Source organism: Diadema antillarum, unplaced genomic scaffold (genome assembly GCF_040938485.1).
Source record: "Diadema antillarum isolate AM-2024a unplaced genomic scaffold, OU_Dant_1.0 seq00000398_RagTag, whole genome shotgun sequence".
Classification (NCBI taxonomy): Eukaryota; Metazoa; Echinodermata; class Echinoidea; order Diadematoida; family Diadematidae; genus Diadema; species Diadema antillarum.
The window spans coordinates 557059-629147 of NW_027271389.1; the positions used below are offsets into that span (position 1 = coordinate 557059).

The 72089-nt window shown below is 38.2% G+C and overlaps 3 protein-coding genes across 3 annotated transcripts in view; 2 read left to right on the forward strand and 1 right to left on the reverse strand.

Moving 5' to 3' along the window:
- The window catches only part of LOC139732021 (nuclear cap-binding protein subunit 2-like), a 5597-nt gene extending 1797 nt beyond the window's left edge, over positions 1 to 3800 (reverse strand). Inside the window, exons 1-3 of the mRNA XM_071642896.1 lie at positions 3722 to 3800; positions 752 to 933; positions 95 to 233 (exon numbers count right to left, since the gene is read on the reverse strand). Coding sequence (XP_071498997.1) covers positions 95 to 233; positions 752 to 933; positions 3722 to 3781 — 381 coding nt within the window. The 5' untranslated portion in view covers positions 3782 to 3800. The remainder of the gene's footprint in view (positions 1 to 94; positions 234 to 751; positions 934 to 3721) is intronic.
- Positions 3801 to 5043: 1243 nt separating this feature from the next.
- LOC139732061 (uncharacterized) lies at positions 5044 to 11823 on the forward strand. The gene is made up of 7 exons (XM_071642936.1): positions 5044 to 5051; positions 5722 to 5871; positions 8853 to 8965; positions 9707 to 9823; positions 10286 to 10399; positions 11143 to 11265; positions 11759 to 11823. Exons 1-7 carry the CDS (start codon positions 5044 to 5046, stop codon positions 11821 to 11823), a joined length of 690 nt encoding a protein of 229 aa, XP_071499037.1.
- A 10676-nt stretch (positions 11824 to 22499) lies between these two features.
- LOC139732044 (uncharacterized) lies at positions 22500 to 52031 on the forward strand. The gene is made up of 5 exons (XM_071642923.1): positions 22500 to 22565; positions 22884 to 23350; positions 45164 to 45327; positions 46627 to 46747; positions 47910 to 52031. The coding sequence occupies exons 2-5, from the start codon at positions 23104 to 23106 to the stop codon at positions 48332 to 48334; spliced, it is 957 nt and encodes a 318-aa protein (XP_071499024.1). The 5' UTR covers positions 22500 to 22565; positions 22884 to 23103; the 3' UTR covers positions 48335 to 52031.
- The last annotated feature ends 20058 nt before the right edge of the window (positions 52032 to 72089 follow it).

A 72089-nucleotide genomic window follows, 5' to 3' on the forward strand; every position in this document is an offset into this window, starting at 1 on the left:
AACCGTGTTTGTTATAAAATAACAGGACTGCACTGTATGACCTCAAGAAACTTGGTTGATGTGTGATCTTCACTCGACTTGTTTCTCATCTCACCTGCCCTCCACTTTTGCCTCTGCCATACTGGCGACCTTCTGAGAAGCCCACATCCCAGTCTGTACGGATGATCCGGTCGTCCAGGCGGGTGCCGCTGACATACCTCATGGCATTGCTGGCATCTTCACGATGGTAATACCTTGCAAGTCAGGGGGTCAAGGATTATGAATGAAGTTGTCTATGTACACACTATCGGACTGTTATCCCATGATACCTCCAGAAATTCACCCCATTATATTCTGACGAATCTTTCTCATTTCTTTACCATACATAATTGAGAAATATTTTGGGAAGAACTTCAGGAAAGACTGTTTCCAGGTTTGTCATTTCTGTTTTTCAGTTTAAACAAACATTTCACCGATGACATTGCACGAGATATGTTTGCTTGCCTGTAATTCTTGGTCATAATCAAGGAGCGCATGGGTTTAGAGCTAACACATAAAATAAGAGATGCATAAAATTCTATTCTCTTTTAATCTATTTCTTTTGTTGTTGATGGATTCATCAAGCTGCTAAAATACAATAAAAATGAATGATAACTCTATGTCAAATAAAAAAGAGATGAGGTTAAAACATTAGATTCTTTGAAAAAGTGCCGACTGCTACATAGTGAAAAATAGAGAACACATCTGGATGACACTGGACAATCAAGGATACTCCACGAAACAAAAGCCACAGGGCGTCCGCTTGATCTTGTCGAGCCCCATGACGACTCGTTTGAGGTCACCGCACTTTGCAAAGACCTCGTAAATCTGCTCCTCTGTGGTGAAGAATGACAGATTTCCGATGTACAGGGTGGCGCTCTTCTTGAGGCGTTTTTCTTGCTCCTGCATAGAACCCTGCATTTGAAGCATTTATAAAGGATATGTTGAATAGTTGACTTTCTAAAATTATGAAAAAAAGAAATGTATAGTACACAGGAGTACAGGACAAATGTGCATCATGAAAATATCAAATATTGCTTCCATGCACGAGACGTAATTCTGCTTCGTTATGAAGGTAGGAACGTGCTTTTCATCTCCTTCTTTTTTGTGTAGAATACAAATATTTTCATTTTCAGTGATGTACATGAGTGTAGGTGGGTGGGGTGGGGGGGGGGGGCCACAGATGGTATTAGTCTCACCATAGGGGACGAACCAACTTTCATGATCATGATTGTTTATTTCCTTGACATTTTGCCAATTTTCTGAGATCTGTTACTTCAGTTTCACTGCTACAAGTGTAAGTGCTAAGCCTTACTTGTAGATCTAGTACAGGAGAAACTCGGTGTAACGAACACTGCTATAACGAGATATCGGTTATTTCGAGGAAATTTTCCCGGTCCAGAATTCCCTTCCACACAAGTCTATGTAAAATGCTACTCTTATAGCGAGATCGGCGATAACGAAATAACTGCTATAACGAGATAAATTTTGTGACTTCCAAACAAAGAAAAACATAGCCAATCAAACCTGTTATAACGAGGTAAAGCAAAATGTCTTCGGTAAAGCCTTACTTCGCCTGTGCTATCATCTTCAGAGATTGTAAAGCTCGATGCGCCAAAAACTGTCTTGTACACACGAAATTATTTTCTTCAGTGCACTCCAGCTAGCACTGCATGTTGTACGTGTATTTGTGTGTGTGCGCGCACACTGATACATGCAGAAAATGTGGTGGGACGGCCATATTATGTATACATGACATCATCATGACGTTTAGCAGGTGTGAGGCAATCTGATGCTGTGATTGGCTTTCTAACGTAGGGAAATCCCCATCTTCACACACACGCAGTCATTATGTACAATACATACAGAATGTGTCACATACACACACAGCATTGTGCAGACCATATTCAATCTTTCCACACAACACACACCCATACTATAACCACATACATGTGTACCAATCCACAGACAATCTTGACACAATCGCAAGCTATATATATTTACAAATTCAAACACCTACAATTAATAAGAAACACATTCTTGATATTGGATTTCATTGGTGAAAAACATCTTCTTACCCATAAAGGTGAGTAATTCCCTCACACGCAATATCAAGTTATCAGTATTGATTGAAATATGATGGGTAGTCCCACATGTGGAAATTAATGTCTTTATGTTATGCTCTCTTTTATGCCTACTGATATAACGAGATATCGGCTACATGTATAACGAGGAAAACGACTCAGTCCCGACCATCTCGTTATATCGAGTTTCCACTCTAGTACTAGGCTATGGCACCAGCACCAAGGTTCGACCTCCTGTGCCAAAAGTTCGACCATACACAAAAATAGGTTTCTACAGTACATGTACATGATGTAATTTTAGCTGGCAGTCGAATTTTGGACAGTGTTAACTGTTATGGTGGAATCATGGGTGGCTTGAGTTTAAGTAGTACTTAGGGTGTCTAGTAGTACACTCATTCATTGCATTGCTAAGTCGTGTAACTGAAAATACACTGGTAGACTACCGTAGTTATGGGTAAACTTGGCCTAGCGGGTAAAGTCAGCCCCCAGCACGCACATTACAAGTAGTTGTACTGTGCGCGCTGGGGGCCGACTTTACCCGCTAGGCCAAGTTTACCCATAACTACGGTACTAGTAGTAAAAAAACAACAACAACAAAAGGATGAGTATTAAATTTACTGGTAAATATTCTTTTTTTAAAGTTCAACCTCCTCAATTGACAATTCAAATTCTCCTGTGGCTATAAAACTAGAGTCTAGCGACTCTAGATACACGGCCCTGTTGCTGTTTTGGTCGGACTACTGTGGTGGCTGTAGTATAGATACATGAAACGTTGATCCTCCAGGGATTTTTCTGATAAGTAACATATTAAGTTAAAAGTATAGCTAATGTCAATGATACCAGCTGTCAATTATCCAACACGTAAAGTGGTTATAGGACTAGATCTACAAACATTGATATTTATTTTTATTTTACAGCTAGTGATCTACCAATACTGACTGTGTAACTGTTAGATCTAACGTTAGTATGGTTGTGTAAGAATACACAGCCCAGCCAGTCGCTGTATAAAGTAGCGACAGCGTACTAACCAGTGGCCCGTTGCATAAAACTTACCGTTGAATTTCAATGGTAACTACTGTCAAAATTAGGCGTCACAGCCAATCAGCATCAAGGATTATAAAATTTACCACTAATTTGAAGACTTACCCCTAGAAAGGAGCGGTAAGTCCAGCGGTAAGGGTTTTATGCAACAGGGCACAGGTTAAAACGTCTGGACTCTGGTCTCTGGTCAGGCTAATGGTTGTGTAGATTCAAGATCATAATTAGCTTCTAGTCTAGTCTAGACTATTTTCTATATGTAGCATGAAACGTTAATCCTAGATTTTTACAGTAAGTTAAAAATTGTTGATAGCTACCCATCATTCAACACGCAAAATGATAAATGATAAAAATTGCAATGTAACAAACATTGGTACAGTTCCAATATTCGAGAAGAAGAAATTTGGGGGACATGATTACTAGCGGGTGGGACCACAGTAAAGTTATTTTATAGAAAATACAATGACGGAGACACGGGGCTGGCTCTCACTCCATAAAGGTCCAACAGGAAGGGATACAAAACTCCTTAAATTATACAAAATATAAGAGACAAAATCTTCTTAATGTAACAACACACTTACCCTAAAATGTTGGTCTCTGTATGAGCTGAGCTCAGCCATGCGATCCGTTTTGGTCGCCATTTTTCTTGGTCTTGTTGGGTGCGCTGTAGGAACGCACGGTGCGGTGAGCACACGGATCCGGAGAGATGAATACGAAAGAGAGCTATTTTGTACATTACTTCGTAGGATGCACGCACGGCGTCCCGTCGTACCAAAAAGCGTTCCTAACAAGCGTTCCACTTTTCGCGATTACTCAGTACTAGTATTAATTATATGTTGTACTTCTCCTTCTTTCTTTCTTTCTTCTTCTTCTTCTTCTTCTTCTTCTTCTTCTTCTTCTTCTTCCTTCTTCTTCTTCTTTTTCTTCTTCTTCTTTTGTTATAGGAACGCGTCAAGGAAGAAATACTGGCGCGGGTGAATGAATGAATGAATGAATGAATATGTTACTAAATGTTGGGGGCGGGGGGGGGGGGGGGGAATGCACCCTACAAGCTTTGAATTGCTTCTTCAGCATTCCTCCCCATCTCCTGCATTTTCCTAACTTCAGATGTTTTTTTGTGCTTTTTCTTTTTCACCCTGTCATTTGTATATCCAATTCCATTTATCATTATTTGTAATACTGACATATATGTAGGACCTACTTATATTTTATGTGGAAAGCAAAATGTATTTACAAGTTCTGTTGGAGATGGAAAAAATAAATGAAATGAAATGAATGAATGAATGAATGAATGGATGAATGAATGAATGAATGTATTTTAATGAATGAATATTATTTCTTAAATGGCTCCTCAAGGGGCATGGAAGAGAATTACAAACATAGGGCCTACACTGTAAATATTATAAATGACAATACAATTGTAGTTGACATATCATGAAAATAGTTACAGAGAATGATTTAATGAATGGCGGTTTCAGGCACGGGCCTACGCGAACATAATGGAGTACAGTGCACCTTCTGCAAGGAGTGAATACATAATATGAGAGATGTATAGGGCCTATGAGATGTGATTGGCGAAATCGCTTGAGAAGAAACATACTCTTGTTGTTGTTTTTTTTTCTCTGTGCGTTGCATTGTTCATTTAGATATCCTTTTTTAAATCAACTTGAAAATCAGGGTCTTTAAGATAACAGAAAGTGAAACCACCAAAGTGACACTCTTTTATTTTTTATCAAAAAAATTCCTCTAATGATTTGCTGCAAGAACAAGCTGTAGAATGGAAAGGAGAGCATGTGGAATGTATTGGCCAGCTATAACCACCAAAGGTAATCGAAATGATAAAATCTTAAACGAATACAGTGAATTTGCTGTCAAGGAGAAGGTTCTGAGCGAATGGTTCAAGATGAAGACGTGAGTCATGCAAGGTGACGTCATGTCCAGTTTCATCTTTCATATTGTGCAATGGACTGGTATACTATACAGAGGAAAATAATGCCATGATCCGGGGTAAATTTATGTAAAAGTTAGAAGATTCAGAGATTTGCTGATTACATTGCTCTTTTCTCATCAAACATTCAACATTACGCAGTCCAAAGTTTAATCAAAACTAAATAAGTTTGCGGCCCAAACTGGGCTCATTATTGATTTTTAAAAAGAAGAAAACAGACAGGGGTACTGAGAATACAGTAAATATAGCAGCAGTATATTCATAGATGGGCTGTAATTAAACGAACTAGATCAGTTCACCTATCTAGGCGCCAAAGTAAGCAAACACAAGATGGAGTGGAAGATGATAAAAGCTATACAATTCAAAAAGCAAGGATGTTTTTCATCAAGCTCAAGAAAATTTGGCATTCTACAAAGTTTGCTCTAAAAACCAAGCTATCTAATCAAATCGTCGACGACCATCCGAACCGTCGTATATGTCAAAATTCGGTAAATTTTTCGAATTTCAGATTTTGCCGTTTTAAGAAAGCCCAGCACACACTCTTTCTACTCACAAAATTTTGAAACCGGATTTTGTGTTTTTAACAGAGAAATTTGATATACGTCATTTTGCCTGAACGCGAATTGGCTGAAGGCGTTCATCCGAACCGACGTATCGCTATACGTCGGTTCGGGTGGCCGCGAAACTTCGAGTCGCGTTCAGAGAAGGTGTCGTATCGCCCGGGGTCAGCCAGAACTGGCAGAAGCAGACGATGGAGCGTCAACCGGACCCTCCCCAGGACCGGTGAGTTTTATAATGAGTAGCTATGAAATCATGCAATTTCAAATAAAATGAACGGACCCAAGCAAGTTCTATCCGTAAAATTGTCACTTGTCAAGATAGATACGCAGATTGTCGTGGGTTTTCCGAAATATTTCGTCGTGTTGTTACGTGTAGTCCTGTGTATAGATAAATATGTGGGTACAAAGGGATAATCTAGTAGCAGTAGGCCTAGGGTTTTAAAAATCATAGACCCTTTTGATAGTCTAGAAAACAACGTTCACAATGATCTCGTTGAGTCGGCTTTATGTGCTTATGGTCCATATATGGACCTCATACGTAGTGAGTGTGGGCAATGCCAAACTGTTAACACTTCAGGGTGAGTTGTTTGGGAATTACCACAAAAAGTACGAGATTACTAAGACGAGTCTAACATAACAAGTTACGTAGTCACAGCCAACAATTTAGAGCCGCTAATCCCTGGTTCATCATTGAGTGTAGGGCCCTAGAGTTCTGATGATAGGTTCTACTTACTTACATATCTATGGCCGATTGAGCCCCAAGCTTGCAAACACACAGTCACACAAAGAAAAACACCCAAATCTGAGTGTAATGTATCTCATGTGAATTTGCCAATGTAAGCCAAGGATCTAGTGGTAGGGCCTATACTGGCTATAGTAAAATTAAAATGAATGATTTTACCAACGTCTGTAAATTTATCTGATACTAGGATTCCTAGGACTCTAGGAGTAGGATTAAATTATGCTGGCCCATAAATACATGTGTGTTATTCAGAGATCTAGCCAACTGCAAATGCTTTGTACGGTACCGGTACTGAGTATGAATTTTTATTGCATGCATTTTTATGTCGCTGTGAGTGCCAAGTCTCCATAATATTGAAATCACTGCAATGAAGGCTTTAGTGTGTTAACAGGCCAGAGGGCAGTACTTGAGTTAGCCCCTCCTGTGATATCTAATAGTAATATGCTGATGTTCCACTACAATTAAAATATATAAATTGAGGTCTAATTGCAATGTTCCAATTGTTAGATCTAGCCTAGCTAGGCTATAAGGTGCCCACACATTCTAGAGAGTAGTTTTGCAGTACCATAAGCACAGGGAATCTTCGCCCTCTATCCGTTTATAATATGAGTTGAATTGTGCTTTTGCATTTTTATGATCAATGTAAAAATAGACCACTAGATAGGCTTGAGGTAAAACATTTCTGCTAAAATTAAAAATATTTTTTTGATACACTTGTAGTGAATGTTTTTGTTTTTGTTTGTTACAGGTCTTTGTCCTCAGGGAAACCAACAGATGTTGAAGTCCATGGGACAAAGATGGTACAAGGAATACCGTAGCTGTTGATCAGCTGAAATTCAGGAAGGGCATGCTTCCCACGACTTGGAGTTCGTGTGTCAATGCGATGGCACAGGAAACTGTGGAAAGGCACAGTTACTGCTGTGTATGGGGGAGAGAATTCTGAAAGCAGTAGCCATGATGGAAACACAAGCACCGCAGACAGTAGTGACGAAGATGATACTTCTGATTATGACGATGATGACAACATTTACCTGGCGAAATTAGGTAAGATTGTGCGCACACAAATGAATACATACTTGTAGTAAAAAGTATGGACAGTATACAGTGTGTGTGTTTATTCAATGCCTCTAATAACTTCATAACTGTGCTGCAATGTTAGAAGTAGCTTACTCCATACTGTATGAATGCATTTGTAGTGCCTGCTATATTAGATTTTCATGGTGTCAACTCACATACAGCACAACCTGGTATACCATGTTTTCAAAATAAAGACATGAGCGTGTACTTGTGTAGCCTTAATTCATGTTTATTTGTGTTATGCCTACAAAAAAAAAAAAAAAATTGATGAACAGATCAGACCTTCTATCAGTATCTTTTCTTTTTCTGTGTCACATCTGCTAGTATTTCGTGTTAGTTACTTTTTCCAATTTCATAATGCCCTTGTTTTGCTCAAAACTGAAGATTTATGTGTGTAGCCAGCAAGGCTGAGTTTAAAAAAATGTTGACTTGCTGACCCCATTCGGATGCCCTATACGTAACAAAAGAGTTTGTAAGCCTATCAGCAAATGCTATTTTTGTGCCTCACTTCCAATGATGTTTTTGTATTCTTCATAAGCACATGCAATTGACTGTGGAAAGAGGATGCATGTACCGCTTGACTGCTTTTGCATTTAATGCAGATCACCAGTCTGTTTGATCTCTGCTGATGGGCAAAAATAAAAACTCTTGTTTGTGGACATTTACATAGGGCTGTCTGAAAAATGTGGTATTAACAGGTTAATCTTAATAAAAAAAGATAAATTCAACTTTTAAAAAAGTATGATAGTAACAGTGAAAAATATATGCACTATGTATATTTTGTTTTCCTCATTTACAGTTGGCATAAAAAAGGACATCAGCTGCATTCCAGAGATACCAGTGCTAGTATTGAACAGTGAAGGAGCACCGTTAGATCCATCCCAGCAGAATGTCAGCTCTGACCAACTTCTCACTGGTGAGTGTTTGTAAAGCCTTAATCTTGTTCAGAAACCCAAGCAGATATGGTTCAATCAATCTTGTTGGAATATCAATTAGTAATCCGGATTAAATTATGCTATTGCTGTCATATAATAGCAAATAAAAAGAATGACATCAACTATACACAAGCAAAGAATGTAGCATCCTGGCTACCATGTACCAGTATTTTTTGCAGTTGTCAGGGGTGGGTCAAGGAATTCTGTAAATTGGGGTGGGGGGGGGGGGGGGACCACACGCACATCCTCCAGTTTTTCTCTGTTTATTTTTTGTTTTGAAAAAGGGCATCTTAAACCCCATGTGTCCCTGCGCGGATCCACCATGGGTTGTAATCTGGATGACAAAGAAATGATAAAGTCCATCTTTCAATAAATGTGATTTTTTTTTAAAAATACAATATTTATGCACCATGTGTATTTTCTTTTTCTTTTTGTTTTCTTCATTTCCAGTTGGCATCACCAAGGACATGGACTGCATTCACAAGAAACCAATACCAGAATTGAACAACGAAGCACCAACAGATCATCCCAGCAAAATGTCAGCTCTGACCAACTTCTCACTGGTGAGTGTTTGTAAAGCCTAAATCTTGTTGGGAAACCCAACCAGATAACGCTGCATTAATCTTGTTGGAATATCCATTAGTAATTAAGATTAAATGATGCTATTGCTGTCTTATACACTTTAATAGCAATTAAAAAGGATGACATAAACTACACACAAGCAAAGCGTGTAGTATCCTGGCTACGATGTACCAGTGTTTTTTGCAGTTGTCAGGGGTGGGTCCAGGAATTCTGTGAAGTTGGGGGGGGGGGGGGGACCACACGCATGTCCTCCAGTGTTTCTGTTCATTTCTTTTGTTTAAAAAAAAAGACAAAAATAAAGGGTATCTTACACCTGATGTGCCCCACATGAATCATCCACTGGTTGCAATCTGGATGACATGTTATCCTTCTTGTCATAGCAAATGGCTAACACACAACTGGAGAATGTAGCTTGTCTGCCAATTGTACCTGGACCTTCCAAGCAGAGTGATAATTAATCTATGAGCAATTCTCAAATGAGGATGCATGTGCCGTTTGACTACTTTCACATTAATGCAGATCACCAGTCTGTCCGATCTCTGCTGATGGGCAAAAAAAACCCTCTTGTTTGTGGACATTTAAATAGGGCTTTCTGGAAATTGTGGTATTAAAAGGTTAATCTTAATATTTAAAAAAAAAATAAATTCAATCTTTAAAACAAAATCTGATAGAAACAATAATATAAACATAGGCTATGTATATTTTGTTTTCCTCATTTACAGTTGGCATCAAAAAAGACATCAGCTGCCTTCCTGAGATACCAATGCTGGTATTGAACAATGAAGGAGCACCGTCAGATTCACCCCAGCAAAATGTCACCTCTGACCAACTTCTCACTGGTGAGTGTTAGTACCGCCTTAACCTTGTTGGAAAACCCAACCAGATATTGCTAAATCAATCTTGTTGGAATATCAATTAGTAATCCGGATTAAATGATGCTATTGTTGCCATATAATAGCAAATAAAAAGAATAACATCAACTATACACAAGCATAGAATGTAGCGTCCTGGCTACCATGTACCAGTATTTTTTGCAGTTGTCAGGGGTGGGTCCAGGAATTCTGCAAATTGGGGGGGGGGGGGGACCACACGCACATCCTCCAGTATTTCTCTGTTAATTTTTTTGTTTAAAAAAAAAGGGCATCTTAAACCCCATGTGTCCCTGCATGGATCCACCATAGATTGTAATCTGGATGACAAAGAAATGATCAAGTCAATCTTTCAATAAATATGATTTTTAAAAATGTAATATTTATGCACCATGTGTATTTTCTTTTTCTTTTTGTTTCCTTCATTTCCAGTTGGCATCACCAAGGACATGGACTGCATTCACCAGATACCAATACCAGAACTGAACAACGAAGCACCATCAGATCCATCCCAGCAAAATGTCAGCCCCTACCAACTTCTCACTGGTGAGTGTTTGTAAAGCCTTAATCTTGTTGGGAAATCCAACCAGATATTGCTGCATAAATCTTGTTGGAATATCCATTAGTGATTAAGATTAAATGATGCTATTGCTGTCTTATACACTTTAATAGCAATCAAAAAGGATGACATAAACTACACACAAGCAAAGAATGTAGCATCCCGGCTACCATGTACCAGTGTTTTTTGCAGTTGTCAGGGGTGGGTCCAGGAATTCTCTGAAAGTTGGGGGGGGGGGGACCACACGCATGTCCTCCAGTTTTTCTGTTTATTTCTTTTGTTAAAAAAAGACAAAAATAAAGGGTATCTTACACCCGATGTGCCCCACATGAATTAACCACTGGTTGCAATCTGGATGACATGTTATCCTTCTTGTCATATTGTAGCAAATGGCTAACACACAACTGGAGAATGTAGCTTGTCTGCCAATTGTACCTGGACCTTCCAAGCAGAGTGATAATCTATGAGCAATTTTCAAATGAGGATGCATGTACCGTTTGACTGCTTTTGCATTGATGCAGATCAACAATCTGTCCAATCTCTGCTGGGCAAAAAAAAAAAACCTCTTGTTTGTGGACATTTACAAAGGGCTACCTGAAAATTGTGCTATTAAAAGGTTAATCTTAGTAAAAGAAATTATAAAGTCAATCTTTCAATAAATATGATGGAAACAAATGAAATGTTTGTGCACCACGTGTATTTGTTTTTCTTTTTGTTTCTTCATTTCCAGTTGGCATCACCAAGGACATGGACTGCATTCAAGAGATACCAATGCTAGCATTGAACAATGAAGCACCGTCAGATCCATCCCGCAGAATGTCATCTCTGACCAACTTCTCACTGGTGAGTGTTTGTAAAGCACTTAATCTAATCGGGAAACCCAACCAGATATTGCTGACTCAATCTTGTTGGAATAACCATTAGTAATCCGGAATAAATGATGCTATTGCTGTCATATGATGACAAATAAAAAGGATGATATTCAACTATACACGAGCATAGAATGTAGCATCCTGGCTAAAATGTACCATTATTTTATTTTATTTTTTGCAGTTGTCAGGGGTGGGTCCAGGAATTCTGTAAAGTGTGTGTGTGTGTATGGGGGGGGGGGGGGGACGACATGCACGTCCTCCAGTTTTTTCTGTTGATTTTTTGTTTAAAAAAACAATAAGGGCATCTTACACCCCATATGTCCACGCATGGATCCACCATGAGTTGTAAGCTGGATGACATCTTGTCCTTTCAAAGAAATGATAAATTCAGTCTTTGAATAAATATGATAAAACAAATGTAATATTTATGCACCATGTGTATCTTGTTTTCCTTTTTGTTTTCTTCATTTCCAGTTGGCATCACCAAGAACATGGACCGCATTCAAGAGATACCAATACACACTTTGTACCAGAATTGAACTATGAAGCACCATCAGATCCATCCCAGCAAAATGTCAGCTCTGACCCACTTCTCACCAATTATTGCTTGCCTATGGTGCCTACAGTTGTTTGTGCATGCAAAAGCAATTTAGTCTATGTATTCAAATTTTTGATAATTTATCACTCTGCACTATCTCCCCACCACAATTCACCATGTTATGATTTGTCTATTCTATAGCTATTAAATATTCTATGATATCATAAAAGCTTTGATATTTCTTTAACAATAATTGTCATATTTTTTCATGTGAAAGATGTACATGTAACAGCTTTATTCCTCCTTCCAAATGTGATTTGATTTCTGTAGGACCGTTGCGTAGATATTACTGTTATATCGAAATGAAAGTACAATCACAAACATTCACGTAATAACAACTCAAATCATACAATGTCCTTTTTTTTTTAGCCCTAAGACCTGAGTTATTAGAGATTCACTAATATTAGGAGGAAGTTGGCCTTCTGCTTTAAGCCATTTCCATCTGATGAATGTTTCAGAATGTTTTTCAATATAAACTGTATTGTGTACAATTTTTTCATGTTAAAATCGGTTTAACAATTGATTTAGATCAATATCTCTTTAACCAAAGACATTTTGATTTGTACATTTAAAAATCTCGAGGAAATGTAACCATTGTATTAAAGGATATGTTCATTATCAATGAATTTAAATCAATATTTATTTTACCACAGACATCTTGATCATTCTGTAAATTCAAAAATTTTTAATGAAATTCTACCATTGTAGTTAAGGACATGTTCATTCCTTTTCTTTTCTTTTTGGATGTGAGATATGGATTGATTTTGAAATAAATATTGCTGCATTTTAATGCAGCCTTGTCTCAAGACTCACTTTCTTTGTTTTGTTCTGTTTTTCTCTTCTATGTACTGTGATCTCATATCGTGAGGAAATCATAATATCATGCACACTAAAATGTCAGCATATATAATTGGAACTGAAATGATATTCATAGTACCACATGTACTTGAATATCATTTAAGTCTGTAGGGGTCTGCAGGACAATACACCTTTTATTATTTGTGTGAACAAGTACAATCCATGTTTGTGTGTGTGGATGTTTCTGCGTAGAAAATTAATGTGCATCTGTTTCAGAGTCCTGAACGTATATAAAACAATAATATGAGACAGTCGTGTGGCTAAGTAAATTTTGTGCTTGTTATTTCTGATGAGCAAGCTGATAATTGAGTTTTACCCAACTGAATGATCATGAATTATGTCTGCCATGCATGTGAGCTGTAAAAGAAAATCTTTATTCATGGGTTAAAATGTACAGTATTCATCATGGCAGCTTAGAAAGAATGAAAGTTAGGTCATTGCAGTCATGATTGCGGCATGAATTATCACAAAGAATAGCAAGGCTTGGATGTGTGATTTTGGCTTTTGTTTACAGTATTGGAGAGTGGGAGAGAGGGTTAAAGCGTTGCAAGGGAAAGAGAAGAGGTGGAGGAGAGCAATGAGAAGATGAAATGAGAGGAAAAAGAAGAGGCATGATGCAATGAAAAAGCAATAATTTCATAGGCCCCACCTCTTTCACAATACATGTATAACCACTTTTTGCGTGATACAAATTAGATACAAACTGATCAAAGATAATGTGTCCTAAACATGGAGTGGGTTTTTTTATTGTTTGTTTGTTTGTCTATCTGTTTGTTTGTTTTTACATCAAAGGAACTCTCGTCTGACGCCTGAAGCGTAATTCATGTCAAAAAACAAAACAAAACAAAACAAACAAACAAAAAATCTGCAGAGGAACCTCCCCCTCCCCGACCAGTGTTTCATCATGCATGCCAAAACTAGACCTTGGACGTATTTGTACTACATCTTATGAAATTATGACACAGAATAGTTGCATTCACACAAAAATATGCACGAAATCACTCGTTTTACAGATAAATACCACGTAACCATGCATATCGCATAGACGCGCGTGTTATAAGAATAGGATACGTCGGTTCGGAGATCGCACTTTCGGTACGCGCGTTCAGCAAACTGACGTATCACCCCGATACGTCAGTTCGGATGACCGCGCGTACTGAGAGTGCGATCTCCGAACCGTCGTATACCTGTTTTTCGACTCTTCCTGTGCGGATGCCTTTCTTTTTGTGAACGTAGCATTAGTTTTATTTATACATGATTTTAAATACATATATTATACGAATCGTCTGGAATTTACCTTTCTTTTCATATAAAAAGATCGGGAATAAAAGCAAGAAATTTCTTCACACTAGACTTCAAAGGACCCCCAAACTTCAAACGCGTTTTTCTCGAAAACGTGTTCTCGCACACCGCTGACAGATACGACGGTTCGGATGGTCGCCGACGAAATCACATGTCGGTTCTTTTATATGGATGCGAGACAAGGAAAATTAATGAAAGTGATGACATGAGGATGGTCATATTTCGGTCCAAATTTATGAGGAGAATCTAAAGAAAAACAAAATCCACAGAGAACATTAATGTGGATTGAGTGAAAGCAGCAACATTAGTAGAACACATGAGTGAAAGTTTGAGGAAAATCGGACAATAGACTGATAGATGTAAAAGTTATGAAATTTTAAAGTTTTGGTGGTGGAACCGCTGGATGAGGAGACTACCTGAGTTTATGCCATCATGCCATAAGAGCATTTCCTCAAGCTTTCACTGATGTGTTCTACAAATGTTGCTGCTTTCACTCAATCCACATTTGTCATTGGGTTTTGGTTTCCTTTAAAGTCAGATGGCCATATATGTCATATATATCCAACAATTACATATTCAAGAAAACCGATACGACACGGATCACTGAAGTCACGCAGGAGATGGAAATAGATTGGCCACGTGCTAAAAATGAATGACAACAGTCGCTGCATTATGACAACCCTCATATGCATGGTACTAGAATTTATAAGTATAAGAAGAAAAGTAGGACGCCCTTAAAGAAAACATGAAGACAAACGAAAGGGAAGGAAACGGAGTCTGGAGTTTGGGGTGGAAAATATAATCATGGAGCGCAGACAAGCCAATTGCCGAAGACAAGATGCGCTGGCGATTTGATTATATTCATGTTTTCTTCTCGAGCTGCTTCCATATAGCTGTGTATTAAAATGAACGTATTTGTAAGAAAGTTGAGCTACAATATAGCCTACGAGCTGATAAAACGATGACAGTTTTCAGAGAAGGTATAGATAATTCAATGTGATGCAGCCCTCTGTCGTCAAAGCATATAGGCCTACTGATAATTCTATGTTATTGAATGTTGTCCTGTCTTGCAGTTGGTTTGTTTTCATCATTGTTTTTTCTTCAAAACCAGTGGGTTTTTTTTTCTTGATTTGTTTGTTAACAATGATGTCAAGAAGTGATTTTTGTACAAGTAAAATGACCCTTAATCAAGTTATTAATTATGATTATTTTGAATTAAATTGAATGAGGTCAAGATTATTATCGATAAAATCACTGATGATCGCTTACAAAGTCTTCTAAGCTAAATCAAACTTTGGGGGAAAGTCAGTGATTCCTATATCAAACTACCAATGAATCTCCTTAACAAAACCCATGGCATCCTATATGAACGCTTTAATTAATTCCAAAATCTTGAATGGTATTAGTCACACAAGTGTGATGGCACTGGCCCATTACTCTGCGTTCATTATGCACATGGGTTTACACCAAGTTTAAAAACTTTGTTTGAACATGTTGAAGGAGCTAGCTTTTTCTAATGTGGCACGTCCATTGTCACCTACGTCGTTTATGGTATACTATTTCTGAGTATTTTGTGGAGGAAAACATCCTAAAAAAGAAGGCCCTATTTTCTTCTGAACATGATCTAAAGTATTGTTTCTAATTGTACTATTAAATCCAATCGATTTGCAGGTGTATGGACCGACAGAACATGCACCATAATTACTGTTTGATAAAAGGTGTCTGTGCGAATTTTGCATAGTTCTTTTGTTATCTCTCTAATTCGTTCTCCCTCCCCCCTCCCCCCCCCCCCCACCCTCCTCAGTGGCGGATCCAGAGGGGTCACACCGGGCGCGCGAACCCTCTTTATTTGTTGTTGAAAAAAAGAATGAAATGAAATGAGAAAAAAATGAAATTAAACCTGGAAGTAGCACCAGAAATATTGTTTGCGCCCCCCCCCCCCTTTACGAAATTCCTGGATCCACCCCTGCTACTCCTTTAGAGTCCTCTCTCTGTTTCTCCGCTATACCATGCCTTACCATCTACTGTCTACCCACCTACCCATTGCATTTCCTTTTTCTGTCTTTCTGTCTGTTTTTCTGTCTATATATCACCACGTAATTGGTATTATACTTGACTAGCCTGTTTTGCAGAATGGGTGCGCTCGTATTATACAGTATGTGTGTTCCGGCGTATATTTGCCAGAGTGTAATGCATAAAACTCAAATAAAATAATGACAGTAATATTGTCTGCTGTCTGCAGTTGGAACTATTAGCTGGATCGGTGCTCCATTACCTATATGCTTTAGTGGTATCTTACAATGAAATGAGAGGGAGAGAGAGAAAAAAAAAGAGATAGATGAAATCTTGCCGCCCACTCTGGTATGTGGCCCCCTGGTTGCCCACCTGTATCTATATTGTGAATCCATTGATGGTAGCCATGACACGGAAGACTGGTTGATTAAATCGGGTCAGTACTGGTGATTTTATATAGGTGAGCCTCTTTTAAAAGAGATCGCGACAATACTTTTGCTGCTGTTGTTGCCGTTTTGTGATTTTAATGCATTTCTGACTACGGAGCTTTAAGTTAACTATAGTTGTCCATTTTATATGAACATTTATGTTGCTAAGTGGATCGATAGTGGCGCCTGCAAGTCATCTTGTCCTAATTATATAAATATATTATGTATATTTAACGTATATGATCGGGCGTAAACAGTGAATGTTCTGCAGGTTCAAATCGGTGTCCTATATATTGTTAATGATGAAATAATGTGCCCATTTATATGTTTAGATTACGTGAAGAGATGGTCATATCAATGATGCTATATTTCACCTATGCCGTTCAGCAGATATACATATTCTAATAAAACCATAGTCAAAGAAACCACACACTATTACATTAATGAATGTAACAATGAGAAAGGGTGTCCCATTGGTTACAGCTCGTTATTCCGAAGGTTCGTTATTCAGAAGGCTCTTCAGTCCGAAGATTCGTTGTTCCGAAGGTTCGTTATTCCGAATTTCATTTTCGGACTAACAAATCTTCGGATTAACGAACCTTCGGAATAACGAACCTTCGGAATAACGAAACTTCGGAATAACGAACAGCACCCGTTCCATTGGGCCTATCAGCTGCCTATATGTGGAACAGACAAGCTATAGAGGTGACTCAATGATCTGGTATACCTCATACACCTCACAATATTTGAATTCAACCAGTTCCAATAAAGAAATCCTAAAAGTCCGCAGTTTTGAACATGACCCACACCAGTCCCCCATGGGGCAGAGGGGTTATACAGTTTGTTATTCCGACAGGGAAATTTTGTTATTATAGAAGTTCGTTAATCCGAAAATTAAATAGGATTCGTTTTTAAGAAGGGTCATAATTCCGAAGGTTCCTTTAGTTAAAATACGCACGGTCTGTTTGTATGGATTAAGGAAACTTATTTCATTTTCGGATGAACAAACCTTCGGAATAACGCTACAAATGTTCGTATTTATTACGAACCCCTTCTTTTTCATTTTCTGATTAACGAACATCTTGGTGTAGGGAATTTGCGTGTTTCGGAATATGAACCTTCGGAATAACGAACTTTGTTTTTTTTTTTTTCATTTTCCGATTAACGAACCTTCGGAATAACGAACATCACCCAGGCAGGGAGTTAACTCACGAAGATGAATCCACGTGTACCATCAGGACATCAAGAACTCTTTCAAGACACACATCCACGCATGGTGCAACGATCGTAAAAGTGCGGACAACAAAATACATTGATTCATGAACTATCTCAGAGCACGAAAGAAAATATCATAATAAGAACTATTGATCATTATAGACCAAGAGATCACGGAGATCGCAATTTCATCAACAATGATAATGATAAGAATACCATTGACTATACCAGGCCCGTAACTGGAAAAGCAAATATAGAAATGATATTAAAAACACATGGAAAACATTAAAAAATGCTATGAACACACCTAACAATTCATCTGTTATTTCTGAAGTTCGATGGGGCAATGCCTCCAGCAACACTCCCGCTGGCATGGCTGAAATTTTCAATGACTTCTTCTCTTCAATTGGAAAAAAATCTTTCTCAAAATATTCCTCTTTCTAGTAAATCTTTTAGTGATTTTTTAGATACACCTAACTCCAAAACTATATTTTTCGACCCAACATATAAAGAAGAAATAACAAAGATCGTTGCCAATTTGAAAGAAGGAAAAATTCCTGGCCGCGACGGAATTGACAACCATTTGATAAAAAACATAATTCCCCAAATAGTGGATCCCTTAGTACACATTATCAACTCATCGCTTACAACCGGCCAAGTGCCAAATAGTATGAAAATTGCGAAAGTAATTCCTATCTATAAGAAAGGGGAGAAGGATGATGTCAATAATTATAGACCCATATCTTTATTATCTTCTATTTCTAAGATTCTCGAAAGAATAGTTTATATCAGGACAGCACGTTTTCTTAAAACCTGTGACATATTTTCAAATTTTAAACTTGGATTAAGAGAAAATCACAGCACAACACACGCACTACTCGCCCTCATCGACAAAGTCACACATGCACTCGAAACATTTTCACACACAATAGGTATCTTCTTGGACTTCTCCAAGGCCTTTGACACGATTAACCATGGAAAACTTCTCGCCAAATTATCTCATTATGGCATACGTGGAAAGGCCTTGGAATGGTTTACGAGTTACCTATCAAAAAGATCCCAATTTGTACATGTCAACGGCTTTGACTCTCAAAATAAAACAATTGTATGTGGTGTTCCACAAGGGAGTTTATTAGGCCCATTGTTATTCATTATCTATATCAATGACTTTCATAGAGCCTCGGAGAAACTATCTCTCATATTATTCGCGGATGTCTCGAACCTTTTCTTTTCCCACCCAGACCCAAATATCTTAACAAGAACAGTAAATGAAGAATTGAAAAAGGTTATATAATGGGTAAACGCAAATAAATTGTCACTAAATATTCAAAAAACAAAATTTATGCTTTTTAGCAACTCTTTAGACAGCCTCCCAGGCAATATAACATTTATACTCCTTTAGAAGAAGTTTCTTCCTTTAAATTTCTTGGTGTTTGTGTTGATAACAAGCTTTCATGGAGGAATCATATCAATAACATAATATGTAAAATTATGTCACGTAATATTGGCGTCATGAACAGATTAAAATATTATCTTCCTTCATCTGCATTATTAACTCTTTATTCTAGTTTGATATTACCTTATTTAAACTATGGGATTCTTGCTTGGGGTAATACATATCAGATATTACTAGATAAACTTTTTTTTATTGCAAAAGAAAGCGCTCAGAATTGTTTTTAATCTACATATCCGAGAACATACAGATGCTTTGTTTTTTGACCATAAAATACTAAAAATAAAAGATTTGTATGTGTTTCAACTTGGCCAGTTTATGTTTAATTATAACAGTCATTTTTAACCTAAAATATTTCATGACTTATTTCACCGAAACAGTCATGTACATAATTATCCCACGCGACGATCCGATGAATTTCATCTTCCATTAATGAGAACCGCACATGCCCAAAGTACATTTCTTTATACCGGACCCAAACTTTGGAATAATCTAGATAATAGTTTAAAAGATTCCCCCAAATTCGTCACATTTAAATACAAATTCAGAAAACATCTACTCTCTACTTATGATTTTAGATAATTCAAATTGTTCTAATTCATGCTTGAGCTTTCACCTGTCCTGATGTCGCAGCACCTTGCGTGTTCTGTATGCAGACCTCTCCTCTTTCTTCTCTCCTCTTCCTTTCCTGTCTTTTGTTCTTCGTAGACTTGTATTGTTGATACCGTCTTCTCTCCTCTCGGTACTGTCTCGCGTCTTATATGTATGTAGGTAATGTGCGTACGAGTGTGTTGTCCTTGTCATATTTTCCCGGTACACGTGGTTCAGTGAACAGTGTCCGGGCATTAGCATTGATATTTTATATATTTTTTCCCCACCTGCGTATCTCAATATAACTACATATATGGTTTTTTTTTACAAATGATTTAAATAATCTGTATCAAATGTAATAGCTATAAAAAACCCTCAAATAATATATTATTTACTCATTATCTATCTAGCGATCCACGTCTCACAAGCTTTGCTTTTTAGTGGATCACTATTTTCCATACTCGAATCTATTTTCCGCACGTCCACGAAGTATATATGTATTGTTCCTCCTAATTATTGTATATATATATAAAAACATATGTTGTTATATAATTTATCTCGGATATTACATGAATCTTTTGCAATATGTTTGAACAATATCATTTCATGACATGTATACTTTGTACTATATTTGTTTTTTGTTGATTGGAAATTTGTACTACGTTTTTTTGATTTTCGTTGATTGGAATTAAACTATGATTGATTGATTGATTGATTGATTGATTGATTGATTGATTGATTGATTGAATCTTACGGGGAGGGGGAGTCAAAATTGAAAATGTTACAGAGGACCTTCTATTAAAAACAACAAACAAACAAAAACAAATAAATTATATAGATGTACCCCAGTCGGGGTACGGTCATGGAGGGGTATAACTTTTAAAACGTCAAAATCAATCAAATGCTTACCTTTTTCTAGTTCGGGTTTGACGTATAAGTATCAGCCATACAGAAAAGTCTTCGATCTTCTTCGTGCCTAAACTAAATCGTTCTAACCTGTTATCTATAACACAAAGTTCAACATCATCCTTCTTGGATTAGTGTTGATAAAGATGCTAACCATGACCTCTTTCAGGCTGATCACTTCCGGGTAATGAATGTGAAGGATTTCAAAAGACATCAGTCGAGTTTGTGGGAGTATTACCATTGTAGTAAATACCCAGAAATATTTCCATGCATGGTCTTGATGGTGGTGCAAAAATTATGTTCAATATTTAAAGAGCTTGCTTCCAAAAGGCGCAAAATCCATCATTTTTTCAATGGATTTAGCGCCTTTTGGAAGCAAGTTCTTCATTTGTAAAAACAAGCAAACGAGAGGAGCGTGTGGAAGGGGGCTTTCTTCCACTCGAGGGAGCTGTGCATTTTTAGAATTGAAATTCATTGATCTGGTGCATTCTTTCGGAGGAATATAAAAAGTGTAAGATGATACATCATCTATATAATCAGGTTGCAAGAAAAAGCGTCAAGACAGACAATATCTTGATTATACATTCAAGTTGCCAAAAACAGAGCCTAATAAACTGAATTCTGTGATTTTGCGTGATCTTCTCATTTTACATATCCATGTGTATTCGCACAAAGATAACGACAAATATAATTAGCAAATCGAAGAAAATGCAATGTGACAAAATAAATCTTGCTATTGCTGCGGGATTCTCTTATTTTGCTGATCAAATTACCTGAAATCTAAAATCCGAGTCTAAAGAAGCGGGGATTGGAAAACCCTTCCTCCAAACTAGGTATTTACATCCATCGTCGATTCATCGATACTGCCTGACTGCATGGCCTCAAACAATCTCGTTCTGTATGCCGTTCACCTAAGTCAAGACTCTCAACTATATGAATATGAACGTCAATGAAGCAATCAGTTTGAGGATGAGTCCGGTGTATCAAGATTATTTGTATGGAGTTGGATTTTTTTAATTAAAAAAAACACACTCTTCTGTGCATTTGATGCTTTAGGAAGACGTTTTCACCTTTATTTTCTTTCTTTCTTTCTTTCTTTCTTTCTTTCTTTCTTTCTTTCTTTCTTTTTGTTGTTGTTGCTCGCCCAGAGGGGATTCGTTCGAACTCTTTGAACACCACACGGTTCAGTTACGGGCCTGAATACTAAAACTAGTACTAATACTTATATCAATATCAACATTAATATCAAGCCTTATACTTATATTAATATTAATGTTAATGCTAATGTTAATGCTAATGCTAATGCTATAATGCTAATACTAACAACCAATACTAATATTAATGTCAATACTATTTCTTATTCTATGAATACTTTATGATATCGGTAGTACTAATGATAAAGGTAATAAAAATGATACAAAATAACAATAATAATGATAATTAAGGGATAACAATATCAACCTTTAGAAGCCACATGGCGCTTGAAAAAGTTGTTCTCTGTTTTGGGCTTCATCGAAACAACAGAAAAGGAAGCTGGATAAGCTATATAAGTGCCCATAGTTTTTTTTTTTTTTTTCTTAAGGAGGCCTGTGAACAAATTTTCTGATGGTCCCATTTTCAGAAGGCACATTTCTGGCTACAAAGAGGATGCTACGCATTTAACACGACTTCACTGACCCATTAGTGAACAGTCCCAAACACACATTAGGGCCTACACTGTCGCTATTTTGCATGTGGAAAGATAGTTCACCCCGGCTCAGCGACCCCTTTGAGATGCAAATTGGTGCGCGGTTTCAATGAGCTTCCTCATCCGTACACGATTGCCGCTGCTTTCGTGGAGAGCCTCGCTGTGAAGTGAAAGACTGTCCAACAGAGCATAGCTGAAGAAAATTTGACGTGAAATGCCTATGCCACAAGGTGTGTATGTGTGTCTGTGTGCGTGTGTGTGTGTGTGTACTGGTGTGTGAGTACGTGCCTCATAGGTGCGTGCCTCATAGGTGTCCCCTTTTTTTCTCAAACAAAAAGAAGAGGTAATTCGGTTTCTGAACAGGAACAAATCATAATAGAAATCTTTGGGTAGAGCCACGCTGCGTTGGAATTGTGTGTGCTTGCATCTACACGAGTGAGTGAGGGAGTGTATGTTTTGTGTGTGTCCACATTTTGCTGAGTGTGTGTAATATTCATATGCTCGTCAAATAAAGCGACTAACCGTGTGTGTTTTGTGTGTGCATGAAGTTATTTCAAGTTCAGGAAAGGGCGCGGCGATCGTGAAGTTTCCAACGCCATATGCACTGGAAGCAAAATCTGGCTTCGTGGCTTCACCTTCTCGACGTAAGCGTTACTGATACGGATCTCCATCTACTGCCGACGGAAAGACGCCCTATATCACCCCGCCGAAACAGAGACGAGGAAAGACTTTCGGTGAGGCGGTTTTTTTCGGCTGTAATCAGGAATAATGTACCAGGGACACCCAGATTATGGCGTCCAAGGGTGGCTGGCGCACCCCAAGAATGGGCACAGCTTTTCGCGGGTCCACTACGTGAAGTTCCTCGCCTCACGTAGAATGGGCGAGGAAGAACCCAGTCCACAACAGGTGCTAAACGAGGTCAGAAAAGTCATCCACGAATACAAATGTTTCAAGTACAGACCAAGGAAATACTCCATCTGTATATCTTCACGAGACGTCCTCGTCAGGGAACTTGGTATGTATGACTACAACAGGCGACCATAATTACAACCATAGGCCTGCATACCGTGAAGATATACTAACATTACATATTTGATTAAATAGCAGATCCAGGCCTTCATATTGATTACATAAAGACATTTTAAGTGTACACTGCAAGAGTTTGTCTTCATTTTAAATATGTTTGTCTTTAATCCTCTGCGTGCCACATTGTTGTTACCTGCTCATAGGTTTGGATGTGAAATTTGCTCATATCTACATGTAGTTTGACGCATTGGCAGAGAAACGGTTAAAGAAGTAGAGTTTAATATTGTACCTCCATTATTCCACCATGATCAACTCATGATTTGAAGATCTTTATAGTTTGCAAAAGTTTCGTTGTTGGTGGCATTTTATGAAAATGAAAAGTCTTATCATGTAGACTGCATGGATCACAAGATTATGCAATCAACTTGAACGATATTGTACGACATCAGTGGACATTTATTTGTACACTGATGACGCCATCAGCTCTGCATGTGACAAATTGGCACTCAGCTGTCACAGAACAAGAGCCATTGTCAAAGTGGTAACTCCACGCCCTTGTTAGGTGTGGTCCTCGATCGGTTCTCTGGGAAGTTCACCCATAAATCAGAATATTACTATGAACTTTGACCTTGGTGAACGATTACTTAATACTGCTTGGAAGCGAGAAGTACAATATGACTGTATATGTAAGGCCTACAGTTTCGGGCGCCAAACAGGCGCTTATAGAAACACCACAAGACAATAGTCTAATGCATTATTCCCCTTAGATCTTACCCAAATTCAAATTTTGATGTCAAGATGAAATATTAAAGTCAAGAAGTGAATAATCCAGCCTTGATTTTTACATAAGCACTAAATATTGTGTTCATTACGATCAATACACCACAAATACAGTTCTCATGTACGAAAAGAATATAATAAGATTTCAACCTCTATTTCCCAAAGAAATTACAGGGCTGGAAGTCACTTTGAAAGAATGGTATAGGTATTGGTTGAGGCGAGCATTCAGCTTTTAACTTTATGCGAGTAACCTTGAAACTATGCTATGAAATGTTTAAGAGCATACAATTCTAGAAGATGTTCAAAGTTTATTTGACAAAAATCGGTTTTGAAATACCTACCTACCTATGGATACCTATGGAAGATTCTGAACGCAGGCTGAGCCTCTGTATTCAGATCCACGTTTAGTCCTTGAGATGAGCTGGGTCATGACCAGGTGGCGTGGCGTCGAACTTAAATCTAACGGGTTCATTGTCCCAAAATTTATCCAGACCAACTCCAAAACTGAAGACACTGGGTGCATCTATTGAATTTCTTGGTAAACTATTCCATGGTTTCCTGATACGCATGTAAAATGAGTTTCTTCTTATAGTGGTATGTAAACGAAAAATATATACCTTTTTACTATGTCCTCTTGTACATTTTTTTACTAAACCCAAATCAGGCACTACTTCCTGATCATGTTTATGAAATAATTTAAAAACTTCAATCATGTCACCTCTCGCCCTGCGGGTATGCTAGAGTTGAAAGTTCGACGTGCCTCAATCTCTGTTCATAAGATGAAGATCTTATTTCACGTACTAATTTTGTGGCCCTCCGTTGGACATTTTCTAAAGCTAATATATGTTTTTTTTTTTCAAATAAGGACTCCATCATACCGCATGGGCGTATTCTAAATGAGGTCTTACCAAAGCTTTGTATAACAATAAAAAATTGTCTTTATTTTGATGAACAAATGTGCGTCTTATTAAGTTCACAATTTTATTGGCTTTGTTTATTTGTTCCTGAAAATGTTGTTCACACTTAAGTTTTGAATCAACCGTGACTCCTAGGTCCTTGCATGAATCGACGTGTGAAAGGTGATGTATACTTTTCAATATTCATAGTGTAATCATACAAGTTGTCTTGGTTGCCAACCGTAAGATCACACCGTTTTGGGGGTGAAACCTAGGAAGCCACTTATTCGACCAAGAAATAAGACAATCAAGATCTTTTTGCTGAAATGGCCGAGATATCCAAAAACAAAGTAAAGCAAAGCAATCCTAATGAAAAGGTGGGTCCCTTTTTATTAGGATCGCTTTACTTTTTACATCTAAGCCACTTCAAAACCAATTTTCATCAAATAATCTTGAATTCCTCTTAGAACTATATGCTGTTTCACATTATTAACGAGATGTTTCTAAATATTTCAAGAAATCATCTTCGAAAAAGTTGGAAACCTGAAGCCCCACCTCGAACAAAACTGTGCCATCCCTTTAATTCCTGTTCTGTGAATCGCATGTTCTCATATTATAGAACCTACTGTATGTATGCATACACCACATACCGTCATGCTAATGATTGTGATTACCATGGCGTGTGGACACACAATAAAACACAACGCTTCACATACCCCTTGAACAGTCATGTAAAACAGCTGTATAATATTATGTTAAAACAAAGCTGCATCGCGCACCTAATTTGCATGTCAATGCAGAAAACAAAGAAGCTAATTAGGCAGCATGATAAAGCGATGATTCTACGAGTACAAATTTACTTACTTTTAGCCTTACTTTACGAAAGTTTTAGCGTAATTTACATATAAACAATGATAATTTATTTTATGAACAAAATATGAAATTGATATGCTCAAAATGCACAGCATACACACGATACAGATTGAGTTTTACAATCTGTTTTATTATTTGTTTTATTTTCATTTTTCGTCTGACAAGGTGGCTTTAAAGCCTATATTCAACTGCACTAGCTGGTCTTCCATGGGGTCCACTTGTATTTTACTAGGGCGGACCACTTCATCTTTACTTCATTTTCACTTCATTTTTATGATTAATTATACAGTATAATATAGAAACCCAACAAGTTTGACTTTTATTCATTGTTAGTTTTTTAGAGGTTTATCTTGTCCATGATCCTTGCTACATGATGAGCATGCAGTTATTGTAAATGATATCGACACTGCTTATTTCTGTTTTATTTGAAACAGATTCCTTAATCTCTGCCCAAAATATAGAATGTCTTGTATACTATGTAATGCAAAATCATGTTGACTTAATTGTGTTGATTCCTGATACCCTCAACATTACGTGAAGAAACAAATATTTGAATACGTTCCATATACCTTATTAAAAAACAAATCTACAATATTTCTTCAGGTTACTTGGATACGCCTACATCGAAAAAAAAAACAACAACTTCCAAACAAAGATTCTGCTCGAAAGAACATCATCTGTCAATCAATATTGTCTAACATTACTAACAGATTAAGGCTCGAATTATGATTTGTCTAACAAAAGACGTTGGAATGCACCTTCACTGGACTGAGCATAACCTTCATAATATTCCCACGTTTAACTTACTATAAATGACTAACAAAAGACGATGTAGGAAAACAACCAAGTTATGTTGGGACGGCGCATTTCAACGTCTTTTGTTAAAAGAGAACTTTAGCAATAATTGACAGATGAGTTCACGGGCAGAATCTTTGCATTGAGGCTTTTTTGTGGACGTATCCATGTAATCTGAAGAGAAAAGAATAAAATTACAGTAAAATTTATGGAACGCATTTAGATATTCGTTTCGCAGCATAAGTGATATTGAGAGTGCCATGATTCAACACAAGTAATCACGCAATTCACCGCATATACTGTACTGTAAGGTCCTTAAACGGCTGCCCCAAGTTAAATCTTTGAATTAATTCCCTGATATTGAAACAATGATGATCGAGTGCTGAGATTTTAAATTGGCTAGATCGTATTTTCTTCTCTTAAACGTACTACACCAACAATAACCTATACACCGTAACAGAAAGAAATTATTTTCAATCGGGTATGTGTCTTAAACATTAAAGGGACTATGCCTTGGAAATGCATGTTGACTTTTATTGATTCATAATATCATGATTATCACTTAGTGGCCGAAAAGAATATCTAAATATGTGCTTTGTATTTTATAATAACATTTCTATTCTTTTTTTTCTTCCGACTACATATACTTGGTCCCCCCCCCCCCCATAAAAAGAAAAAAAATCAAAACCTAGATTCTGCTTGCGTCATCATCAGACCATCATTGCTATTCTTGATAAAGTACTATTATGAAGAAAAGATACTGGAAGTAATGCACCTTTCCTTAATACAGACCAAGCATAATTTTTCATGTGCCCCTGCAATGTCTTTTTAAAATAATATTAATAAAACGGAACATGCGAATTATGCTCATTCTATCTTCAGGGGAAGATGCATTCCAATGTCTTTTATCAATCATATTAGTACTTTACCAATGATTGACAGATGACGTCAGTGGCAAAACCTTGGTTGGAATGGGATATTTTGTGGGCATATCCCAGGAATCTATACCCGCTATAGGTACAAAACTGCCAAATTACATGCACTCAACATTTTGGTGCGCGCCTTGGGTGTTTCACATGGTCGTACACACTAAGGTGTCGTTACCTGTGACAGTGTAATTTTGTATAGCTGCTATGATAGTGTTCATGTACATCACGTCTGTCAAAATTCCCACGCATCACACGTAAAAGTGCATTAGTCAGATTGACTAATCAAATTTGCATCGGTTTCAATGTAATGACAACGTTAATCGCTTTCCGGTTAATGTAATGGACTCATTATGTTAATGTCCGAGATGAATATCTTTATATAAGGTGCAGTATGTATACAAACATTTGCGATATATCTCCTGAGCCACCGTCAAAATAACTTCTCTATAACAATATTTCATTCTTTTTTTAGTATTCGCGTTAACATACAATTGTACATGGTACTTGTACATGGTAGCCTGCATGGTATCCGAACTTACTTCCAAAATGTAAAAATAGGAGAATGCTTACGTGTATGTCCTCATACATAATGAAAGAGGGCTGAATAATTCTAGATATTTGCAGATAAATCGATCCTAAAAAAAGATATGAATATTAACGCAATTTGACAGGAGATATGAAATTACCTTGATACAATCTCACGATACAGTACACCTGTCTTCATGGTCTTTCCTGTGTACTTAGGACGGTAAAAGTTTCTATGATGATATACAACTGTGTACACATTTTTATGCATGTAATTTTACAAGCTGATGAATGATGAATAATGGACGCTATCATACAGTGTACGAATTCATCAGATTGATACAGGCCCAAGCTTATAAGCAATGTATGTGTCCTTCATTAGTTATTCTCCAACTTTTCATTGACATGTTTCAATCTTTCGTGAAGTGCGTGGGATAAAAGTGCAGGGAGCAGGCTTCCGTGATTTATAATACATGTATGCAGAGCAAAGCGAAGTTGTCAAATTATTAATAACCATGGCAACAGAGTCATTTTCTTAGGTTAACAATGATATTTGGCGATAGAGTTATAAAAGTAGTCGACAAAATAGTACAAAATTGACTTACAATGTAGTGACGCGAAAACTGATTGAGACATCACATGCAGTTGAACGTTTATACAGCGTCATTTTATTGCGTAATTTTTGGTTTTACGAAATCCCATGGCATCAGGAGGCAATGTATAGTGCCGTACAAATACACACTTCATGACTGGTAGCCTACGCTACATGCTGTGAAGTCACATATTTCCTAATTTTTTTCCCGCTTCTGGATTTTATAAACATGCAGGCGTTTATGAAATTTTAAACAAGAATTCAGATTCAGGAGGAAACGACTCAGTCTTGTATGGGAATGCCAAATGAGTTAATTTTGTTTTTGTATTCTCATATCTCCATCAAGAGCTGACAATGTGCTCGAAGTTAAAAAAGTATTTTTCCTTCCTGTTGTTAAAAGAGCATTCTGAGGAATACATTGTTTTAGTTTGTTCCTTTGGCGGTATTACATCGCTATACAGCATGGCCTCTTCTTTTTCTTAAGAATATCAAAGAAACAGAGAAAGACAGAGTATAGCATGCTAGCAATGAGCAACAACCTCCATCATTAAAGGATAACTGTATAGTGACGATGATGACGTAATCAAGTCGCTGATGATGTCATTGTTTATACGCTATTCATCCATTCTATTGGTACAATTGTATCACGTGATGGGAGTAGGCCTACAGTGTTGCCACTTGAACAGTTCAGAATATGACTCGAAAGAAAGACTCTTCGTTGGGAGTTGAAAACGCGCCATCACCAGATAATAAGAGGGATGTTTGGATCCATCAAAATTGAATCTGCTTTCTACTATCACTAAAAGTTTCATCTTGTCTTGTCTTTCTTTCCATTCATGAAAAATGTATATATTCGTTAACAATAATCTCAGTGTTTAGTACAGATATGAACTGTCATTTCTAGTTTTGGTGTATATAGAGCCCACAGTTAAAGGGATTGTATGGTTTTGGTGGAGACTGATAAGGTTTTAACTTTTCGTGAGATAGTTAGAAATTACTTATAAAATATCAAAAAGCATACACTTCTAAGAGGAATTCAAGTTTTTTTGATAAAACGTGATCTAGAAATATCTGAGATATCAAAAAAAAAAACAAAAACAAAGAGGTCCTATAATAAAAAGTGGGACCCACCATTTATTAGAACCACTCTGATTTGTTTGGCTTTGGATATCTCAACGATTTTCATCATAATAAGCTTTGCATTCCTCTCAGAAAATATTTTGTATGCCCTTTATAATGTTCATGTAAGTATTTCCTAATTACCTCTCCTAATATATCTCATAGAATATTGAGCTAGAAATGAATGTACAATATACCATATTAAAAGTAATTGGCTATCGATCTGGTAGATCCATAAAAAGGGAAACTTTACGCATAAATGATCACATTCGTTTTAGACACAAAAGTAAAAATTGCAAAAATGATTAAATTTTTATTCATGCGTAAGTAATCTTCCATGAGACATTGACAAGAAAAGACAAATTTATCACAATTGAATATGGACATATTAAAACATGAATTAATTTTCAAAAATAAATCTATGATTTCTTTTATGTCTTCGGAGCCCAAAAGAAAAACAAAGGCTAAAAATGGTAAAAGGAAATGACGAATCTTTTGTCAAATTCAAAATCAAATGGCTGCATGAGGGAAAACCCAATGTTAACATTATTGGTAGACATCTTAATTGTTATTTAAAACAAGGACACTTGATTGTAATAATGAGTACTTGTATTTATCTCATGAATTCTTAATTCCTAAATTAAAAGAAAGCAATAAAGAAATGTCCATTTAATCACCTTCTTTAGCTTTACTCCCTATGCCATTGGAAGTTGGAATTGACAGAAAAAAATCTTGTTTTCCTCTTTTTGTTTCCCAGTTTGTTTTGGTTTGAGGCTATAAAGAGATGCAAGATAACGAAACCTTACTTTTGCTATTTCATCCATGTCTCTCATTGTGTTAAACTGGCCTTTTGTTTTCATTGTTATCTTGAAAGGCATTTGCATTTGAATGACAACATGTCAATTTTTGCAATTTTTACTTTTGTGCTCTGGAAGACAAAAACGAATGTGTTCACTCATGCGTAAAGTTTCTCTTTAAATTCACCTACCCCGTTGATAACCGATAAATGATAAATTGATCTTTATCTAAATTTCTATGAGAAATATTAACTTGAAAAAGTGTTTCCTTTGTTGTTGTTGTTGCTGAGCACACATTGAGCCATTCACACTCTGCTTCCAATGTTCAAGTCCAAAGCTATGCACTAAGTCTACCCGTTACAATGTCTTCATACCTACATACATACATACATACATACATAATATCAACGTAAATCAAGACTTTATTCCCAAACCGTTGCAATGCTAGAACTAATATATTGATGATAAGGATGCATTTCCATGCATTCACAGAAAGAACAAATTTTGTGAATATGTGCGTGCAAACGAACGGAATAAAGACTTGGGAGAGCATATAACGTCACCTACGTTTGTATCTCACATGCATATATTTATGCAGTTTTCACTGTTTCATGATCAAATTTTCAGTTAATTCCCTAACTTTCTCTGTTTTTGTACTATTCTAGTAAAAAATAAAAAAAGAATAAATCAATAATCCTGTTCATTCGATATCACTCTATTGAGTCAATTTGATCGTCGGGGTGAACGTTTACTTATAACACACACACACACACACACTTTGTGTGATCTGGCATAGTGTGCACACCTGACTTTCAGACGTTTGGGACAAAATGCAGTGTTAATTTGGACCACTATCTATGACTCATCCATTGCACACCACCATAGTGGACCACGCCCTATACGCCCACGTGCAGTGGTTATCCGTATGTTAACGTTGTATACATGCATACAGGACCTTTGTTCAATGGTTGTAAGTGCACGTTACGGTCAGCGTAATCCAGCGTTTGGTTTACGTATACGAGCGTATAGACTACGGAGAGGCAAATCAATGGTTAAAGAAGAAATACACTCCAAAATTTGTTCAATTTCATAAGAAAGAGAGAGAATTTCCTACAGAACAGATCAAAAATTGTCAAAATCGGATGAGAAACAAGAAAGTTATGACATTCTGAAATTTCAACATATTTCGGAAAACACTTCTTGACCAGTCGTTAGAAATTAGAATTAGCAAGTTGATGTCATGCTCTCACAAATTTTTATACATTTCATGTACAGAAATCCCCCAAAGTCTCATATTTCAGCTGTATCAATATGAAATGACCTTAAAACCACCTTAAATACATGTGTACTTTTCATGAAAACTGACATTTTGTGGAATTCTCAAACTTTCACTGATGTGTTCTACTAATATTGCTGCTTTCACTCAATCCACGTTTACAATGGGCTTTGGTTTTCTTTCAGAGATAAAGCGTTTATAACAAAGATTTATGGCAAATAATGATAACCACAGATGAGGTCACAGTATTTCTTGAAAAAGCCAAAGGAACTGAAAGAGATAGTGAGCACATTATAAAGTTACCTGGTTACGCAAATATCTCCCAAAACATTTGGTTGAAAATCGGGTCAAAGAACTTCAAGCCCCTTTCAGTCCATTCTTCATTGTTGATTAGAGACTTACCAGGGAGTGAGATTTTGATTATGCTAAGAATGAAGAATGGAGCATTGTTCCTTCGTTTATAGACAGTGTTAGAGATGCATTCAACAGAAGTTGAATAATGTCTCTTCTGGCTCTTTTTATTTACCAATGCTCTTTGTTGTTACTTAAGCTCACTCTTCTATTGAAACTATCCTCTCAAGAGGACCATTATATTGGTATAATGCTCTGCTTCTTAGAATGCGTGAATGTTTAGGGGATTTTCGGGCACGACAGACGTCGCGATTGACGATTATCGACAAAATCAGGTTCTGTAACCGAATTAAGATTGTTGCATCCAAATGAATTATTCATGATTATCCTGACCCTATCGATGTTTGTGGAACCTAATGTATAGATTTAAACATAGTGAGGTTGATCATGTTGTCCAGAGTATTAACGGCATATACATGTATATATCTATATATACATGTATATGTATATGTATATATATATATATATATATATATATATATATATATATACATACATATATACTCGTATATTTACATTATTTATATATATTAGCCTAATCATACACCAAGCACCTGTCGTAAAACAAAACATTCGATTTGTGCAAGAGCGACGGAATGGAATGCAGATCCCAATGGTTTTACGCACTCTAGTTTCTTTCCACATGTACGAAAATTCATCTGACATAAAATCGAAAGTGACAGTTGTGTACATAAATGTAGACCATTCGATTTATATCATATAAGAGCGGACATATATGATGGTGTGACATTATCTTTTCCTTGTGCTCCCTTTCTCTGAACGTTAAAATTAAACAACACCAAACAAGGAAACGCGATTCTACGAAGAAAAAGAAATCGCCATATTGTTCTGCCTTCTCGAACGACGAAATTACCTATATAAGCCACATTTCCCTTTAAATATCACCTAATCGCCAGGATATAGAGATCTAAAACTCTAAATCGTGACCTGGAACACTAAATATGATATTTGTAGACCAAACAGGAAAACTGCAAACACGCCCTAGATTCGTGTATATGCTTCTTGTACGTGCCTTTCACACGTCAGTAGTGCATAATATCACATTTCGATGAAAATGCTTAGTCGTTTGCAAATTAAAAACAAGGGCAATCACATTTTATCATGTTGAGTCCACGAATGATGAATATTTGTATGGTATTGGTATATATCGTGTCTTATTCTAAGTATATGTCTCATTTGATTAAAAACACACACGCGCGCGCGCGCGCACACACACACACACACGCACACACACACACACACACACACACACACACACACACACACACACATGGTTTATTGTCTTCAGTGTGTGCCAAGGGTCGTTGAGACAAAATGTATAAGAAATTCACGAACATAAATGTATAGGCTTATGGATTTTTATGCAAATAATAGTATTGGATATCATCAGTATTATAAACAGATAAGGTAATTATACATTTCAACTATATAAAATATAGCGCTTTGCATCCAGTGGAAAAGACGCTCTATAAAATGTCTATTATTATCATTATTATTATTAAAATATAAAAATCTGCTGAAGTTGACTTGAGCGGATGTATTTCCTCCGATCAGCACATCTATCTCGAAACATACGCACGACAGTAAAAGGCATAAAACCGGCTAATATAAGTTATCGGTGTTTATTTCTGTTACAGCGTGGTTGAATGTCATCTTCTAACGTCAATGTATCTAGATATAAAGATGGAGATTCCCGAGAAAATGAGTCCAAATTTAATTAGCATTCTCTCTGGATAACGTGATTGGGTTTTAACTTTGAATGATACGACAATGTGGATTATGCATATATCATCACGATAATCATTAGTCATAGTAAATGAAAGGGGATCAGTGCTATCACCCTCTTCGCCAATATCACAGCTACCGTAGATTTTGATGCAAAGAACACGTCGAATGTAAGTTTGTCGCTTCTGCCACGCCCGCTCGAAGGTCGTGAATCCATCGCATGATTCATTGAAGGGTGTTGCTCTGGAGAAGGCAAACAAAAAATCTTTCCCCCACCCTTCCCAGTGAAAAGAGTTATTTGATTTTTTTTAAAAATGAGGCAGAAAATATTATTTAGGCAATAAACAAAATCACTGAATTATACGAATTTCCCCTAAACTAAATTCACATGTTGCCATCTTCTATACTTATTTCAAATAGTTGTATAAAAATTTGAAACAGCGTATCGCTTTCTTTGATGTAATTACAATTATTATTCCAACATGAGATTGAGCCTGTTTTTCTTTAGTTCAAGGACATTAGATAAAAAAATGATTTCAAAAGAAACAATCGTGACACATGGCGATAGTCGGCAAATTAAAATGTTTAGTATTAATACTAAGAAAAAAAGATGTATCAGTAGACCTATGATAGGCGTGGCTCTAAACATTGTTTGTGTGCGTGTGTTTGCGTGTTTGTGAGGGTATGTGTGTGTGTGGGGAGGGGGGAGAGAGAGAGGGACATACATACATACTGACAGACAGACAGTGTACAGACACAGTCACTCTTACACCCATACTGTGTGTATGTTTAGTGTTGCATGCATGACAGTATAAGTTTATGTATAGGTATATATGCCTACGTCTATATGTCACTATTTTTCACAAGTCGAATGGTTTAATAGCGTTCCACATTCCCGCAGGATTCTGAACCATTCTAGCGGAGCAGCTACTTGATTTTAAGTGCTCTCGACTTTCTGAGGTTTTTATAGGCACAGTTATAGAAGGGGGGTCAACTTTGTGCATACTTCATATTCATGGGAACCGTCGCGACGGGTCGAACAATCGCAGACGGTTTATCCTCGCGGCAAATACCAGTCTTTGTTGAGGTTCCCCCAAAAGGAACTCCCAGCACTTGCCCAGAGCAAACGAATAATTTAGTCTAGGAATGATAAATGAATAGGAGTGGATGCGCAGTGGAGACTCCAGGGAGGGGAAACATTCCATTGTAGATACGATGATAATATGTATACATTCATCTATTCATTTTCTTCTTTACATGAACTTCTCTTTGTGCTGGCTGTGTTGTGCGTGTAATGACCTCGAGGCGGCATACCCAATTTGTTATGTCTAATGATACAAGGAAATACGTTTGAAAGCACGCACGCACAAACATACAAGCAGGTGTCTATGTATAATATGCTGTATATATATATATATATATATATATATATATATATATATATATATATATAAATATAAAAGTAAATATATGTATATATTATGTGTATATATGATTATATATATATATACATATATCATATATAATTATGACCATGGTTACACAGGTATGTACTCACGTACACTGTATTATCATAAAAGGTATGAAATCTGTTACGCGTCCATCTATCAAAAATTATGATGACACTTTTCTCAGGTTTTGCGATATAGGTTAGCTTACGCATTTTGAAATTCCCGTCAGCTACATACAAGTGTAAAGTCGCACTGCCTGCACCAATGAATAACACACAAAAAAAGAAGAGGTTATTACCTTTAATGTTGTGTCATATCATATATACGACGTTTCTCCCATGTTACTAATCATTATTTTTAACAAAAGGCATAACAGGGACACATGCAAGTTGTGCTCAGTCTGTATACTTGAAGGTGCATTCCAATGTCGTTTGTTAATCAAATTGTAACTTCATGAACTCAGCAGTGATTGACAGATGACGTTACTGACAGTCTTGGTTTGAAAGGTTTTTTGTGGGCGTATCGAGGTGGTCTGAAGAAAACTTGTCAGACAAATTATCATGAAATATATGGCACGTACAGTATCTATAAATTCATTTGGCCACTTATACATGAGTGATGTTTAGGGTATCATAAATCAACACAAGTCAGCATGCATTTGTAGAGCATATATAGTGTCTTTGGACAAACCTACCAGCAACACCGCACAATGACCGTGGTCATTTTCTTTTAGGTACACGAGTATGATGATAATTACATAATTGTATGTATGCAAGTGAATTTTTAGAATGTATGTTTCTTTTCTAAAGCTGGTCAGTTAAAAGGAATACATTGCAGAAGTAGAAAAAGAACAGTCCTTTCTGTCTTTAGAAATACTCGACTGGACTGGGCATGCTTTTAGTGCTGCTCAATTTATCCCTGTGGCCACCGAGGCCAGCTCTAAATGACACCCAAAATTGATTTCAGTCTATTTACGCTACAAGAAGCTCATTCATCATTCATTATTTTCATGAAATTGATCGATAGCCCGCTGATGATTACCGTCACTTGGTTGGTGATCAACAAGCCATTGATTTTCAGCCGCGCATGCAGTATCGATCAATAGATTTGTCCACACTCACCATGTCTCTGTATTGATTAATGGAGTGTCCTCGTTTGTGACATGCGGAGGGGGGGGGGGCATTGTAATGTGTCGAAATTAAAAGTGGTCAAAGATATGTTCGTCTCAAATTGAGATGACAACATAATAAATTATATTGCACTGTATATATTTCTTTCCTTTTCTGTGTGTGTCTTGTTGCGTAGTTATTCTTGTTTACCGATTGATCGTCACTTCCGTGAAATAAAGATCTCGACAAAACAAAGCAATCAGAACAACGAAGGACTTGCACATGTAAAGTTAGTGCCTTCAGTGTAGCCACATTTTCAAACCCATCACAATTATGATATCAGTGTAAAGCAATATAATGTTGAAACAGTCGCCAGATTGTCAGATTGTCAGATTGCCAGATTGCCGTACCTACATATATATACCAGAAATGATGATGTAGGTGATGATGACAAATACAAATGATAATATTCGCTATGTCAACAAACTGTCATGGTAGTTATTGTATCTTCCTTCATAAAAAGGAAACAACTTTATCCCAGTTTCGAGTTTCTTTCTTTTCTCATACTAATGTAATAAGGGGCTCAAGTTTAACGGCACTATTTCATAATGCTGCCAATTCTGAAGATTGAAGCTGCATGGTCAACATACCATCAGTTCCCTTTACATTGTGTAAAAAGATACTCAAAGGACATTGTTAAAAATGATTGATAATTGCTTTAAAATGGGAACGTCTTGGAGAGATCGGATTGACCGTACTCAATTTTGACTCATCAATAGTGTTACGATAAACCTTTTTAAGTGACGGTTAATGATAGTGATATGTTTTCATAGATACATTGAAAGGAAAAGTACGATTGTAAAGCGTTTCGTTATGCTTCACTGTTCCTTTATCAATATTGGAATATTAGTCAGCAAAGTTCAACATTTTTGGTGTTTTTAAGTGAGCCATGACAACGTAATTTAAGGTGTGGTATTTTACCCCGCGAGACTGACTCTGTGCAGGGCGTATAGAGCTCGTCATATCTGAACCATTATTGTTGTTATGCTTTCTTTTCTGCATAGAGATGTCTCATTTTCCCACACAGAAATATGTAGAAAGTACAATAGTCTCCTCCTTTCTCTCATTGTGTGTGTGTGTGTGCGTGTGTGTGTACGTGCCATGTGTTGTTGTTGTTGTTGTTGTTGTTGGATTGTTCTCCTCCTCTGTTGAGGACAAGCTAGCAAATGCGTCTGTGTAATACACAATATGGGCGGCGCATTTTGTATACGGTGATTGAAATTTAAATAAAAAAATCAAATATCATGAGAACTTGTCCTTTCGAATCAGTACCGACGAATCGAGGTTGTTACTACCTTGTAGGTCACCATCAAAAGAAGCCCATTAGATGTTGCTCAGCATGCCAAGTTCGGGGGAGGGAGAGACGAACAAACACAAAAAGAATACAAAATAATGAAAAGGATCCGCAGTCCTGCGCCGCGCTGAAGCGAGACCACGTACCGTCTATTGAAGTCATGAAAATTAATTGAATATCTTCATGGAAAAGGTTCTGTTGTACCGAACCACAGGAGGCCTCAACGCAGTGATTTCAATGCATTCGTAGGCTCCAATGCCTTTTAAATGGCGGGCTGTCCGTCCAGGAAGTTGTTCCATGCAACCCAATGTAGGCCTTATTGTTTTTTGTACAATGACAATTCGTGCTGGTGCAATGTATAAATTTATTCCAGCATTCCACGCTATACAGTCATTAAACCACACTCATCACCATTGGTATGTCAACGTGGTCACATCTGCCTTATAACGCCAATTTGTGTATGTGTGTGTGTGTGTCTATTTGTCTGTGTCTGTGTGTTACAGGTCTCAGAACTGCAACCAAAGTGGACGTTCCCAAACCCCAACACTATGCAACTCCGAAATGGCGGACTATCGTCTTATTGCATTTGTATAGAAACAAGGAAATGCCGCCTTGAGAATGTTTAGTTTAATGTAGTTCATGATCGTGAATTTCATTATAGATTCAACTCCAATTCGAATGGTGGACATGATTTCCATAGAATAAGAGGGATTAAATCCTAAATGTATTTGATAATAAACTGGAAGAAGGGAAACGGGCATTATTTTTACATTATGCATTGAAATATCTTCTTCTATCATTAAATGAGTATGTGGATATTACAGAAAGCATACCAACACAAACTTTCATTTTCTGAGATGTATGATGTCACCCGACAGAGCAATGTCAGTAGGCCCTACTTCACTATTGTAGTTTCATCCATTCCGAGACAATCACATCTGTGATAGTTACTTTAGTGTCTTGTTCTGTGATCGGAATCGCCCGGGGATATTGATATATTTATATATTTAGACGGTATAGTTATCCTACAGAAACATCCTCTTTTGTCATGGCTGATGGACAAATACGACATTTCTTAAACAACGTTCATCATCACTTCTTATAAAATGGGCCTTAGAATCTCTGCAATCTGATTGGTCATCATGCACTAATTTTACTGCTCCATACTGAGCCATGCGTCCTGTAAAATCCGAACGCATGTCTCAAGCCTTGTATAGCATTAGAGATGTACCGGACGCATGATGGGAAAACAGGCTGAATTTCATTAATTTACGGGCACATTAAAAAAAAACACACGAATGATACACAGATCTATTTTGTGGATCAGTGAGAATCTGACGCCCTCGTTTAACTGTGGAAACAGTCTAAAACCCTCTCGCTGTCTCGTGGGTTTAAAGGGCCCCTGAATGTTTCTGTGATATTAATGTGGCTAACAAAAGACATGGCGAGGGAACATGAGGTTATGCTGAGTCGAGGGGAAGGTGCATTCCAATGTCTTTTGTTAAACATTTCAGTACTTTAGCAATGATTGACAGATGAGGTCATCTGAGGAATATTAGTTTGGAAGGATTTTTTTTTTTTTGGGGGGGGGGGGCGTTCCCAAGTAATCTGAAGAAAAATAGAAGAAAAAATCGTTAAAAATATATGGAATGTTTTTAGATATTCGTTTCACCGCAAAAGTGATGTTGAGGGTATCATAAATCAACACAATCAACATGCATTTGGATTTCAGGGGCCCTTTAAACAGTTCCAAAATTACTGATAAACTCGCGCATCCAAATTTCACAGATCCACTCTGTCCTGTCCCTGCTTGTGCATCATTTTGTATAATAGACAGTGACCCTCGTGATGGTTACTCCCTTGTCCTGCATGTAATAATGGATTTATTCAAACGGTAATTTACTCTTTTTTGTGTCATGGCGGATGTTTAAATGATAAAACATTCCTTGAACATCTTCCATCGTCAGATCATCCTGAGTACTTCAACTCTTTCTTTGTCCTCGTATTGATATCCGCAATGGCGATAGATCCTACTTTCTGATTTGACCCGCAAGTATAGAACAATTAACCCACTTGTCTATATATCCATAATTCCCGGAAAGGAACTATTCAGTGTAAATGCATGTTGACTTATATTTATTCATACTGTAATATCCTCAGCATCACTTCTTTTACCAAATGAATATCGAAATATGTGTCATTTCATGATATAATTTCTATTTTTCTTCAGACTACTTGGATACGCCCACAAAAACTTCCAAACCAAGATTCTGCCAGTGACATCATCCGTCAGTCATTGCTATTATAAGTACTAATAATCATAATGATTAACAGAATAAATCGAGCATAAATTACTAGTACATGTTTCCATGTTAAACTAATGTGATCAACATATTGCAGGGAGACAGGCAAGTTATGCGCGGTCAAATAACGTGAATAATGTGCATTCCAATGTATTTTGTAAATAATGATCATAATCAGTGCCTTAGCAATGATTGACAGATAATGTCCTTGACAGAATCTTGGTTTGGAAGCTTTTTGTGGGCGTATCCAAATAATTTGAGGGAAAAAGTCAAACATTATTATAAGTCATATAGCGCATAATCTAAATATTCCTTTGGCCACATACATGTAAGTGACGATCGGGTTATTATAAATCAGTACAGGTTGATATGCATTTGCACTGCATAGTTCCCTTCACGTGACAATATCAAAACAGAAACAAATAAAGTTCCGTAGTTATCCTTGGGCATATATTATTTTTATCAACTTACGCTATGATAGAAACATTAAAACAATGTCTATAAAACGCGTTATTTAATATTTAATCCAATTGTTATCATAACTCTCATCTTTTTCATTATACCATTACATCACTAATGGTTGAATATCACGTTGAACGGATTCAAAATTCAGCATATATTCAAGACGGTCTAAGGCTTTGTTTTTTTAAAAAGACCATGTAGTATGATAGTTTGTGTTTTTAGAATGATAGCGCCTTTCATGCTGCTGTAAAGCAGGAGTTTGTTTGAAGAATATGAGGTATTCATCAATATATGAGCTCCCTCGTGGAGACGTAATGAGCTCCTTTCTGGAGACAATATCAGCTCCCTCGTGGAGACGGTATGAGCTTCCTCGTGGAGACTTGGTATATAATATTTAATATTCTTCTTTATATCTCTCTAAGATTTATACTGTTTGTTTTATGTCAAGTGCTGTCTGGGGCAAATTATTTGTATAGGGCCCCATTTTCTCTCTCTCTCTCTCCTCTTTCGTTCTTTAAAACAACAACAACAATAAAGCAGGAGACCGTGATGTGAAAAGCTACGATATTATTGATATGATAAAACATGGGTTATGCAATAATGAAGATGGATTTCATCTCTATGATGATTTAAACAGCTGTCAAAGCACTGACAACAATAATGAACTCCTTTGTATAGTGGCGATGATTTTTCCATTTTAACGCCTTGTTTCTGATGTCAATGCTAACATTTTACATCTAAAATCTATCATATCTTACTGATAATCTAAGGAAGTCGATAGAGATGTCAAAAATGATGAAAAGATATGCGCTTTTTTTACATCTTTTTAAAATCGTCCTTCCTTTCTATCAAGAGCCCAAAGTATCAACTTTTAGTTCAAACTAAGCCATGTATGACATGAGCTGGGAGGACAAGACCTATACCTCAAGCATACTCCGTTTTCATTGAAGACTTCCAGCAGCTTCAACCTATATTAACACAAATTATATGACAAAGTAACTCTCAATATAACGTTTACGTTGTCGTCATGAATTGTTGAGAGTATGGTTGTTAAACATGCCTACGTGACAGATCTGTTAAATCTGCAATGGTGTCCATTCTTTCGACACCTAAAAACCAATATTTGTTGTCGACGATCTGTAACGTTAAGAAGGGAACACTGAAATTCAGTACTGGTAGCGTCCATGCAAGTTTCTTAAATCGAAATCATTTCATAAAGCTTTGCACAAGAAGTTGTTCTGGTGACGTATCATGGTCACAGATGCATTTAAAAGGCGAGTAACCTGAAATGACCCTTTACGTTACTATTAAATACCATGTCCATAGTAGCCATGATCTATGAGCTTCTGAATTACTCGTCACCTGTCATTTAGTAAGTGATTATCATCATTTATGCACTGTTTATGTTGGGTAAACATAAGAAAAACAAATATTTTAAAAGCACATACTTTACTTAAATTGTACTCGAGAGCACTTATGTAGTCGGGATACGAAAAGGCAAGATTTGGGCGTCTTATACGTGGCAAGCAGATGTCTTTCGTGATCTTTTTTTAACTATCAAAAAGATAAGTCTGCGCGTGACTGTAATATGGCCTACGCGACTTTTCAAAAAGGGGAGAAAAAGAAAGAGCCACTTATTTCATCCGTCATCAATCAAAGGTCATTTTACTGTGTTAATTCATTTTTGGTTGTTGATGACTTTTTGGGTTTGTTATTCTTCGTTTGAAATGTATTTATAATGTAACAACATGTTTGATCATTGCTGAGAAGTATTGAAGACACATATTCGTACACTTTAGTTTATAGATTATGCTTTCTGTTCTGCAGCAGACGTGTAATGTCAGGCTCCTCGACGCATAGTGAACGTTTAGTAAAACCATGTTGATATAAATTTGAAAAAAAAAATCAAAAACCCCTCCTCGATTCAAATAATTTGTAATATTCTGACTAACTGAATGACATTTTGGATTAGTTTCTACCCTTCGCTCGTCATGTTTTGCGATTATTGTGAGCCCCCACTATTTCGTTGACTTCTTAGCGTGATTTGAAGATTAAAAAAATCCCAGAGGAGCGATTCCTACATTTAGAAATGAATAACATCAGCAAAAAGCAATATACGCACTATGATATACTGCTATTTTACATCAACAACGTATACGCCCGAAAAAGCAGGACCTGCGCACTTCCGTTTTTTGTCAATGGTAGTGATCATTCATTTCGATTCTTTTTTTTTTTTTCTTTTGGGCGATGTCAGATCAGCTCTAATACTTTTCTACCTGGGCGTCGCCCTCTCCGCGCCCCAAAGTTTTATTGACAAATCTCCTGACGTTTATGATATCTTATTATCGGCACAGGGTTCTTTGTGATAGCGCTTGTCCTTGGCCGTCCCGCTTTTGCAAATAACTTTGATGGGAAAGGTTTGTAAAGTAAATATGAAACGTCCACACGTTTTTGATGCATGGGTCCACGCATTGGATTTGACAGATTGCAGAAATGATTAAGCGGCGACGTGGAAAAATAAACATATTTGGAAAGCGTCGGAATAATTCCGACGATGTTCTCGATTAGAAATTGTTCACTATAGGAACAGACTGAAACGAATTACTCTTGGAAAGACAACGTGAATCTGCGTAGAATGACAGATAATCTGTGTTATACTCATAAAATTATATTTTACAACCTTAGGAAGTTTATCGTTTATCGTTTATTATGTACTCTCGAAGCATTCACTGATTTCGGAACTTTAACAAAACAAATTTCGAACTGGACCATGAGGTTGCGTGTGTTTCCCGAAGCAACCTGCTTTTGTGACTATGATAAAAATACATTCTTATGCAATTTGCCGAAACTGACGCATATCTGATCTGCTGATGTTGAGATTTGGGCAAGGAGCTGACAATATGAGGAGTTGAACTGACTGCGTGTGTGAGAAAACTAGGTAGAATACTCTTGCTATTTCTATTAATACTTCTTTCGGGATATCAACACCACTCCCTAAAGACTGCTGCCATTGCGATGCTATACAATGCAGATCTGTGACCTACAAATTCAAGTTTATTGTACTCGTTATAATAGGGTACAAATCAACGAGCAATCAGAATAAATTGTCTGGTACCTCCCTCCCTCCCTCCCTCCCCCCCCCCCCCTCTCTCTCTCTCTCTCTCTCTCTCTCTCTCTCTCTCTCTCTCTCTCTATCTATCTACCTACCACTTCTCTCCTTTTCTATCATTCTCTATTTATCTAGCTGTCTATCTATCTATCTATCTATCTATCTATCTTTTTTTCTCTCTCTCTCTGCTAACCCTCTCAAAATAAGAAGTTACAAGACGCCATATTATTATTCATTATTATTTGTCAATTTTTCACATTCTTGATAAAGTATGATATGTTTTTGCCGTCACCGAAACACCAACGGATAGACCTGTAGTTAGGGAAAAATATAAATACATTTCTGTAAAAGAGGTAAATTATTTACATTTTGAATGTTTACACTTACTCCTTCCCATGCACCCCGTAGCCTATCCATTCCGGTTTTTTTTTTCTTTTTTTTTCTTTTGGCACATATCAACATTGTCAGTGGAACGATCGCAAGTTATATTATCTTAACAGTTTTCGGAAAGTTCCAGACGTGAATTGCGCTTGGCAATGATAAAAATTATAGCATTGCTCCTCGCGTGATTTCTTAATGTTTCTTGTATAGTGATGGTGCAATTCTCTTGTCAACTCAAGATGGCTATATGAATATTAACATTCACATAACCATCTTAGTCATAACCATGGCCATCCGGTCCCGCCATGGCCATCCCCCGCCATGGTCATAACCATCCGGTCCCGCCATGGCCGCATGAACAGGGGCTCTCCTGCCTCTGCTATGCGGCCAAGGCGGGACCGGTTTGGTCTGATATGGGAAAGAATGTTAATTTACGTTTACATGTACCTACCAACCAAGTGGTAGCTAAGTACATATAGCGTAGGCTACACGCTGTATTGATGTATTCTTTGCTAGCGTGTAGGTAAAATTAAAGTCCTTTTTTTGCGGAAATTCAAATATTTCAACATAAAATTCATATCATGTTTCTATCAGGAATATTCTGGATAAATCGCGTGAGATTTGTAAAAGTTTTAATCGCGTTTGAAATCACTTTTTTTTTGCGTCTCACATTGTAAATGCATGCGAATATGAGAGAAGTCCGGATGAGAAATGGCCGCGGATAATCGAGGTCTGACTGTATAATATTATCATGTATCATGAAATGAAAACATCTAAATACAATTGAAGTCAGAGGTAAACTCGTTGGCACGTCTTTATTGTCCCGTGTTTCTCATAGCACTCGTAATAACATTGGAGTTTCGTTTATTGTTTCTTTTTTTGTCCTGCTTACAGATACTTTCCAAGACGAATCGATCCAGACAAAGTACATCCACTACTGCGTGCACGATGAAGAGTACCCCAACATCTTCGTTTTCGTAGCCTGGTCGCAGAGTCAGGGTATCTTCCTCTGCCACATGTTCTACTGCAACTTCGAGAGTGAGGCGGCTAACCTCAAGGTATGACCCGGAAGCAGTAAAGTCTTTATGAATTCATTTATGAATTCACTCGGTCTGGGATTTGAAAAAAAAGGATATAGTTTACACGTATATATAGAAAATAAAAAGAAGAATTTTTACAAACTTTAATGGCTAGATGTATACGCCTCGTTTGTTGCTATGTCATGAATTTAGTAGAAAGCAAAAAGGTTAGGTTTGGTGGAGATTGAAAAGTATAAATCAGCAATTTTGAATGAAACTAACTTTCAAAAGGGAATATCAGGGGAGAAAATGCTATGATAGAGTTTATATTAATATATTGTTCAAAAGTATTATAAAACTACCACAGACATAATATCATAGCCGTGGTGTAAATATAAACACTTCAGAGGGAATGGGACTCAAAGTTAAGATGCGCAAAAGATTGTCAAAGATAAAGGAAGCAATAGTTCAGTTTGAACCAGTGAATTGCTGTTTGTTTGTTTCTTTCTTTGTTTTTTAATATGTGCAAAAATTATTTCGAAAGTGCGTATCTCTTGTGTGTTTTGTCTGTTTGTATACAGACTTCTCTGGAATTGACAGTTTCCAGCCATTTTTGTGCGTGTTTTAGTTCTCTTCTACTTTGGAACAAACTTCAGAAATCAAAATTTAGTAGAAATCAAGCATTCAAGTTTTTATTCTTGTTTGATTCTATGACATGGATGCGAGGAAGTTCAAATATAAATCTTCTGACTGCCAAACAATATTCTTATATTGTTGTTTGTACTTTCATCCAAAGAGGTATTTGACTATTTGCTCGCATCTTAGGTGACGAGTTACGATGTATCGTGAACTTCGAAAATTCAAAAAATTCTAGTTGAGTGCGTGTGTGTGTGTGTGTGTATGTGTGTGTGTGTGTGCTTGCGTTTTGTATGCCATCAGGGTCATGATTTGACAGCGTTGCTTTATTACTCAATGTTACTAGAGAGAATATATCTCTCTTTCTCTTTATCCAAATACAGGACAATTCGTGCCCTTTTATAAATGATATTTGATCGTATTAGATAGGAATGTTCCCATTATGTCGCAGAGCATTCCATCCTCATTGTTTAGCATTCCGTTTGTGATCGCCATATCAGAGTGAGTTCTTTCCAGTGGCGCAAAATCCAGCCAATTGAACAGTTACATGCTTGATGAAACGTACGCCAGCAAGCGTAAACCGCAACCCTAAAGTTGGAGACCACGCCCTCTATCGGCAATGCATTAAATTTCAACCCGTACCACAGAAATGAAGAGTAACACCGTTTTTGTTTGTTTGTTTCATGGATCATTTGAACACAGGCTGCATTTGCCAATGGCTTCCAGGCAGCATACAAAGAATGGAAGAGTGATGCGAGACCACCCCCACGGAGACAGCGAGAAACCTACTCGGAGTACGCCCCAGCCCGCCTCACCCGTGGAGGTATGATCTATGGACTAACACGAGGAAATAAACGGAATTCAATTCAGTTCAATTCAATTCAATTCAATCTAATTCATTTCATTTCAATTCAATTTATTGAAATTCAGTGCAGTTCAATAATTCATTTTAATTCAAATCAATCTGGTTTAACCTAATATAATTTAATTCAATTCAATTCAATATTATTTAATTCAATTCAATTCAAATCAAATCAATGCAACTCAATTCAACTCAATTTAAGGTAATTCAGCAAATCTTATTTCCAATCACCAAATGTAACATCATGCTCACAAGACCGATAACTGAGCACATAGCAAACTACATGGCATTCACGTTAATCTTTAACCCTATAATATGATATTAGAATAACAATTTTTTTAAAGAAAATATTATGTAAGGAAATATCAATTATTAGCGAAATGTATTGAAAATGAAGATTCTGCTTAAAATTATGCACTTGCTGTCCTGATTATAACGAAAAATTACACATGCAAATTCCTCATATTAAATTCGTTTGAAACACTCTGAACTCACACCCTTGATACAAATATTCACAATGAGACGATGTATACAGTCAAGATTTTAAAGGCATGATGTCAAGAGCCTAGAAATCTGGTCATTTGTATTATGCAATGGTCTTCACACTCTCACTTTCTGCCCATTTTGGAGAATTTGGCAATAGCACAGAATTGTCGTCACTGTTGTTGATCTAAGTAATAAATGTAATGACATTGTGTAATGAGCAAGACGTGTTCAGGAATTCAGAACAAATATTCTCAACTATTTGAACAAAAGAACAATCAATAAACCCTTGACCAATACAAGTAGTTGCACCACATTTCGAAAATAGGTCGTAATGAATTTGCTCGAGGGCAATCTTGACTCGACCCCACCCCCGCTCCCAAGATTGATTGCAAGAAAATAAACTCCGTCCACTCGTGTGAAAAAGGACAGCAAGCTTAATCGTGTTCAAAGTTTTTCCGAGCAATTTTTCGTCGTTCATGTAAGCAAAACAATGTTGAGATGCATTAAACCTCTAGGGTAAATTGCAATTTAATGTGAAAGTGCCGAGAAAAAACGAATATTTTTGCACTTCGAATCTGTAGATTAATTTTCAGTCTTCAGATGTGTCAAGAGACTCGTGGTTTGTCTGTTTTGATAGCTTTAGATTTCCATCGCCGGTCGTATGAAGCACCAGCGGTCATGGAACGTGAGCAATACCGACCGCCACGAGCCTCCGGCCGATACGGTAGCCGACGTCCCCGACCACAAAGCGGCCCTCGACCAAACCAAACCATCGAAGTCTACGGCGACCCGCACCAGGGAGGTTACTACTACGACGACGACGACGACGATTTCCTCCCCGATGCCGCCCCTGCGCCGCGGGAGAAGGAGGTCGTGTATACGCGTGAGACCTTCCCAGCCCCAGGCGATGCCTACGACAGGCGAAACGGTATGCGGGGGTCCCCGGCGTACGACGACGGCGTTTACGCAACCCGGGGTGGCCTTTACGGGCAGGTGGATCGCGGCCGTCGGTCACGAAGATACGTCGATAGTGGATACGCACGGGATGACATGCTGTTCTAATTCGACATAACTCTAAACGATTGTTTAGATGCTTGCAAAGGAAATTGAGTTTTATAGTGTTAAACTCGGTCTAAATTCCAGGCAATAAGTGTGAATACATCGATTTGCACTCCTTTGCAGAATGAAGATATGTAGAGACTTAAAATCGAAAAAAAAAAACAGCGGTGTGGTAAAATAATACCTTTTAGCACACTCGATTCGTATATGCCATTTGAATTGTTTCATAGCTTTTGCGGTACACAGCTCACAGTTCAAAGATGAACAATCAAGGTTTCAAACAGAGAAGAGATAATTAATGCCAGGTACCCATTACGTGACGATATCATTTTCACTGTGCCATGTTTATCTGCAACGATTACAACTTTTTTCAGCGATGGCGGAAGAAGTGTGTCGTAAAGAACAAAACTCAATCTGTTAATGATTCTGTAATATCCTCTTCTAATTCTTTTTCACCGTTTCGATTGACAATGGCGGTACCTAGGCACATTAGCTTGACTTACCTTTCTTCAGAGAACTACAATATGCCTGGAATTTAGACTGCAGCGAATAGCAAAAAGTGTAAACGTGTATGATACGACAGAAGATCAAACATATGTTATATACCATTCAGTAAAATTGGGACGTTTTAAATTTTGTTGTTCTTCTTATCTTACGTTTGTGTACAGGAGAGGTTTATACAGTATATCAGCGCATTAATAGATCACGTTCTTCATAGCTGTTTTTTTTTTTATCTACTGTCATGTTGTTTCTAATCGCATGACAGTGTGTTGGTAGTCCAACTGAACTATATACCGCTTACCAAGTAAACTCTTGCAATTTCATACACAATTTTGATCTATTAAGTAATTCTTACCACAATATTTGACTACCTAACAACTATTATAACAAGAACAAGTACAATTTTTTTTTTCAATAACCGACGCTTTGCTTTCATAATTTCACTGCAGCTACCTATGTAAAATTATAGACTCGATTTCAACTGTGTTTGTTTTAACCGATCTTGGTGAGCCTTTCATCCGCAACAGATAAATTCAAAATTACCTCAATAGAAGTGTCAAGAGAGTTGTTTCTATGAGTCTTTCATATATTTTTACAGGACTTGTGTATGATTTAGTGACATAAAATGCACTCCATTCTATAAATAAGCAAGTCTTTCAACGGCATCTCTTTAGCTTCACAGAGGATTTGTATGAAAAATTGTGTATGTCAAATAGAACATAAGTGCTTAAGAATGTTGTACTTATTACATACCGGTTCTTAAAAAGCTTAACGAGACGGTAAGTCATGACATAATCCGATTATGTCATGAAATTGTTGATTTTTTTCGGTAAGATATGCATGCTACATGTGCGGATATTGTATAGAGGTTTGTATTATATATGTACGGTGTAAATCATCATTTCTATTTTAACATACAATCACATTGGTTATGAAAGTAGAGTAATTTCATAGGTATCGTCGCGTCAATTCTGAGAACTAAAAATCTTTAAAGAGAAAGAGAGAGACAGAGACAGAGAGAAATAATACAGGGCAGGATTCAGTCATCCCAAGACATGATATGAAGTTGACCAAATCAAACAAACAAGCTAAGTACTCAATATCTGCCTCGGTGCCATGCGCTCACACAATCTGCACTACTTTCATGCGCTGAGTTCAATCTGCACTACTTCTATGGGCTCACACAATCTACTGGCTTTTTACTCGAAAGGTCATTCGATATGCCTTTATGCGTCACCAGATCGGTGTAATAACACATGAACTTCAAAGGAGAGATTTCATATTATGCTGCTTTTGTAATTAAGGAGGTAATGAAAGTTCTTGTTCGATGTTATATCAGTGGTGAAGAGAGGATATTGTTTATTTTTCATACCACTTAGTTTGCATCTTCCTTTTTACTCCGTCATAAACATCTCTTCCAAGCGTCTGTATGTATGTAAATACATATTTTACATTTTTAGTATAAGATAATACTTAGATATGTATCATGTTTGACACTGTGGTATCAATCATGTTTAGACATTCGTTTTGAGTAATGTGTTTAATTGAAGGGATGGAGATATACTGTAAACGATCGAAAATATTTTTTATAATGTTGATATTTGTTTGAAAGGCTTCATAATTCGATTTTCGATTTAGTGGCATACCAGTACCGAATAGTCATCCCTGTCTTTGTTTGGCACAACCTGCGAAACCTAAGAAATTCGCTAGTTTCTTCAAATCTTTTAGTGACTGAAGAATATCGAAATTCCCAAATATGCCGCAATAATGGCACTAATTAATGCATCGATTAGGTAAGCCGTTATTAAATTTGCAAAATAGTGTCTTCACTACGTGCCATTTGAAATGAATTTGATTTTAATCTTTTTGTGTTTAATGCTGTCTGTGTAACCGAAATGCCATAAGAAAATTTGCCTTTCACTTCACGTTTAAAGTAATACCTCAGTAAATATGATCTTTATTTTGTCGTTTAACGCTAAAAACGTATATTTCGATGAGTTCTAATTGTTGCCTTTTATGAATAATGCACTGATGTTCTCTCTGAGATTTTACAGATTTTCCTCGTTCCACTTCATATTTCTATACAGTGATAATCGTCGTGTATCGTAGATTTTGGCATGTGATTTGTAGCAATAATAAATCTCTGTGTTACCATTTTTTGCCACTGCCACTTATCCGATTGCCTATGGTTGTGAATGTTTATAAGGTAAGGGCTGGCAAGCTTGCTACATGCACTTTCACTCCTGGATCCAAGTATGCTGATGTCCGCTGTCTCAACTTAAGTTTGCTGAAAGATGTGTGGGTAAGAGGAAAAGTGGAGGATTTCATATTTTCGTCATGTCCCGCGTTTGCAGGAGTCTGATGTATCATTAGGGAAAAAAAGACGTAAATTCGAGACTATGCGACTATAAAGAAAACTATTATCATAATACAGACCTGAAAAAAACCCCACCTTCAAACCTGTTTGGTTTGGTGTTTATAAGCGTGTTGTTGAATTTTGCGCCGCTGGCAATCCTAACAGATGTGAATTTCGGGTGTTTCAGGTTTTGTCTCACTATCAAACCCCACTCTCACCTTACCCTTCTTTATATGCAAAACACCCAACATCGACGTTTTGATAATCAGGAAAAGAAAGAAAACGGTAGATCGGCGTTTATTATACGGGAAGGTATAGCTTATCTGAGTAGGATTTTTGTTATGTTTAATTTTTTCCCCTTATAGAATGAGTGTTTGTATCGGATAAACTCGTTATTCCATCAGGGGATAGGTGTCTGTTTGTTTGCTTTTTTGTTAGAATATACTGATTAATTGTAAGTGCCTTAATTTCATAACTGACGTATAAACAATCATTATGTCCCTGCCTACCAATATTGACCATCATGACAAGAAAAACAACAACCAAATGCTCTGATTCCATGAAAGGGTGAACATGATGCCATTTCTCACCGATTCAGTGTCGCTGTCGACGTTAATCATCAAACTTCCGAACTACTCAGTACTCAAAATAGAATGAAGGTGAAATCAATAGCATTCTAGGCCCGTGTGCCTCTTACTTTACGATATATGCTTTCACAAAATGCAGTTGTATTTCAAGTCGTTGAAATTTTCATTGTCAATACAGCTTACCGTAAGTTGTAAATTACGCCATCTTACCTGTATAAAGATGTCTACTGCTGTATGTCTTTCAATCGTCAAGTAAATATTGCAGGGCTGCCAACTCTCACGCAATCAGCGTGAGACTCACGCAATTCAACCAATTTTGACTGTCTCACTCTGATAAACGAAATCTCACGCTAAACCCCCAAAATGGAATGTAAAAAAAATAAATATATCTCTAAATTCTCTGATATTCCGAATATCGATATGCCCAAGCCCAAAGTTTCGAGATTTTCCCGATCGTTTTCGGTTCGCGCGCAAAGACGAGCTATTGGATTACGATTGGTTTCTACCATACCGCGTGAGCGTAGCTTGTACTTATGGCAAATTACAGTATGTATAGCAATGACGTGTGCTTTACATCGCTTGACGTACTGTGTACATACTAGTAGTACGTACGTTCGTACGGCCGCACAGCAGGCCGCCATGCGCTAGCCAGGAGGTCGCTCCGCTCCCTCATGCAGTGTCTCACGCCAAACTCTCACTCAAGGTTGGCAGCCCTGATATTGGCACTTGTTAATGTAGAATATTAATCAATGTTTGTATATCGGATACACGGGAAGTGGTTATTTTGTCATTTTTTTTAATATCTTGAATAAATATTCCAGATGTATCGTAAACCTATAGGTAGATCTGCAAACCTGTAGTCTTGCTTAAAGTCCAAACGAACAGGGTGTGACGTGTGATTTTCTGCAGTGTGAGTGTTGCTTTTTAGGGGGTGAACTGTAGGTTTGGTCATCATTTTTGTTTCACAGCAATTTACAGGATTTGAAAACACCGGTTTAGACAGGGATTAATTCAGTTTTCCTTTTACAGTTCGTAGTTGATGTTATTTGTTAAGTAGATCATATTACAATGCAAAGTTGAGCCTTAGCAATGAAATACACTGTACTTGTAAAATGACGCAAGCATGACCATGAATGACAGCAATACATCTTGGTTTTCTTCTGAGGATGGAAATTACTTCATTTATGATATTCACAAAAACTACGAATATATGATTTGAAAACACAGCACATTCATTTCAAGCTCAAACACAAAAATACCCGTGAAAGATCAGCGGGACACAGTGCGCGGCACCCTGAGCCATCCTCCCCATACTCTGGAAGACCAAAAAGGAAATTGCAAAAAGAGGAAGAAGTAGGGCCACTTTCATCCGTATACTGAAGAAGGACATGAACCCTGATAGCATTAATTAACTAAGGACAGTCATACTAGATAGACAGGTTTGGAGGTGCAACTTCGTTTATGGAATCCGAGATGGCATCGGCTAAAGGTAATACAAGAATACATGCCCTCGAATTAGTAGTACATAGTGTAGTATAGTAGTAGTAGTAGTAGTAGTAGTAGTAGTAGTAGTAGTAGTAGTAGTAATAGTAGTAGTATACAGTGGCGGATCCAGAGGGGGGAGCAACCGGAGCACGCCCCCCCCCCCTTTATATTTTGTTAAAAACAAAAGAAATAAAAAGACAAAAATGAAACGAAACCCAGAAGTGGCACCAGAAACATTAGTTACCCCCCCCCCTTTTACAGAATTCCTGGATCCGCCCCTGGTAGTAGTAGTAGTAGTAGAAGTAGTAGTAGTAGTATAGTGTAAGTTACTGAAACGTTCTGCTGCGAGACGGCTGGTGTGAAAGATTTAAGATTATTGATGATAAATTCATATGAATACAAGACATATCACAATTTTTGTTCGAATTCTACATAGCATTTTACACTTTCAGATTATGTAACGCCTCTGATTACGTTTACATTACTCCCTCTGCATTTCTTTTGTGAAACAAAAGCACGGACGCTCAAAGTACGTACACACACACACACATAGGACCTATGTATATATACGATATATATATATAAATATATATATACGATTTCTTTGCACAAAGTTTTCGCTATTTATTATACGATATATATATATATATATATATATATACACTGTATGAGTGTGTGTGTGCCTGTTTGTCTTAGAAAACTGCATACATGCAAATTCCAACGGACAGTATATAGACATTGTGAAAGCGTGTGTCTACGTGATGAAGTTCCTGTTTAGGTGGTCACATTGGTTGTTTTTTTAAGGCCAAATTTCGTGCATTATATCCCTAGTACCGTTGGAACACACACACACACACACACACAAATGAATTCTGAATGAAACATTACAAAGGTTACACATTTCGTCAGAGACTTGCAGAGAGTTTCAAGATCGTATCGTTTATTTCCCAAATATCAAAACTATAAGGGTGTACTCTACCAATATACTGCAGAGGAATCCTGAAGGCACATGAAACAGATTAACAAGTTTGTACTCTATTCTGTTCTCCAATTTATCTCTGCAATATAAGAATTGTTTGTCGCCTGCATACTTTTCCGTTTTCCGCTCTCATATTAATGAGGCACTTTCCTGCATAAAGGCTTGACGCCGATAGTTGCGCAGATCTTTTAAAACTCAACGATATTGACACTTTTGTACTTTGGTAAGCCACAAGTGAATTCTAGTTAAAAACACATCTAAGTGATATAATAACCAACGAATATCTTTTTAAGACAGTGTCGGAAGACCTTTTACTCTTGACATTATATCAAAATTTACATACTTCTATACAAGGTAAAGCTTTGCTTTTAATACACCTGGCAGTAAAACTCCGAATCCTAAATAACACCGGTTCTCTATTTCGGCAATCAGTGATTTATGATTCATGATTTTCTTTCAACTTTAATAATATCATTTCGTTATCCGGTACAAAAGGTATCGTGAGAGTAACAAGCAACGTTTTCATGATCGCATTGTGAAAATAAAGAAACAACATAATTATGATAATTTATTTCCGAGTTGATTGTTGAGTTAAACTGCTCTCCCCTCATTTCTTATCACATAAATCTTATCACAGTTTTAAGCTTTTTTGATAAATTGATATTCTTCGGCTGATGATATGTTAAGATTAGTCTTGAACGAAGAACATCATGAATCAATTCGCAATGTTCATTTCATATAAAAATGTCATGTTACACTCAAATAACCGTCTGGTATTTCCTTGATATATGTTTCTTTAAAGGTGATAAAATCTTAACAGTACGAGTACATACGAGTCAACGCATATTATTTAGGTAAATACACAGTCATATACCTATGTATAGGATGACAGTCATACTATCATCTTGGGTGTCGATGTATTTAAACCCTAACACTGATACTAAAACATGACATCGAAATTCATTCTAATTTCCTCTGACGTTACCGTCGACGTCAACACATCCTTCTCCGTATATGATCTCTTACCTACGTGGTCATCTTGTTTAATAAACAAATATCAACTTGGCAGAATACCACATCAATGTCATCCCATCAAGTTCCCAAATCCAAATTTCCGAATTTTTGTGCTGTATCTTTTCATAAAATAAACCTTGCCTCTAAATAAATGTTTTGTGAGCTAAAGTGAAGAAAAGTTCGATTTCACTGAAACTATTTTGAGCTCTTTGATATTAAAATGTACACTTGTCGATTGCAGAATCTCGACTGCTGATTATCAATCATCGAAAGTCTCTATATCGCTTAATTTGAAACTGATCCTCAAATTGGCAAAATATTTTAGGAAATTCAGGTGAACGTTTCTGCTTCAAATTGACAACTTTTTGTATTTTCATGTACAGATTTAATGTATTTTAGCAGTATCGAGATAACATTTCTGGGGCATATGATACCGATAGTTGCCAACTTAATTAGGATAACACGATAAATTCCGCGGCAAAATTTCACATGACCTGATGGGTCAAACTGACGTTAGTTTTTATTATTGTTTATAATGTAGGCGCTATACGATAAGGCAGTCTGAGGTATCAGTATCAACTGCAAAGCAGTAGAAACGTGTCATCATATCGCCAAAGTGGTCGAAAAACGTTCGACTTTGCAGCAACTTGCAGCACCGCAACTACGATGATCTGACTATAATATGACATACTCACAACGGATCATATTATCATGATCTACACAAGTCAATAAATACATCTCTATGATACATTCAAATCAACAGATATGAATTATCTCTCAAGATTTCCAAAAAAAAAAAATGGATGGGTAGATATAACTCACTACGGCACTGATAGTCCTGTGTCTATAATTATTTGTTATTGTGAATCCCGGTACAGAACTGAAATACATGTACTGTAGTGTGAAGGAAGAAATTGTCAATAAAGTGGGGCGATGTGAATGCGTAGAGCAAAAAAAAAATGTCTATGATAAAAGGAAGAGGAAGGGCAGCAGCTCAGGTATACGAGACCGATATCCCTTAAATCAAGTACTATATGTGATATATTTCAATAATATTGTAAAAATATACAAGTATTCGAGACAGTTTTTCGAAAGATCATAAACAGTATGAAAGATATAAGGTACACTCATTTACACGTAGCAACACGACAGTTTTCAACAGTACATAGGCCTACTACTCATATTGATATTGTAAAGACTAATTCCACGTCATTGTCGAAATCTCTTCCCATTTACCACAAACGAGGGTCAGCCATCATGGTTGACATTCTACCGATTGCTAATTCTATCATTATACCCGCCGCTGGAGTTGTTACGTCACGTGAAATATGTTTAAAACTACCATCCTGTCTTCAAATATTCAGATACCCATTTTTTGTTCGTTGAAGACCTAGTTAAATAGTGAGATCAAACAGAGGAAAGAGGAATACATTGATATACATGAGGTTAAACATTGTCTAATAATGTACATGATAATGGTTTGTAACTAAGTAATTGGCAAAATTGATGCAAGCGTATAGGTATATTAACAAAACAAGTACATATACAGACAAAATAATGCAGGCTTCAAAGTCAGCACCACTTAGATATTATTAAAAAGGCTCTATTTCCCTCTTACATCCTGCGAAGAAATATTTCGCTAAGAGCGCACATTCCTAAAAAAAATACACAAGTAGTTAATTTCTGCCAATACATTACACACTCTGCAATAGTAATCTCAAACATATACAAAATAATCATTCATTTCTTCTATACAACGGCAGAGAAAATTCAAAAGTTTTGCCAAGAGCAAAGATGAGATAGCAAAACAACTTTCATCATTTCAGGTAAACAGGGTTGTTTGACCTACACCACACAAAGCTAGACCCTAAAAATGCTGAAAGTAAGAAATGACTGCTTGTCGGACGTGCATACATGGCAAGAGAATAGTTTTCAACCATCAATGTAAAGCATCGCAAGAAATCAAAAGGGAATCTACCCAAGCAGCGACTCCCCATTCATCCATCAATAAATCAGCACAAAAGGAATCATGGAAGAGAGATTCATTTAGTGTGCATAAGAGGGACTCTTGTTCATAATCTGCTGTTCTTGACATGTTTATGATCTTCCTATCACTATAAGATGGGTGAGTTTTCATCTTAGAGTTGGAAGCTCAAAATAAATCCCTGACAGCCTGTTTCATCTGGTACCTGAAGTGTTCCGAAGTTTATGATTTACCCTTTCTCATGTTGCTTTGACTGGGTTCTTTTGAGTTCAGCTTTAAAGTTATCTCCATCATTTCTTAAGTCCCAGCCATTTTAAAAAAGCAAACATTCTTTTCTTCTTCTTGGGGGATTTCTCTGGCACATCATTTGTCTTGGATTTTTCGGGGGTCTTCTTCCTTCGGAGAGACAACCTCCTCTTCCATGATGATCCCTTTGTTCTTGCCGCAAGATTTGGATCTGACCTCACCAAACGCTCTGGCTCAGAATCAGTATCCGATGAAGATTGCTCAAGATTAAACCCTACCCGATGTTCCGCTTTCAAGCCACTAGTTGGTGTTGTATTTTCAGCGCCTCGCGGTGCCGGATTGCTGCTGGCCTTAAAACTATCAACATCATCGCCATCATGGGCGTCGTCCTGGGGAACACGTTTTCTGCTGGAGATAAAACGATCTCCTTTTCTACAAGTAGATCTCTCTGCATTTTTGCTCTCCGGCATATCCATTGAAGACGGTGCGACAGTCGGTGCTTTCACTAGCGTCGTAGAAGAAATGTCATGCTGTTCCCGTGCTTGAGGCTGAAATTGTTCTCCATCTAAGTCATAGTTCGCTGAGAGTGCAGCTTCACTTGGTTCCCAAGCATACTTCTTTCTAAGGTGTTTCGGTACTTTGCCATCAACTCTCCATCTCGATGGCCTTGGAGATGTACAAGCAGACATAGATCGCGGTGTTGCGTATCCGGGTGATCTAGGTGAGTAGTATCCCTCAGACATAGTAGGAAAATCCCAAGACTCCTGTGAAGAAGCTCTGCTGAGGAAGCACGTTTCTGAGGGAGTAGATGGACAGGTGCTTGCCTTAGGTGCCCCTGCAGAGTCGAGAACCTTCTTCAGGCGTTCCCATTCGGGAAGAGGGACTATTGCACACTCTCGAGGTTTGAAAGGTGGAAGAGGCTTTGGTTGCTTATTTTTCTGTCGGAGACTGTTATATCTTGGCGTTCCGGTCGGAGTAAAAGGTGAACGAGCCTTTTCTTGCATAAAGCTGTTGAGACGATCGAAGCCATCGCTAGCAAGGTCCGGGGTTGATGAATACGACCAAAGAGACCCTCTTGGTCTTACTATTTTCGATGATCGTGTCTTTTCTCGGACACTTTGCTTCTTGAGTTCTGCCCCTGGAGTGGGATTAGCAGGTGAAAGTACAGGGATTTTTGAGCGGGATCGTCTCGAAAGAGTGGGAGTTGTTGGCATTGAACGTGTGCCGCTCCGCGGTATGGGCACGATCCGTGCAACTGATCGTTGCTTTCGAGATTGACTGCCCAGATGATCTTCATACGGGCTGTCGTCTCTCTCTGTGTCTGCTAGACAACTATGACTACGCGAAATTTTTCTGACTGGAACTGGTATACGTGATTTTCGTGAAACTCCCAAATCACTAGAGACACTTTCACTTGAGTAAAGCCTTCCACGCCTTGTAGGCTCGACGTCGTCTTCGTTTATGTGTAAATTGTTTATGATATCTTCATCGATGATGAGCGAGAGACGATTCTCTATTGAATCTTCGTCCATACACATCGCTTCCAGGGCTAGGAATTCGGAGTCATCACTTGAAGGAAATTGAGATGACTCTTCATGGCTCGATGCAAATCCGTCCTCTGTCAATTCTGAACGGAAGGCTTGTATCTCACGAGACAGTTTTCTAAGCTCAGATTTATAATTCGCCTTGGATCGGAATGACAAGACTGCATCGCTGTTTACTTTTGAAGGTTGTGTAACAGGGTCCACGTCACTTACACGGTGTGTTTCGATCTCACTGTCAGCCTTCAAGAGAGGTGCAGAATCTATTTTTTCAGCGTCACTGCTGGATGCGTTGACAGAAAGGAGTCTGTTACTATGTTCATCAATTTTGGATGAATCATCTCCATCCATTTTCTCAGTGTTTTTGCTAGAAACATCGGTTCTATCGTTGGTTTCATCGTCTGCCGTTACGAGTGGCGTATAGCTTTCGTTTTCAGTGTTTTCAATGGAGATTCTGTATGAATAAGTCTCGTCGTCGTCTCTGTTAACATTTGACTTATCTATATCTGCGCTCTCAGTACTTTCGATTAAAACACTATCAGTATCATTAGAAACACCACCTGTGACATTGGTATCTTTGTTATTTTCATCGTCTGTAGTCAAGGGAGGTGTACAGGTAACAATTTCTGTGTTTTCGCTGCAGGTTTGGTCAGAATCAGGTCCATTAGCATTTAAAGAATCTCCCAATCTTTCTGTGTCAGCTTTTTGATATTTTTTGTCCATATCATGGTGCAGGTTAGGGTGCTGGAAGTCGGAAATCATCTGTTGTTCATCTTGTCCTTCTACAACTTTACTCTCGCTCCTGTTTTCTCTTTCAAACGTGGCTTCATAGCTCCGCAGCTTTTCATCACTGTTTCCGTTGGAAACATCCCCAGCCATATTGACATCTTCGTTGCCTACATCGTCTGTCGTTACGGCAGGTGTACCGGTACCAATATTAATGTTTCCACCAAAGACTCCGTATGAGAGGGTAATGTCATCATCTCTAATTGTGTTTGACGAATCATCTCCATCTACATTTTTAGTGTTCCCGCTTGAAACATTGTCAGTCAGAGTAGCATTTTCGTATGTTTCATCGTCTGTCGTAAACGGAGGTGTACACGTAACGATTTCGGTGTTTCCGCTGGAGATTTTCTCAACATGGGTCTTGACATCATCTTCATTAATATTTGACGAATCTCCAGTGCTCGGTCCGTCACCATTTTTCAAGAGCTTTCCCATGTCATCATGCAGATTGGGATGCTGGTACTCGGAACTAATCTGCTGTTTATCGTTTTCTTCAAAAATTGTAACCTCTTCCCCGTTTCCTCTTCCAAACGTGAGGTCAAAGCTTTCCGACGTTTTAGTAGTGTTTCCTCCGGAAACAACATAAGCCGCATTGACATTTTCTTTGTTTTCATCGTCTGCCGGTAACGGAGGTGTACAACTCACGTTTCCAGGGATTGCGCCGGATGCATTGTATGACAGGGTCTTATCTCCATCTCCAGTAGCATTTGATGAATCTCCAGAGCTATCCCTGTCAGATCTTCGATATGTCAAGAGTTTTTCCGTGTCCGGATGCAGGTTTGAGTGCTGGAGTTCGGAATTCATCAGCTGTTTATCTTTTTCTTCCACGACTTTAATCTCTCTCTTGCTTACTTGTGCGAATTTGAAGTCAAAGCTTCTCAGTGTTTTCCTTCCAGTCTTTCCGATATCAACTTTTAGTGCATGCAGGTAACGTTTCGTAAGATCAGTTCCCTTTACTGGCTCAAGCTGGTTTCCAGAAAGTTTTTTGCTCTCATCTTTCATATTTTGAGAGTCGTCTTTACAGCTAAGAGTATGATAATTTTTATCAGGCGCACCTACACCATCACAAGCAATGACATTGCTATGTTGTAAGTCAGATCCAGAGTACTGCTCTGGTGATGGACTTGTTCTCTCACCATTCATCTTCTCACTATTTTCTTGATATGATGATACACTATTGGACGAATCGGCATCTTTGGCAAAGTTGTCATGGTGGCTTGCGTCTGTGACATTCACTGACATCTCTTCACCTATGGAATGCGAGCTTTGGGACAGTTCTAATTCTCCGTCAGTTTCGCTCCTCTCTATCTGGTGACTGGCTATCTGATCCTTCGTCATTTCCCATTCTGCACTGCTTTCCGGCGTTTCTTCTCCCGGCATTGTTGTTCTAAGGGACCCCACCGAATCGTCTTCCTTTCCAGAATCCATTCGATGTTGATGGTTTTCTGGCAAACTCTGAGACTTTAATTCAGGCGTTTGTGGAGAAAGAAGTGAATGGTCTGAGGAGAATGCCATTTCTGATCGAGGATCTACCTCTTGACTTGTCTCTGTGAGGACGAGGTCAACATTTGGCACTGACTCATCGGCGTAAACGACTCCCTCATTACTTTCAACAGAGGGAAAGAGGAACGTAGGTTCGTCTGTTGCATGTTTAGAAGGCGATACCGTTTCGGAGATCTCCTGCAAGACAGAGGGAACATTTGACTGCTGATTACTATCTGATTGCGCTAGATTAGTGTCTGTTCTTGATTCTTCACTGGTAGCACTGGGTTCCCTGTGTTCTAGTTTTACAGCTTCGCACTGTTTGTGCCGCGGGACTCCATATCTGTTATCCCTCTCATTACTGAAAGTATCTTGGATACCACTTGGAAAGCGTTCAGAGGAAAAATTTTCACCGACGACGTCTTCAGTGGCAAGGTTTATCTCAGCTAATGTTGTGACGGAGCAATGACTTGTATGTTGGTCGTCGTCTGAGTGTATTTTTCCTTTCTCGTCTATTGACATTTCATCATGAGGACCAGGAGATTCTTCTAGGTGCAATACTTCGTGTCTTACGTCTTTACTTGCAGATGAAGAAATCTGTTCTGAAGTTAACCGCTCTGACTCTCTTGCATCACATGGATTTGCGTCACAAAGCGCAGCTGAAATGCGGACATCCAATGGATCAGCATCATTTGTATGATTTTCTTCATCTGATCCCTGTAATTCGGCATTCCTTTTCACTCGTGTTTCATGTGTGCCTTCATTTGGGGATGAAAGTGAAGCTAAAACCGATGTAATTGGCGTGACGATTTCATTTCTGTTTGTAGGGTCGACATGAGACTGTACAGACTTCGGTTCTCGAATGATTAGCTCTACATCGCTCGAGTCATTATCACTCGCCAATACCTCTTTCATACCCTTTTCGGTATCAGTCCCGATATTATTAGTTTCAGAATTGAGGATTGCATCGTTATCTGCCGTTGACTGCGGTCCACTGTTCTGTGGTTTCTGTACTGTTATCGCCTCTTCTGTTATTTGAAGCAACGCCATATCTTCGAATGCAATTATGTCGGCCGAATCTTCCTCATGAGTTGAAAACTCTGACTGTTGTGCATAACCATTCGAAGAGAACTCCTCAGCTGTCTTAGTATGACTGGGCTCTTTAGCTACTTTGCTCTCAATCGGCGAGGCCTTCAATCCAGGGTCATCCCCCGTCAATGGTCCGTCAGAATTTGTCTGTTCCTCTGAAATGCTCCTTAGGTCGACTCTTGCGGAGATAATTCCTGCATGCTGTTCAGAGAGTCCTGGTGACTGTGGGTGTGGTTCAGAGACTGTACTAAATTCTGTCAAACGTGTATCATGTGTGGCTTCATCCGAGTCATTCAAAGGGTGATCACTCAATTCCTCATGTACTTTCTGATCAGTTTCCAGGCCCTCAGAAACGTGAGTCCCCTTCTGACTGATAAATGCTGGCAGAGAGGCCGCGACAGGTGAAAGTTGTGCTTCTGTACTTTCACTATTGTCTTCAGGCAATGGTTGGACACTTACGTCCTCCGATATATCACCAACATTGTCCATTTTCGTCTTAGAATGGTCCTCGTTATCTGGCAAACCGTCACCATTCTCAATGGCCTTATTCTCCGTTTCTGCGCATGTGGTACTGGCAAACATTTCTTGCGCAGGATCGGCATAAATGAGAACAGGATCTATGACCAACTCGGCATTTTCGCATTTCAATTCGTTTTCTTTGATATCTGATGCTGGAATCTTTTCTCTCGGTCCACTCTTTCTCTGATCAGAAGAGGTCATTTCCCTGGATGACTCATAAGACATTTGCTGGTCAGGCGATGACAGGTCTTCAGTGGTGTGTTCATGAATTGGTGCATAGTTTAAAGGTTCGAAAGCGCCCTTGTTATCTGCAGCCATCTCGTCATGAACCACCGTCTCAGATGTTCTCGTATCAAAGGCTGGGCACGAAGTCTGCAATTGTATTTCGGGTGAAGCAATGTGCTCTCCTGCGTGCTGAATGTGAGGGACAAGATCTGCTGCGGTAATAGAGCTGAAGACTTCACTACCCTGTATCTCAATCGTCGATGTGGATTTGACGTCCCTCATTTGTATTCCTTTATCTGTTTCTGAATCGTCGTGATTTACCTCATATGTGGCATGGGTGCTAAAAGGATCAGCGGATACCAACGCTTCTGGTGGCTGTGCCCCTTTGGCCCCTAATGTGAAATCTAAATTGTTTGGACCCGAAGGATTTTTAGGTTTCCCCGTCTCAATATCATTAATAGACGCATGGTTTGCTGTGTGATGAACTTCATCCACGTCACCAGAGGACTCTGTTGATATCATAGGTGTTCGAAGGACATCGTGAGTGGCAGATATGGAAACTTCAGCCTTGTCGGGAACATTGACTTCGTCTTTCTCTTCGATCTGTTGAACTGATAGACACTTGTCTGCTGCTGTGTTTTCTGTATTTACTTCATCCTGAGGTGGAAGTGTTTGAGTGATTTCTTGCAGAGCATCCGCATCCGAATTATTCAGTTTGGTGGTGTGCATAATATGCTCAGGTTCGGGGATGGCTGTCATATCAGTCCTGTCACAAGGATTCTGTGTAGCAGGCTTCCTAGCAGCCATTTCGTGGGGAGAATTTTGAGCTGTGGTAGTGGAAATGGTGACTTGGTTTGTCTCAATGGTTGTCGATTCCGTGACAGCTGACAAATTCCTTTGTTTTGCTGCACTTTCTGCACTTGGTAGATCAGATTCATTCAAATATGTGCGTTGTGGAGTTGACTCCGATATTCTTGAAGAGTGCATTATAGCCGTCGGTATCTTTTCGAGACCTTCAGTCATGTCTTTTTCAGAGTAAGAAAGCTCTGCTTTATGAAAATTAATCATTGTTTTCGCTTCCGATCTGTCGTCGATTCCCCATTCGGGCTCGCCAGTCTGTCTAGAGGTGTCATACGAAGAAGTATAATAGGATTCTTTGCTGGCGTCGCTTTGAACCTCACTCACAGGAGATGTCGGTGATTTTTCAAGTGCATATTGTGTCCCTTCGGCAAATCCTTTACTCATATTCTCATTTCCAATACAATCTGCAGGAAATTCTGACGGGTCTTTCCTGTCGGTTGCAAACACCTGTGAGCCTGGCATAGGACCAGAACTAGCGTCCTTCGTTGCTTGCTGACAAGGTCCTAAGTCCGTCACAGACCGAATGGAAACATTGCTACGTGATTCTTGTGAGTTTGAGTATGAGTTTGAGTTTGAGAGTTTTGTTTCAACTTTGTTGCCGCTGCCCAGATTCGGTGAGTATATATTTGTGGAAGTCAAACGAGACAAAGGATTTGCATGCGAATTAGAAACCAGTCTTGGTGAAATGTTTGACTCTTCATGACACTCCGTTATAAATTGCTCTTCATGACCACCTCTTTCCGTTCTCATGAAAGGCTGCGACTCCGGGCCAAGTGGACTTTGGTAAGCCGAGTCTCTGGGTATTTGTGTATTGTCTTCACTAGAAATAACGTAGTTCTGATGCATAGGACTCATTTTACTTGTTGCCGAGTCTACATTCGATGCTGTGGAAAGGTCTCCTTGGGATGGCTGACGGTTTGACTTATCTACTAGCAAATCGCCGTGGTTATGAATCAGCCTATTTCGATCATATGATCGGTTGTTCGTGTTTTCCTGCGGACGGGAAATCGTAATCCTCGGTATTATAGGTGGACCCGAAGAGGGAGCATTATTTGTAGGAGGAGGTTCAGTCATTCGTTTGTCTCTATTGCTTTGACGTAGTCTCATCCAGTCCTCCGCGCTAATGATGCCGGAAGGCAGATTACTCGTCGCTTGTGGCCTCCCTTGAGATACTGGACGTCCCGAATGGTCGAAAGCAATCCTTTGTCCTGCATGTAGTTCAGGTTGCATGCTACCAGTCCTAGCCGGCCTCCCTTGAGATACCGGACGAGTCGCATGGTCTGAAACAATCCTTTGATCCGCATGTGATTCGGGTTGCATGCTTCTAGTCCTATCCGGTCTCACTTGAGATACCGGACGCCCAGAATGGTCGAAAACAATCCTTTGTCCCGCATGTGGTTCGGGTTGCATGCTGCTAGTACTATCGGTCTTCACTTGAGATAACGGACGACCCGAATGGTCAAAAACAATCCTTTGTCCTGCATGTGGTGCGGGTTGCATGCTATTACTCCTATCCGGCCTCACTTGAGATACCGGATGACCCGAATGGTCGAAAACAATCCTTTGTCCCGCATGTGGTTCGGGTTGCATACTACTAGTCCTATCGGGCCTCACATGAGAGACCGCAGGACGAGAATTATGGAGGCCAAGACTCTGGCCCTCATGTCGATGGGATTGCATGTTACTAGCCACTTGCGACCTCACTTGAGACGTGGGAAGATTGAAATGGTTGAAGCCAAACCTTTGTCCTGTGTGTGGTCCCGGTTGCGAACCACTTGCCATTTGTGACCTCCCATGGGACACTGGGAGATGCGAGTGAGTTGCGCCAATCCTCTGTACCTCGGGTGGTTCTGGTTGCATGGTTCTGACTATCTGGGGTCCCACATTAGACACAGGAAGACGCGAATGAGTTACGCCAATCCTTTGTACCTCGTGTGAATCGGGTTGCATGGTTCTGACCATTTGTGGTCTCACATTAGACACTGGAAGACTCGAATGAGATACGCCAATCCTTTGTCCCTCGTGTGGTTCTGGTTGCATGGTTCTGACCATTTGTGGTGTCACATGGGTCACTGGAGGATGAGAGTGGTGGGGAATCATCCTATGACCTTCATGTGGTGGGACTCTGACGTGCGGAATCTGTGGATCCCCCATACCTATTCTGTTCCAGCCAGGAGGCACATGTTGCGGGATGTCACGAGGGTCATGAGGTACTTGCCTCCTATGAGTTCTTTGCTGCATCGTGTGTTGAGTATTTGATGTGGCGTGGTGATATCTTGGTGATGTTGCACCAGGCCTCGATGGAAGCCCTCCCCGGTTGTCTTGGGGGATGCCCTCTTGGGGCTGGGCGGCGGGAACATTTCTACTTTGGTCGAGATCGATCCGATATTCCATCAAAGACTTGATCGCCAGTCTGCCGGAAAGGTTTTGTTCTGACACTCCCTTCTTGAGATCACTCTCGGCGAGATTTTCTGGGATGCGTGGTAAAGAGACATCTTCGTGCGATCGGGCGATTCCCGGATTTCTCCGACCTCTCGGCGGTCTCCGACCAGCCTTGCTGTTATCGAACTGCCACTTGCCGTGCTGTAGTCTCAGTTCCGTCATTTGGAAGTCTGCTTTTACTCGGATTATAGCATAAAGGAGGATGGCGAACTTGTCATCGAGAGGCGGTAGGTACTGTAGGGACAACGCACCGTGGAGAAATATAGGTGGAAGGACGATTGGCGCTGGAATGTTACCCTCAAATTCAACCTGTTTGTCTTCACGACTTCGCGTATCGTCAGTCCAGAGATCCCTGCGGGATAGCTCTTCCCAACGTTCGATTTGCCTGAAGTGTAATGAAAGAGAACACAGATACAATGACCATTAACAGCCACAATGTTCAGGAATTTCCCCTCTGAAAAAAAAATAGATTCAGAGATATTAGTTTTCACGAATACGCATATAATATTATTTTGATACATGTTAGGAGATTTAATTATGCTCTGGCGCCAAAAACAAAAACAAGGCAAGTGCCATAATGTGTCTCGCCCATTCGCATACAAGAAATTGTACGTGAATGGGACATAACAGATAAACAAGAGATATAACAGATAAAAAGAGAAATAAAAGGATAAAGATCTATGGCAAAAAAGAAACGTGCAATAAAAACTTAACATTGGGCCCTTAAAATTCATTGACCCCTGCCTGTGACCTTTGACCTTGTGGTGACCATCCACTCCTCAAGGAACATCTACCATCCAAGTTTGGTCACAAACGGACCTATGGATCAAAAGTTATGACCCATAATAGAAACACGCCATAAAAACTTAACATTGGGCTCTGAAAGTTTGTTGACCCATGCTTGTGACCATTGACCTTGTGGTGACCATCCATCCCCAAGGGACATCTACCATCCAAGTTTAGTCACAAATGGAGTTATGGATCAAAAGTTATGACCCATAATAGAAACACGCAATAAAAAATTAACATTGGGCTCTAAAAGTTCGTTGACCCATGCTTGTGACCATTGACCTTGTGGTGACCATCCACTCCCCAAGGGACATCTACCATCCAAGTTTGGTCACAAATGGAGTTATGGATCAAAAGTTATGACCCATAATAGAAACACGCCATAAATACTTAACATTGGACTCTAAAAGTTCGTTGACCCATGCTTGTGACCATTGACCTTGTGGTGACCATCCACTCCCCAAGGGACATCTATCACCCAAGTTTAGTCACAAATGGAGTTATGGATCAAAAGTTATGACCCATAATAGAAACACGCAATAAAAAATTAACATTGGGCTCTAAAGGTTCGTTGACCCATGCTTGTGACCATTGACCTTGTGGTGACCATCCACTCCCCAAGGGACATCTACCATCCAAGTTTGGTCACAAATGGAGTTATGGATCAAAAGTTATGACCCATAATAGAAACACGCCATAAATATTTAACATTGGACTCTAAAAGTTCGTTGACCCATGCTTGTGACCATTGACCTTGTGGTGACCATCCACTCCCCAAGGGACATCTATCACCCAAGTTTAGTCACAAATGGAGTTATGGATCAAAAGTTATGACCCATAATAGAAACGTGCCATAAAAACTTAACATTGGGCCCTAAAGTTCATTGACCCCTGCCTGTGACCTTTGACCTTGAGGTGACCTTCATATACGGTATAATGTGAAACTTTGTATGACCCCTCTTCCCTCGAAGTTTGATTGGAATTGAAGCCCAGAGTGAAGAGTTATTTAAGTTTTTGTAGCGTTACGGACAGACGACGCAGGCGATCCCTTAGTCTCCCCTCACCTCCGGGTGGGCTCGACAAAAACCAACCAACGAGCATAATTACATCGGGTATCTGCGTGGAAGAAGGTAAAGTCATTCTTAATCTACATTTTCCGCGTACATTTACCTGTATATATAATTTGCTCTGAAAAGTGATAGAAACAAGGAGCCTTATATCCCGTGTGATATTAAAGTGTATCTCTGTTATTCATATAACTGCTACGAATAGCTCTACGACTTTTTACAAAACAAAACGAAAAACAGATCATTAAGACACACAACCATTAGATTTGAACAATCATGGAGTAGCTTATAGGATGTTCACAATCTCTCGGAATTTAGCTCTGGTAAGAAAATATAGGTCATTATACCTGCTATAAATAAAGCAAAATGATTTAATGTCATCGATTTTGAAGTTTATCACCAAGAATGAAGTCATTGAAGTTAAGCCCCTTTCATCGTGTTGTTCAAGCAAACGAGTAAAACGGCAAAAGTTTGTGCCAGTGCAGTTGAAATTAAGGTGCCTTAAAACTTAAAAAATGCAATGAAATATGTGTAGGAAGGTCATTCGACTTTGCAAGTGCTTTTCTGGAACGTTAAAAAACATGTTTATTTCAAGTAACAATCCAGTGTAAATAGGTAGAGTGTAACTCGCATTCAATGAGCAATATCCATGTGGTGTCCACCATGAACCCAATAACAAATTTTTACATCCCTTACATACGGCACAATCCAAGCGAAGCGAAGTCTGAGTGAAAATAGTCGCAAAAACGTGACGGCTTGGTGTTGAAATGTACATCGGTAAAGTGAAAGGAATATTATCATATTTTAGTCGCTGTAATTTTAATCTCTATAATTTCCACTCAATAAACGATTCAACCATCATCTGGCAATAAAATGAAAATAACACGACTCTATGCATGTACACACATTATGCTGTAGGAAAGAAATTGAGTAAAATTAACAAAGAAGAGTATTACGATGATTGGGAATTCCAAGAGAAGCCATGTTTACAGATGAGGTCTCAGGAAACACACGCTCTGTTGATATGTTTATTCTTGTTATAACTGCCATAATCACCATAAAAATCGACATAAGAAATACCTCCTCTGGTCCTTTTAAACTCATGCAACACCTGCTTGCCAAACGAAACCAACACATTCACACCTGCTTAGTAGTCTTATAAAGCTGGCTTTTGAGTAGTATATTATGTTTTGCTGTTTCTGTGTGTTGCACAATTCCCACACAATAGCATGTATCAAGCAAAAGTGGTTGGAAACGCATGATGATGTCTAATAACTCTTCCACTTGACTTTAATCCCTCCGATTCGACGCAATCCACAAATTCGCCCATTCTTTCGGATTCATGTTTCAGTTTTAATTCAAACCACTCCTCACAACTTGCCAGGAATCGGAATGCCACGGTAATGAGGCAAACTGACTTATCTTGTTTTTTGCCTTGAAAGTTGGAAAGTACAAATCCCTTTTTACACAAAAGCGAGGGCGACTCGGCCATTGTTGTCGCGGTATTTTTTCTCCACAAAAAACCTCCTTTGCTCTGACGTTTCCATTGAAACTGTACATTTGGGCAAGGTCAGATATATTTTCCTAAGTTTCCAGGCGATGAGAATTCTATGGAGGTGTGTATTTGACTTCCAGACTCGGCAAACCACCGAGGTATGAAATTTTGGTCACGAAAGCACTTCGAAAAGGAATTGACGTTTAGAGGCTTTGCCTCAGGGAGAGTCAATCCTATATAAACTGCTGTAAACTTGATTTATGATTTTTTTTTCCTTAATCTGAAACAGGTTGCTATCTAACATCTACTTTGACAATGAAAACTATATAAATCCAATTGTAAGAAAAACTTGGGGCCCTCTCTTTTCGTTTTAATAAAATGGAGGCTTAATGCTATTTCGCATTCTTAGGAGCCAATACTACGTATCCATGCACAAGCGTTAAACCATGTAATGTAGCGTTATCTAACTGACTAAGGAAGTTTCAATACAAACTCTAAATACACAGGAACCTGCTAGTGTGTGTGTGTGTGTGTGTGTGTGTGTGTGTGTGTAAGGGTGATGTGCGTGCTATATCCTGCTCACGACAAATTGCAGGTCCCTAACTTTGAAGAATAGATTCTTGAGGTAGTTTCAGCCGTCAAAATGTCAACTCATCCAACACATCCCATATCTATAATGCATATTCACACAAGCACTTGTTTTTACAACCCTGACGCGTACACATCTATTAACAAAATTCCTATGGACAGGCAAAGTTGTTTTACTACTGATCAAAAGTTTAGCCATGGTTAAAAAACAACAACTATGATATGATTAGAAAATTTCACTACAATAACAACTTCAAACTTTGCCGGAAATATCAGTATTCATGAATTTCGATTGATAAATATTTGTTGCTAAAAACCTTGCCAAGTACTGCGGTAAGTATGTATTCAGGGCACAAACTCCTTTCTGGTAAGAACGACCTAAAATGGGCCCTTGACATCAAGGGGCAATGCTGGGCAGTACTGGCCAATCACTCTAAGGTACTCGACCTTTGCACCTCAAAAAATGCACGAAAGCATTGACCAATCAGGATTGAGTAGTGTAGAGTACTAGTATCCATGGTGGGAGAGCGTATAATGTGTGACATGAATACTTGTTTTCGTCAATTACGCATTTTAGCATTCTCTCTATATATCTCCTCCTAATATAGCTCGATCTCTTAAAGGAAACTACTTGTTCAATCTGACTTTCATAAGAAGTGTAAAATCAAACAAACATAACAGTAACAGTATCTTAAGACCAGACCACAAATTACACCGTTGATGGGAAAGTTACAGAATTTCGAAATGTTTTCGCTCAGAATTACACATGTAAATCTTACAAGATGATAACATTATGATTAAAAAAAAAGATATCTAACTGATTTGCACACGAAATATTACAAATAGCATTTCAAATGTAAATAATACAACTTGAAACTCTCGTCATCGTTAAACAAAATACAACATGAGAGGCAACGACCCGATCACAGTACTAGCTCATCTAAGTTGTACACGCATTGTGACTAGATATTAGGCCCTATTGTGCTACGGAAACATGAGAAAGATTAAAATTCCATAAATTTCTTAATATCAACCTATTATCGTGAAGCTCCCACTGTTCTTTTAGTTTGAGTTTATTCTATTTAGCAAAGTCGACTTAAAAAATAGAAGCACATTCTTTACTTTCATCACCATCCCCTCTGCACAGTTAGACTGACAAATTCATCGAGTATTTGAAACATTCTCCTTCAACTATAAAGCACGAGCATTTATTGGAAAATTACACACGTTACAAACCTGCTGGAAACAGAAAAGACAATTATAAGCCTCAAAGAGGGCAGTGCAATCATCATATCCTTTCCTTTTTTATTATCAGAACGAAGTAATGAAGACAGAGGCGAAGAGGTCAAGACATTTAATGAAATTATGATATTAAAAGAACATGTATACAACGAAAGTAATGCCCTGTGTTGATTATCATTTTAATCGTTACAAGGATAAAAGAAAAAAATCGCAATAAAAATGTTATATAAGAATAACACTGCTAGGGAGAGACAGTAAGATTCAAAAACATAACGGTTATGTTCTAATTTACAAATGGAATAAAATTGAAGAGATAAGATAAATTGATTGACGAATTATTAATGCAGAATCATGGGTCACAAGACTCACGAGCAATTTCAAGGAGTAGAGAACATTCTTTGAAGGGGGTTTCTAAGCGAAACATGTTCGTCAACATGTATTTTTACCTTTTGACAAATCCGTCGTTACATGAATGGAAGC

Coding starts and splice junctions, on each gene's coding strand:
- LOC139732061 (XM_071642936.1), top strand. Junction 9,824..10,285: donor CTCTGACCAACTTCTCACTG/GTGAGTGTTAGT, acceptor CTTCATTTCCAG/TTGGCATCACCAAGGACATG. Junction 10,400..11,142: donor CCCCTACCAACTTCTCACTG/GTGAGTGTTTGT, acceptor CTTCATTTCCAG/TTGGCATCACCAAGGACATG.
- LOC139732044 (XM_071642923.1), top strand. CDS start 23,104: ATGTACCAGGGACACCCAGATTATGGCGTCCAAGGGTGGCTGGCGCAC. Junction 23,351..45,163: donor CGTCCTCGTCAGGGAACTTG/GTATGTATGACT, acceptor TCCTGCTTACAG/ATACTTTCCAAGACGAATCG. Junction 45,328..46,626: donor GTGAGGCGGCTAACCTCAAG/GTATGACCCGGA, acceptor ATTTGAACACAG/GCTGCATTTGCCAATGGCTT.